The sequence below is a fragment of the Ceratotherium simum genome, chromosome X (assembly GCF_057802395.1).
Source record: "Ceratotherium simum simum isolate JZ-2026a chromosome X, ASM5780239v1, whole genome shotgun sequence".
In the NCBI taxonomy this organism is placed as follows: Eukaryota; Metazoa; Chordata; class Mammalia; order Perissodactyla; family Rhinocerotidae; genus Ceratotherium; species Ceratotherium simum.
In genome coordinates, this window is record NC_141940.1 from 100,419,445 (window position 1) to 100,491,533 (window position 72,089).

Sequence of the window (72,089 nt, forward strand, 5' to 3'; positions counted from 1 at the left end):
AAATCATTTCTTCTTAAAAGGAACCAGGGATCCATGGAGATATGGCTGATTATAGAAAAGGTCAGAGAAAGTACAAGTTGAACCAGAAAGCAAGGAAGTGCTCAAACACAAATGAGACTGTATCAGGATTAAGGAGCTAGCTTGAAGGTGGGTCCAATGGATAAATTCGGTACAATGTGAGTTTAAATATTTCATCTCTTTTCCATTAATAATCATATACTAAAGATTCATGAAACATCAATTTGAAGGAAACACTGTCTGCATGAATACCACTAATGTTGTGTGTGCAGTGATCATCAGCTCATGGTTTTTTGTTATGTATATAGACTATTCTCAACCAGTCTCTCTTTGGACTCAAAGGATGTTCTGATATCAGCACTCAGTTCTCTTGTGTCCACAAAATAAGTGTGTGGAAATTGTAAGGGGGGGAAAACTATTCCTCTACTCTCTAGGTACTTCCAGATAGTCTAAGAATTAAATTGACATGAGATAGAATAACAGGAGAAAATCAAAGTTTCATAACATATATACCTGGGAGAAACCCAGGAAAACTGAGGAACTCACCAAAATGGCTGAAGCCACCACCTTAAATATCGTCTTCAGCTAAAGACAAAGGAGGATGTTAGGGGTAGTGGTTTGGGACTTCAAAGGGGAGGAAGGCAATTCACATGGAGATGGAGAAGCAAATGCTTGGTAAACAAATGTTTGCTGGGCCATCTATAGACAATGCCACCTGAGGGAGAGAGAGCTTTGATAAAATGGGCTTAGCAAGGAACCTCCCAGTCTTCCATACCCAGAGTTATCTATGGTGATGGCCTGTCTTGGGACAGGCCTTCTATCTTAAATTCTTTTAAGCAGTTAGGGGAAAGGTCAAAGTTTCTTTCTGAGTCTTTTATTCTTAAAAATAATCAAGTCAAAGAGATACATTTTGGGGTGGTAAATTCTGATCCCCTACGAAATCATAGTTGACTATCAGAGTTTGACTTAGAATAGACTTTCAAGAAAGGTTCACAGTCTTTTTAAAGGATGATAGTAAAATTAATGCTAGAGTAGATTAATGTCTGTTAATTTGGATTTTTTTAAGTCTTGAGACCATCTGTCTCTAATGAATGTCAAGGAATTATTGTATAATGTGTCACCCAAGTTGAACTAACTATAACATATGGATGTTCATACATTATTTCAATTCTGTTTTGTTCTCTATGTACTATGAAATCTCATTATAAGGACATTGGATAATGATAGATTTTACTCAATCTCACAATAACATTAGGCTTAATATTCTAATTTTATGTTCTGTGAAATATTGCAGTTTTTGAAACAAATGACATATTACTTTCAGAAATCATAATCAAATCAGATATGTAGAATGGATTGAAATGGGAATTAAATGATCTGTTTAGAAGTACTCTAGCAAGACCTATAACCAGAAAGAAAATATTTTCAATGAAAACTATTATTTTGTAACTTTATTTTCATTGCTAAAGCAAGTATTTCCCACTTTTTTGTGAAAAAAAAGCTAAGATGTCCATTATTCTTTCTTTTACCTCCTACACTTAAGAAATCTATCCCAGCAAGTGGCCTGCTTTATAATAGGGTCTCAAGTGCAATTCTGATAGCATTTATGCTGTCATAACTATTGTCATCTGCTCTCACCATTTTTATAAATTATTCTCTTAGATTAATAGTGTTTGCATGCCAGATACTTAATAGTCTCCCATATAAGTTATATATAATTGTGTACCAATAACTAGTTAATTTATTCATAAATACTTTCATTCCATCGGTGTTATATGATGGTAATTTCACTACAGAAATGTTTAGCTTACAAACATAGGTCTACGAGATTCATGTCAGAATCATATTTAAGAAAATATACCCCAATCTGCAATTTTCTTGAGTCTAGCAATTTGCTGGAAGGACATCTAACAAAACAAGTTTTGCTCAATATAGTGATGCTAGTCAATTATTTCTTTTGTTTTTAACATTCTTTATGATAGCTTTTTTTTTCTGTTTGTTGTGCTCTTTTTTTTTTAATTTTTGTTTATTGCAGTAACATTGGTTTATGACATTGTAAAAATTTCAGGTGTACATCATTCTACTTCTACTTCTGCATAGATTACATCACGTTCTTTTTAAATACGGTACAGATCATTTTCATATCTTTCAATTTCGAGGTATTCTGTAGAATAATACACAGTTTATAGTGGTTCACTTCTTGGAAGGAAAATATGCTATTGTTGTGAGGAGTTTATGATAATAGCTTTAGTATGCAAAGCACATTCATGTGAATTATTCCTGTCAACAAATGTTTAATGTGTACTTACTATGTTCCATATACAAGATTATATACTAGAGATAAATAAGGAGAAGGAGGGGAAGAGGAGAAAGCATGATACAAGACTCAAGGAGTTAATAAAGGACATAGATCCAGTGCAATGTTTTTAACTTTTACTAATTAGAAACTATTTCAAACTTACAAAAAAACAACAAAGAATCAGTAGTCTATCTTAAACCCAGATTCAAGATATGATTTTTCCATATTTGATTGGTATCTTTTTGTTGTAGAAATGAAATATTAGTCACACACTGGAGAGTCCTCAAATTCCATGGAATTTTCCTTACTGCTCAGAGTTACACACTGCCTAGAGTTTGACTGTACTCTAGCACCCATACTTTTATAAATCTAGACATTTGTTTGCAGTTAGAAACAATGTTCTAGTTTTGTGTATTTTGACTTTGCATAAATAGTATATTTCCTTTTGTAACTTGCATTTTTCATTCAATGTTATATTTTGCCCTTTGACAGATTTGGAGGTTATCTATTCTAATTCTAGATTTTTAGTAGTTCAAATGCTAACATTCCTAGTTGCAAGATCATAGTCTTACATTTAATATCTACCCCTTCCAGAAAAAAAATCGAGAAATTTCAAAGCTTTTGTTCTGATTATGTTTTATATCATCTTCCATGTAATTATTGTCTAGATTTTAATTGCACTTTATTTTTGACTCAGCCCCCAAATTAGTCACACAATTACATGATGTTTAACAGTTAATCCTTCTTGGGTTTAACTACACATATATCAATTTCTTTGGCCAATATTGTTCTTTAATTCTATTCCTTCACTGTGCATTTAATTCCCTTCAGTAAGAAACCTATTCCTTAGAAGTTCTACTAGTGAGGGTCTGTAGGCAGAAATCTCTATCTTTGTCTTAAAATGTCATTTCTTTCATTTGTTAATATGGCTGGTTGAGTATTGTATTCTAGGTTAAAAGAGATTTCCTATTAGCACTTTAAGGATAGTATTTTTCAGTTATCTTCTGGTATCTATTGTTACTGATGAGAAGATTGCTACCAGTCTAATTGCTTTTCTTATTTGATATTCTATCTTTCTTCCAGATCGCTTTTTAGATTTTCCTCTTTGTCATTAACAAGCTATGGTTCACCAGCTGTTTTTAGCCTTGGTTCCCCAGAAAGCAGAGCCTCCGGGTTTATATTCTATTATTTAATTAGAGCGTACAATCCAAGTGAACAGGATTGCAGGGCAAAAGAGGTGAAGCAGGGAAGGAGGGTGAACCAACATGAGAATGTATGATCATGCTGGGACTTGACCCCTAGAAGTCCTATAAACTGGATCTCAAAATCACGGAGAGGGAGTGTAAAGAATGGAGAAAGAATTCACATATGGGTTCAACATGTGGGGCCACTGAGAAGTTTGCTTTGGCAGTATTCTCACCTGCTGGAGTAATAGGAGGGGTTGGGGTAGATTTGGCAGAATCATGAATAGTGAGACACTGTCAAGTTGTGTATAGAAGTAATCTGCCAGAGTTGCACCTTTTTTTTTTTTTTTTTTTGGTGAGGAAGATTAGCTCTGAGCTAATATCTGTTGCCAATCCTCCTCTTTTTGCTGAGGAAGACTGGCCCTGGGCTAACATCCATGCCCATATTCCTCTACTTTATATGTGGGATGCCTGCCACAGCATGGCTTGATAAGTGGTGCATGGGTCTGCTCCCGGGATCTGAACCTGTGAACCCTGGGCCGCCGAAACGGAGTATGCGGACTTAACCACTACGCCACTGGGCCAGCCCCAGGTACATTCTTTTAATATGGAACAAGGGAAGGGTAAGGCTGATAGAGGTGTATAGTCATATATTTGTTTCATTTATTATGCTGGTGATTCCACGTATTTCTTCAATCTGAGGATTTATTTCTAACTTCATCTCTGAAAATTACTCAAAGTATTTCTTCACATAATTGTTACATTCACTCTAGTCTCACCTTCTAAAAATGTTATTAGATGAATGTGAGTCTTCCGTTTTATCCTTCATTCCTTTATCAGTTACATTTTCATTCAATCTCATTATAGTTTTCTCCAATTTTCAGTTTATGAAATTCAACTTCAGTTTTATCTAATATGTTATTTAAGCTTTCTGTGGAGTTTTGAGCTCCAATGAGCACATTTTTTATGCTTTTTTTCTGCATCAATTGGAATGATCATGTTGTTTTTGTCCTTTCTTCTGTCAATGTGGTGTATTACATTGATTGATTTTAATGTGTTGAACCATCCTTGCATTTTGGGAATAAATTCCACTTGGTCATGGTGTATAATCCTTTCAATGTGGTGTTAAATTTATTTTTCTAGATGGATTATAGCTCATCTTTGCAGGTTCCGGCTTGTCCTTGATCTTCCCACTTCAAATCATCTCCCATTCCTGACTGCCAGCCCTGCTGACTTCAAGACCAGCACCAGAGGCAGATTCAGGGGATGTATATAGACTACTTAACCAATTCCCACTATCACATAAAGTTTAATCCCTATAATAAAGTCCTTTATACCACTATAGTGGTTCTACTTCTCTGATCAAATCATAATATAGAGTTTATCTAATATCATTAGATATTCCAATGAAAGGAAAAGGGAGAAAGCCAAAGTGTAAAATATAGGAACAAAAAGAACACAAAGGAAAATATATTAATTTTAGGATGATGTGTTTAACATAAATATGCCATAAAAATCTAAAACCCTTGATGAAATGGATCACTTTATAGTAAAATACGTATTACTAGAATTTATTCAAGAAGAGTGTGAAAAATAAAAACAATATATTTGTTATGGGACTTCCATTGCTACTTCTGGTGAATTGCCCACATTTCCATCTGTTTTGGCTTGGAGATCCCACCTCCATATTCTAATGTTGGGCATGTTACCAAGACATGGCCGGTTAGGATCTCCTGGACCTGAGGTTTGAACAGAAATCCTAAGCTGAGTCAATCTTTTGTATAAAGGCTCTCTCTTTGCCTGAGTTCAGTAAATTGGTAATTTATAAAAACAGAGTTACTATTGGTCATCCATCCTTGCCACCCCTTGGAGAAAGCTTTCCCAAAAACCAAAACAAAACAAAAACTGCAGAGAGAAAAACATCCAAGACAGGGAAAACATTTTCTATTCACATCATTTGGGCCCCCACGCCTACTTGTGTCTGAAGCTATCAGCACTCCCAAACTTTGGAGTATTGTGGGTAAATAAATTCCTTTTTACCTTTAAACTAATTTGTAAGGGGTTCTCTAAAATTAAAATTTCTGATCAATACAATAACCTTGGCAGAAATTGTGTAAGATTACAAGAAGCTAATTTTCTTGCAAAAGTGAAATGATGAGTATATACTCTCAAGTTCAAATACTCTGAAACTCTTTTCCTACTGCTGAATTTTTAAATTCATCTAGATTGGATTTAAAAATACAAAACAAAATAGGCTCTGGTTCAAGATGTCTGTGGGCTTAAGCATATACAGCCATTACCTTTGACTCTCAAGAAGCTATCATAATGATGGTGAAATGCGAAAGAAAGGAAGCCACCTACTAAAATATGCAAGGAGGGGGCTTCAGCTTGGGGGGTGTGTATGTGCCCAACAGAACTCCTGAGTAACTCAGGATGGCAAGAGGGAGAAGTGGACTGAAAGTTGATGTGGAGCACGGTCACTCCACCTACAACTTTTTGCTCCAAAGCAAAAGGCCTGGCAGAAAGGCATTTAGCCACCCATTCACCAATTCTTTCTTTTCAAAAGGAGCATTTTCTTTAAAGAAATGAAAAGACTGTCTCCAGGGCAAACTACAGTGGCTGGTATGATTGTTATTGTCCCAGATCAAAGCCTCATTCTTTTCAACATTTATAAGTCTTCAGAATAGTGGCAGGTCTCCATATGTTCATGGGGAAATTAAGCCTTTCAGGAGCCAAACCATAACCACACACACAGAGCTCATCATCCTCATTTTTGAATGTGAATAGAAAACTAAGTATCACTAGATGTTAACAAGAATGTAAACTCCTAGAAAGCAAGGGTTTTGTAATTTTCACTAAAATATTCATAGCACCCAGATTAGGTACTCTGTAAATGTTTGATGAGATATTTGAGAATGGTGTGACATAAGAGAGAATAAGATAAATATTAAAAATAGAAAAATAAATGCTGAGAGATATACGAATAATTCACGGAATAGGAAAGAACCTGAAAAATGTACGTTAGAGAAATATGAGTAAATATTACATCCATGACAAGTGGAAATGATGCTATAAAAATAATATAATTCAAAAAAGAGATAGTGGAAATTATGTATATGATTTCAGGTTTTAAAAGCAACATAAATATCCATTAAAATATCCATTAATAGTGGAATAAATAGTATATGTCATACCTATAATATAGAATTCTATGTCACAGTTAAAAAAGATATATATATCTTATATATGTATATGTAAGTATGTGTGTATATATGTATATATATATATATATACTGAGAAAGAGCTATCTTCATTTTGATCTTGTTATTTGAAAACAAGTTGCAGAAGCACTAAAAAAAATTCCCACACATGGAAAACTTTTAGATGGCTATATGCCAAAGTGGTAACAGTGATGAACTTTGCCAACGCAGGGAAAAAGTAGGAGAAACGGAACTGGCATTGGAAATGAAAGTAATCTTAGGAAAGACTAATTTATTTGTGTTTGATTTTTAATGACTAGAATGTACTTGTAGGGGGGCAGAATTTGCTACCCCAAAATGTGTCACTTTGTTTTGATGATTTTTAAGAACAAAAGACTCAGAAAGAAACTTTGACCTTCTCCCTAACTGCCTAAAAGAATTTAAGATAGAAGGCCTGTTCCAGGAAGGAGCTATCACCATAGAGAACTATAGTATAATATGAACTAGGTGTGGTAGACAGGGAGGAATCTAGCAAGGCCCATTTAATCAGAGTCCTCCCCATGTCCCATTGTTTTTGCAAGGCATGGCAAACATTTGTTTACCAAACATTTGCTTTTCCATCTCCATGTGAATTGCCTTCCTCCCCTTTGAAGTCCCAAACCACTACCCCCAACATCCTCCTTTGTCTTTAGCTGAAGACCGTATTTAGGGTGGTGGCTTTGGCCATTTTGGAGAGTTACTCAGTTTTCCTGGGTTTTTCCTATGTATATATCTTTTGTTTTTTCCCATAAAGATTTCTTATTTATTTTTTTATTGGTTTATAACATTGTCGAAATTTCAGGTGTACATCATTGTACTTCTATTTCTGCACGGATTACATCATGTTCTCATGTTCACCATCCAAATACTAATTACAACCCATCACCACACACATATGCTGAATTATCCCTTTTGCCCTCCTCCCCCCACCCTTCTCCTCTGGTAACCACCAATCCAATCTCTGTCTCTATGTGTTTGTTTGTTGTTGTTATTATCTACTACTTAATGAGTGAGATCATATGGTATTTGACCTTCTCCCTCTGACTTATTTCACTTTGCATAATACCCTCAATGTCCATCCATGTTGTCACAAATGGCTGGATTTCATTGTTTCTTATGGCTGAGTAGTATTCCATCGTGTATAGATACCACATCTTCTTTATCCATTCATCCCTTGATGGGCACTTAGGTAGCTTCCAAGTCTTGGCTATTGTGAATAACACTGCAATGAACACAGGGGTGTATGAACCTTTATGCATTGGTGTTTTCATGTTCTTTGGGTAAATATCCAGTAGTGGAATAGCTGGATCGTATGGTAGTTCTATCCTTAATTTTTTGAGGAATCTCCATACTGTTTTCCATAGTGGCTGCACCAGTTTGCACTCCCACCACAGTGTATGAGACTTCTCTTCTCTCCACATCCTCTCCACTGGTTTCATGTCTTGTTAATTATACCCATTCTGACGGGCATGAGGTGATGTCTCATTGTAGTTTTGATTTGCATTTCCCTGATAGTTAATGATGTTGAACATCTTTTCATGTGCCTGTTGGCCACCTGTATACCTTCTTTGGAGAAATGTCTGCTCAGGTCTTTTGCCCATTTTTTGATTGGGTTTTTAGTTTTTTTGTTGTTGAGATGCATGAGTTCTTTATATATTTTTGAGATTAACCCCTTATCAGATTTATGGTTTGCGAGTATCTTCTCCCAATTGTTAGGTTGTCTTTTCATTTTGTTAATGGATTCCTTTGCTGTGCGGAAGCTTTTTACTTTGACATAGTCTCATTTGTTTATTTTTTCTACTGTTTCTCTTGCCCGATCAGAGATGGTGCTTAAAAGTTTGTTGCTAAGACCGATGTCGAAGAGCATACTGCCAATGTTTTCTTCTAGAAGTTTCATAGTTTCAGGTCTTACATTCAAGTCTTTAATCCACTTTGAGTTAATTTTTGTGTATGGTGTAAGGCGATGGTCTACTTTCATTCTTTTGCATGTGGCTGTCCAGTTTTCCCAACACCATTTGTTGAAGAGACTTTCCTTTCTCTATTGTATGCTCTTGGCTCCTCTGTCGAAGATTGGCTATCCATAGATGTGTGGGTTGATTTCTGGGCTTTTGATTCTCTCCCATTGATCTGTGTGTCTGTTTTTGTGCCAATACCAAGCTCTTTTGGTTACTATAGCTTGGTAGTATATTTTGAAACCAGGGAGTGTGATACCTCTAGCTTTGAACTTTTCTCTCAGGATTCCTTTAGCTATTTGGGGTCTTTTGTTGTTCCCTATAAATTTTAGGATTCTTTGTTCTATTTCTGTGAAAAATGTTGTTGGAACTTTGATAGGGATTGCATTGAATCTATAGATTGCTTTAGGAAGTATGGACATCTTAACTATGTTAATACTTCTAATCCAAGAGCACAGAATATCTTTCCATTTCTTTGGGTCCTCTTCAATTTCTTTCAGCAATGTTTGATAGTTTTCAGTGTACAGATGTTTCACTTCTTTGGTTAAGTTTATTCCTAGGTATTTTATTCTTTTTGTTGCAATTGTAAATGGGATTCTAATCTTAATTTCTCTTTCTGCTACTTCATTGTTAGTGTATAGAAATGCAACTGATTTTTGTATGTTGATTTTGTATCCTGCAACTTTACCGTATTCGTTTATTACTTCTGAAAGCTTTTTGGGGGATTCTTTAGGGTTTTCTATATATAAAATCATGTCATCTGCAAATAGTGAGAGTTTCACTTCTTCCTTTCCAATTTGGATCCCTTTATTTCTTTTTTTTTGCCTGACTGCTCTGGCTAGGACTTCCAATACTATGTTAAATAGGAGTGGTGAGAGTGGACATTCTTGTCTGCTTCCTGTTCTTAGAGGGATAGCTTTCAGTTTTTCACCATTGAGGATGATATTAGCTGTGGGTTTCTCATATATGGCCTTTATTATGTTGAGCTACTTTCCTCTATACCCATTTTATTCAGAGTTTTTATCACAAATGGATGCTGTATCTTGTGAAATTCTTTCTCTGCATCTATTGAGATGATCATGTGACTTTTATTCTTCATTTTATTAATGTGTTGTAACGCATTGATTGATTTGCGAATGTTGAACCCTCCCTGCATCCCTGGAATAAATCCCGCCTGATAATGGTGTATAATCTTTTTAATATATTGTTGTATGCGATTTGCTAGTATTTTGTTGAGGCTTTTGCATCGATGTTCATCAGTGATATTGGCCTGTAATTTTCTTTTTTTGTGTTGTCCTTGTCTGGTTTTGGTATCAGGGTAATGTTGGCTTCTTAGAATGAGTTAGGGAGCTTCCCCCCCTCCTCAATTTTTTGGACGAGTTTGACAAGGATAGGCATTAAGTCTTCTTTGAATGTTTGGTAGAATTCACCAGAGAAGCCATCTGGTCCTGGACTTTTATTTTTGGGGAGGTTTTTGATTACTATTTCGATCTCCTTACTGGTGATTGGTCTATTCAAATTCTCTATTTCTTCTTGATCCAGTTTTGGAAGGTTGTATGAGTCTAAGAATTTGTCTATTTCATCCAGATTCTCAAATTTGTTGGCATATAGCTTTTCATAGTATTCTCCTATAATCTTTTGTATTTCTGAGGTGTCCGTTGTAATTTCTCATCTTTTCTTTCTGATTTTACTTATTGGAGCCTTCTCTCTTTTTTTCTTAGTGAGTCTAGCTAAAGGTTTGTCAATTTTGTTTATCTTTTCAAAGAACCAGCTCTTGGTTTTATTAATTTTTTCTGTTGTTTTTTTATCTCTATTTCATTTATTTCTGCTCTGATTTTTATTATTTCCCTTCTTCTACTGATTTTGGGTTTTTTTGTTCTTCATTGCCAGTTCCTTCAGGTGCATTGTTAGATTGTTTGATATTTTTCTTGTTTGTTGATATAGGCCTGTATTGCTATAAACTTCCCTCTTAGAACCGCTTTTGCTGTATCCCATAAATTCTGGCATGTCGTATTTTCATTTTCATTTGTCTCCAGGTCTTTTTTGATTTCTCTTTTGATTTCTTCATTGACCCAATCGTTGTTCAGTAGCATTTTGTTTAATCTCCACGTATTTTTGGCTTTTCTGATTTTCTTCCTATAGTTGATTTCAGCTTCACACTGTTGTGGTCAGAAAAGATGCTTGGTATTATTTCAATCAGCTTAAATTTATGGAGACTTGTTTTGTGGCCTAATATGCGATCAATCCTGGAGAATGTTCCAAGTGCATTTGAAAATAATGTTTATTCTTCCGTTTTTGGATGGAATGTTCTGTATATATCTACTAGGTCCATCTGTTCTAGTGTGTCATTTAAGGCCAATGTTTCCTTATTGATCTTCTGTTTGGATGATCTATCCGTTGGTGTAAGTGGAGTGTTATAGTCCCCTACTATTATTGTGTTACTGTCTATTTCTCTTTTTATGTCTGTTAATAATTGCTTTATATATTTAGGTGCACCTACATTGGGTGCATAGATATTTACAAGTGTTATATCCTCTTGTTGGATTGTTCCCTTGATCATTATATAGTGCCCTTCTTTGTCTCTTTTTACAGTTTTTGTTTTAAAGTCTATTTTGTCTGATATGAGTATTGCTACCCCAGCTTTCTTTTCATTGCCATTTGCATGGAGTATCTTTTTCCATCCCTTCACTTTCAGTTTGTGAGTGTCTTTAGGTCTGAAGTGTGTCTCTTGTATGCAGCATATATATGGGTCTTGTTTTTTATCCAATCAGCCACCCTATGCCTTTTAATTGGAGCATTTAGTCCATTGATGTTTAAAGTAGCTATTGATAAGTATGTACTTACTGCCATTTTTTAACTTTTTTTCCTCAGTGTTTTAGTAGTCCTTCTCTGATCCTTTCTTCTTCTCTTGCTCTCTTCTCTTGTGGTTTGATAGCTTTCTTTAGTATTATGTTTGGGTTCCTTTCTCTTAGTTTTTTTGTATATTTATTATAGGTTTCTGGTTGGTGATTACCATGGAGGCAATATACAGTAACCTACATATACAGGAATCTATATTAAGTTGATGGTCTCTTTAGTTTGACCTCTCTGTGAAAGCTCTACTCTTTAACTCCCCTCCTCCCACATTTTATGTTTTTGATATCGTATCTAACCTCTTTTTTTGTGCATTTGTATCCATTACCCTCTTATCATGGAAATAGATAATTTTTCCTATTCGTGGTCTTCTCTTTTCCCCTTAAATAAGTCCCTTTAGCATTTCTTGTAGGACTGGTTTCTTGGTGACAATCTCCTTTAATTTTTGCTTGTCTGGGAAACTTTTTATCTCTCCTTCCATTTTGAATGATAACCTTGCTGGGTAGAGTATTCTTGGCTGTAGGTTTTTTCCTTTTAGCACTTTAAATATATTGTGCCAGTCTCTTCTAGCATGTAAGATTTCTGCCGAGAAGTCAGCTGATAGCCTTATGGGGTTTCCTTTGTGTGTTACTTGTCTTTCTCTTGCAGCTTTTACAATTCTCTCTTTATCTTTAATTCTGGACATTTTGATTATGATGTGTCTTGGTGTGGGCCTCTTTGGGTTTATCTTGTTTGGTGCTCTCTTTGCTTCCTGTACCTGGATGTCTGTTTCCTTCCTTAGGTTAGGGAAGTTTTCATCTATTATTTCTTCAAATAGAATCTCTGCCCCTTTGTCTTGCTCTTCTCCTTCTGGGACACGTATAACATGGACGTTAGTGTGTTTGATCTTGTCCAAGACATCCCTTACACTGTCCTCACTCTTTTTAATTCTTTTTTCTTTCACCTGTTCAGCTTGGGTGATTTCTTCTAGTCTTTCATCCAGCCCCCAGATCCGTTCTTCTGTATCCTCTACTCTGCTTTTGGGTCCTTCTAGTGAATTTTTCATTTTCAATATTGTGTTCTTCATTTCTGATTGGTTCTTTTTTATTTCTTCCATTTCTTTGTTGACATTCTCACTGAGTTCATCCATTCTTCTTCCCAGATCAGTGAGCATCCTTACCACTCTTTCTTTGAACTCTCTGTCGGGTAGGTTGCTCATTTCTGTTTCACTTAGTTCCCTTTCTGGGGTTTTGTCCTGTTCCCTTACTTGGAATGTATTCCTTTGCCTCCTCATTTTGCCTCTTTCCCTGTGCTTATGTCTATGTATTAGGTATGTCAGCTACATCTCCTGCTCTTGGAGAGTTGACCTTCCATAGGTGATACCTTATGAAACCTTCCAGTGTGCTTCCCTCAGTTCCGAATGTTCTAGGAGTGACCCCTATGTGGGTTAGGTGTGTCCTTCTGTTGTGGCGTGGTTGCTCTTCCCATTGGTGCTAAGGGAGGCTGAGCTATGCCCCTGGACAGCTGTTGTAATGCTCAGCTGCTTGTAGTTGTTGTGGGCCCTTCAGTCTCTTTATCAGGTGTGGGGAGCCCCAGCACAGTTGGCTACAAGTTCTAACAGCACATTCCTATTGCAGTATTTCTGTTAAGTGAGTAGGCCCCCAGCACGGAAGGTTGTTAGTCTCAGGGGCTTAGAATTGCTATAAGCCTGCCACCTTTAGATCTCTTGTCAGCATTCTGAGGATTACAGCTGGGTGGAGCTGGCCTCAGGCATGGGAGCACCCAATTGTTTCAGGCTTTGCAAGGTAGTGCTGATCCCCTATGTGGCTGTTTGAGAAGCACAAGTCTTCTGCAGCTGGCAAGCCCCCCGCACACAGGTCCACACACACAGTCAACAGAGACCTGCCCCGTGTGCACACCCCAACCTCCTGAAGTGGACCCTGTCTCTCCAAGGCGGGAGTCCCATACACTTCACCACCGCCCCACATTCTCCATCCACTCCTTGGACCCACTTGCCAGTCTGCGGAGAATCCAGGCAGCTCACTTAGCACGCCCACAGGTTGCCCCAGGGTTTGTTGTTGGGTGGGGCCAGTCCCTAGGGTGGACTGCCAGTCCTGGGTGAGCTGGATTCAATCCGTGCTCTAGTGGGTGGGGCAGACCCTGGGCTAGCAGGCCCCAGGGAGAACTCCAATGGCATCTGCCAGCGTCTGTGTCAGCACGCCCACACCAGGCCACTACAATGGCTGCCGACAATGTCCCAGTCCCTGGAGAGGTCTCACCCCTCACCGAGATGCACTCAGAGCCTATCAGGTGAGTCTCTTTTCACCAAAGGACTGTGCACGTTTCTTTCTGGTGATTTTCGGTTGCTTTCTGAAACTCGTGAGTTTCTGTGTGGGCCCTTTAAGAGCCAGTTTTAGTTTCTTTGTGAACCAGCTTTTCTGGGGGTACTCCCCAATGTTTTAGTAGCAGGCAAAGTCAGATATTATGCCACTCATCTCGATTGTGCTGGGTCCTAAAAATGCCTATAGCAGGAGTGCTCCCCAGCTCAGGGCCCTGCTCCTCAGGGAGGGCTGTGGACCTTTGGGCTGTTCCCGGGTCTCTGTCAAGCACTGTGGCTTGTGCAGGTGGTGTTTTTTCTCTCCAGAAGGGAATTTCTGTCCCTTCCACCTCAATTAGGATTGTCGTTTGTTGCAGGAGTTCCTCTCATCCAGTTGTCAGTTCTGTCTCAGGGGTAATTTTTCCAAGAGTAGTTGTAAATTGGCTGTGTCCGCAGGAGGAGGTGAGTTCAGAGTCCGCCTATGCCACCATCTTGACTTCTCCCCCCTTCCCATGTATATATGTTATTAAAATTTTTTTCCTGTTATTGTGTCTCATGTCAACTTAATTCTTAGACCAGCCAGAAGAACCGAGAACGGTAGAGGAATATTTCTTCCTCCCTTACATACTCATTCATAAGTACTTGTTTAAACAAAAAAATGTTAACACAGACTTGTTTAAACACATAGTTTTAAAATTCCCTGTGTGAATTGATGATTATTAATTTGAAAACATTTCACAGTGTTTCTTTTTCTGGGAAAAATATGGAATTCATTTATAGCTCCTAAAGTAATAATATTAATAGTTAATCACCATGAAAGAAATTGAAAAAGGATTCAGTAAATAAATCCATAAAAAACACTGAATATGGTATTTTATTTAATGAGCAAGAAATTCATAATGTTCAAACAACAGAGCACTCTCAGGTAATATAAATTATTCCCGGGATTTTTGGAAAAGCTTCAAATTCATTTTATAGAAGGAACATAATTTGCTCATTAGTATCTAACATTGTTAATACAGGAATTAAAATCAGAGGCCAATCCCAAAGTCTAGAAAAATAAGAACAAACAGGCTTTATTCTGTTCAGTCAGGGGTGGTAAAAATAATACTAAGAGTAATTTAATCAGCCTCATTTCATTCTCAAAAGTCATTTTGCAAAATTCAACATCAATTCCAAGTTTTAAGTTGAAACGATTAACTTTTTTTTTTTTAACATGGTGGAGAGTATCTTCTTTAAACAAACAAGCAATTTCACATTTAATTTTATAACATTGATGTAATTCCTATTTAATTAGAAGCATTAAGAGGATGCTAGATATGAGTCTCAATACTATACAATGTAAACTAGGGATGTTTTATATGAAAATCAATATATATTTCAGAAGGATTAAAGAGTTAAATGAATACATATTAAAAAGAAGCAAACATGAATATTTATCTGATTTCTAAATGAGGAATTACCTTTTATGTATATAAGAAACAGAAGAAATGATGAAAAAAAGTCAGAGTTAACATTCTGCTGTGTTACTCATAACCATTAACAAAATCGTAAACTTAGAAAGGCAGGTGACAAACTGTTCAACATGTGAGCATGCTCTATAACATGGTAGTAACAATACAGATATATCGTATTTTGAGTGCATATATATTATATAAAATATATGTTTAAAATTGATATGATCTCATACACAATAAGAAGAAAATCTATTACACCATTTAAAAAGATGGCAAGTATAACCAGAGAATTCACCAATTCCAATGGTGATATGACAAATTAATTTAGCCTCACTAGTAAATAAATTAAAATTAAAGTGATGAACATTTTTACCTATCATTTGACAAAGGACTCTTTCTTTTTTTTTTTTTTTTTGGCAAAGAATTGTTTTCCCATTTGTTGTTTTTTTGTAATGAGAAAAGACACTGTTGTTAACAATGTATGTGTCGGGAGAGAGGGAGAATCTCCCTCTGCCCTTTTCCTTAAGGTTCTTATGGCTGGCCAAATAATTAACAAGACAGGTTAGCAGGAGAAAATAGTACCAAGTTTAATAACATGTATACATGGGAGAAATCAAGGACACTGCATTTCTCAACACAATAGCAGAGATTCTCGTCTTAAATACCATCTTCAGCCAATGACAAAGGAGGATGTTGGGGGGGGGGAGTCAGTTACAGGAGATTACCACTAAAGCATAGTAAACAAGAGTAAGGTTATTATGCAGATTTAAGGCCTCACCTTCCACATTGATAAGTCTCTAGAAATGAGGCCATCCCCCCTCTTCCCAAAACAGAGAGGGAGATACCTTTACAAATGGAGATTTCCCTTATAAATGTAAATGTTTGGGGCCGGCCCGTGGCTTAGCGGTTAAGTGCACGCGCTCTGCTGCTGGTGGCCCGGGTTTGGATCCCGGGCGTGCACCGACGCACCGCTTCTCCGGCCACGCTGAGGCCATGTCCCACATACAGCAACTAGAAGGATGTGCAGCTATGACATGCAACTATCTACTGGGGCTTTGGGGGAAAAATAAATAAATAAAAATTATAAAAAAAAATGTAAATGTTTGTCTGGCAACTCCTTGCAGGGCCATCCAGAGAATGTGGCCAGAGAGACAGAACTTCTGATAAGATGGGCTTGTTGGTGCCTTTCCTATTATAACATCTATTTTACATTATATTACAGCCATCACATAGAAGATCTGTTCCAGGAAGGAGTTACTATGTCAAATTCTTTAGGCAGGTAGTGGGGGAGGTCAAATGTCCCTCAGAGAAAAGAATCAAGGTAAAGAGATATATTTCAGGGTGGCCAAATCTTGATCTCCCACATATGCTTGGTAACTCTGGCCAATTGTTGGAGAGAATGTAAATTGCTATAACTTTTTGATGTTTTGGCATTATATATCAATGACTTTAAAATGGTTTATCGCCTTTGAGCTGGTAATTTACCAGCTTTCTTTTAAGTAAACTTTATTACTTTTAAGTAAATATATATATATATCCACAAAGATTTTTTTTAATGTTACTTAAGTTTACAAAGATATGTAAACATTTTGAATGTTAAACAATATTCTAATTTCTAATAAGTTGTATTCATTAGCCATATGCTGGAATACTAGGCTTTTATTTAAAATCATGCTTTTAAATAGGATATTTTAATTTAATTTTTAAAAATGTAATAATTTTTGAACTGGAGAAACTTCTTCAAGTGGACTCTTGGTATTTTCTTCTTCTGGAAATGTTCTATTTTCTTGACTTGTGTCACATGATACTTTTGTGATTATCTTCTTACGTCTCTTTTTGATGTCTCGATTATCTTTGCTATCTCCTTTATGTCTGTCTACTTTATAATTGCTCCTGTTTCAAGGGATTCCATCCATCTCCCTCCTCGATTACCACCAAACGTACTTTTACAGGCAATATCTTGTACTTTTTTGACTTCAGTTAGCATCTTTGTTCTAATTTTAGAAGCTTGCTTGATATTCCATGATAGCTAGATAAGCAATGCCACTAAAATATGACTCTGACATCTCAAATCTCAGAATCTCAGCTGAATTGTCATATATCTCTCTATCATGACAAACTAGCTATATTGCATTTCTTATATCAGTGAAGCCTCTCACCGTTCACTCAGCCACCTAAACCAGAAATTTGAAGTCATCTTTAAATTATCCAAGCACCCATTAAATTTGATTGTGCTTCTTGAATACTACCTGAATCTGTATATACCTACATCTTAACTGCCATACTATTATTTCAGGACTTTATTCTTTTTTAACCAAATTAATGCCGTAACTCAGTAAGTGGTACAATCTAATTTTTTTTCTACCATCTGTTCTGCACATCCCTGCTAGTATGACCTTTCTACAAATTGAATAATTTTATTCCTATTACTAAAATCATGTCGACTGTTTGCTTAGAAGATCAAGTTCAACTCTTCAGCATGTTACACAAGGCCACTTATGACCTCTTTGGCCTCATCATGTTTTACTAATGGACTCAGACCTCTTCTACTCCAGAGTATGATTCAGTCACAGTGTACTGCTTACTGATCTCTGAATTTTCAGTGCTCTGTTATGCATCTCCACTATTGTGTGTAGTGTTTATTTTGCTTAGAATAAAATTAATGACCTTATTTCATTGGCTAATTACTACTAGTTCTACAAATTACAGCTCAGATATTACCTAATTTCAGGGAGTTTTGACATTTTAGTGTAGATTTCTCCTCCTAGATCATTCCATTATACCCAATATCTGAATATCAGGGCGTACATCACATAGAGTATTCACCATATGTTTATTTATCTGCCTTATTCACAGTTCAATACATTTCTTAATGATAAACACTGCACTTCCTAACTATAACCCTAGCACCCAGCATGGGGCCTGGCACATTCTGGGTAATTATATATGTGTTGAATGCATGAAATAATGATTTGGAAAAGGTTTGGCAGATATTATAACTTAGGGAAGAAATACTATACAAATATGTTAAGTGAGAGAGGTCTAGGCTGAAACTGATCAAATCCAGGTGCTAGGTAACAATATAAAAATAAGTTTTCTTTGGCGAGTAAAGGGTGAAAAATAAGCCTGGGATGCTGACATCAGCCAAAAATTCTGAAACAGAACCTAGACTTTCTTTGGAAAACAAAATATATGCCAGTGACTGTTCTAGACTTTAGAAATGTAGCAGTAAAAAAAAAAAAAAATCTTTTGGAGCTTCCATTTTGGGTTGGTGGGGTAGGAGTGGGGAAGAAAACAAGCACAAGATAAATGAAAAAATATGTTTTAGATAGTCACAAGTGCTATTAAGGAAAAAAAATACAGTACCAGAATAGAAGATGACAAGGCCAGGAATAGTAGATAGCTGTGTCGTGACTAGTGAGGTCAGAATGGATAACCCAGAACCCAGAGTTGGCTGATAATTAGCGTCTGTCCTGTATAAATGGTAGATGAGAGAAGAAGGAATTTCCTTTTCCAGGCCCCCACATTTTTGCAGTGATGTTAAAGATGCTGGCTTAATGACTAAAAATGGAGTTTCCAATGTCACTCAAAGGAGAGTCTCTTATTATTTCATAGTGAAAAAGCCTGAGTTAGGATGGGAGAGAATTTTCAGAACTTTAAATGAAGTTGCAGAAAAGAAATATAGTTCAGATTTCTATTCAAAATTCTCACACGGGGGGAGGAGTCAAGATGGTGGCATAGGCAGACTCTGAACTCAACTCCTCCCACAGACACAGCCAATCTACAACTACTCGTGGAAAAATTACCCTTGAGAGAGAACTGAAAACTAGATAAGAGGAACTCCTGCAACAAATGACAATCCTAATTGAGGTGGAAGATGCAGAAATTCCCTTCGGGAGAGGAAAAACGCCACCTGCACAAGCTGCAGTGCTTCACGGCGGCCCTGGAGCAGCCTAACGGTATGCAGCCCTCCCTGGAGGAGTGGGGCCCTGAGCCGGGGACAGTGCCCGCTGTGGCATTTTGTGGACCCAGCACAATTGAGACGAGTGGCATGATATCTGACTTTGCCTGCTACTAAAACATTGGGGAGTACCCCCAGAGAAGCTGGTTCACAAAGAAATTAAAACCAGCTCTTAAAGGGCCCATGCACAAATTCACCTGTATCAGAAAGCAACCTAAAATTGCCAGAAAGAAAAGTGCACAGCCCTTTGGTGGAAAGAGACTCACCTGATAGGCTCTGAGTCCATCTCACTGAGAGGTGAGACCTCACCAGGGACTGGGACATTGACAGCGGCCATAGTTGTGGCCTGGTGTGGGCGTGCTGACACAGACGCTGGCAGATGCCATTGGAGTTCTCCCTGGGGCCTGATAGCAAAGGGTCTGCCCCACACACTAGAGCATCGATTTAATCCAGGTCAGCTAGGGTGGGCAGCCCACCCTAGGGACTGGCCCCACCCAACAGCAAGCCCTCAGGCAACCTGTGGGCCTGCTAAGGGAGCTGCCTGGATTCACCACAGACTGGCAAGGGGTCCAAGGAGTGGGTGGAGAGTGTGGGGCGGTGGTGGAATGTGTGGGGCTCCAGCCTTGGAGAGACTGTGTCCACTTCAGGAGGTTGGGGTGTGCACATGGAGCAAGACTGAGTTGACTGTGTGTGTGGACCTGTGGGGGGGGGGCTAGCCAGCTGCAGAAGACTTGTGCTTCTCAAAGACCCACATAGGGGGTTTACCCCACCTTCCAAAGCCTGAAACAATTAGCTGCTCCCATACCTGAGGCCAACCCCACCCAGCTGCAATTCTCAGAGAGCTGAGAAGAGACTTAAAGGCTGGAGCCTTATAGCAGGAATACATTCCAAGTAAGGGAATAAGACAAAACCCCAGAAAAGGAACTAAGTGAAAGAGAAATGAGCAACCTACCCAACAGAGAGTTCAAACAAAGAGTGGTAAGGATGCTCACTGATCTGGGGAGAAGAATGGATGAACTCAGTGAGAATGTCAACAAAGAAATGGAAGTTATAAAAAAGAACCAATCAGAAATGAAGAACACAATATTGACAATGAAAAATTCACTAGAGGGACTCAAAAGCAGAGTAGAGGTTACAGAAGAACAGATCTGGGAGCTGGATGAAAGACTAGAAGAAATCACTCAAGCAGAACAGGTGAAAGAAAAAAGAATTAAAAAGAGTGAGGACAGTATAAGGGACGTCTTGGACAAGATCAAACAGAAGGAGAAGAGCAAGACAAAGGGGCAGAGATTCTATTTGAAGAAATAATAGATGAAAACTTCCCTAACCTAAGGAAGGAAATAGACATCCAGGTACAGGAATCACAGAGAGCACCAAACAAGATAAACCCAAAGAGGCCCACACCAAGACATATCATAATTAAAATGTCCAGAATTAAAGATAAAGAGAGAATCCTAAAAGCTGCAAGAGAAAGAAAAGTTACACACAAAGGAAACCCCATAAGGTTATCAGCTGACTTCTCAGCAGAAACCTTACAGGCTAGAAGGGAGTGGCACTATATGCTTAAAGTGCTGAAAGGAAAACACCTACAGCTAAGAATACTCTACCCGGCAAGGTTATCATTCAAAATGGAAGGAGAGATTAAAAGTTTCCTAGACAAGCAAACATTAAAGGAGTTTGTCACCAAGAAACCAGTCCTACAAGAAATGCTAAAGGGACTTATTTAAGGGGAAAAGAGAAGACCACGAATAGGGAAAAGTATCTATTTCCATGATAAGAGGGTAATGGATACAAATGCACAAAAAAGAGTTTAGATACAATATCAAAAACATAAAATGTGGGAGGAGGGGAGTTAAAGAGTAGAGCTTTCACAGAGAGGTCAAACTAAAGAGACATCAATTTAATACTGGTTCCTATATACATAGGTTACTGTATATGGACCCCATGGTAATCACAAACCAGAAACCTATAATAAATACACAAAAAACTAAGAGAAAGGAACCCAAACATAATACTAAAGAAAGCTATCAAACCACAAGGGAAAAGAGCAAGAGAAGAAGAAAGGATCAGAGAAAGACTACTAAAACACCGAGAAAAAAGTTAAAAAATGGCATTAAGTACATACTTATCAATAGCTACTTTAAACGTCAATGGACTAAATGCTCCAATTAAAAGGCATAGGGTGGCTGATTGTATAAAAAAAACAAGACCCATATATATGCTGCATACAAGAGACACACTTCAGACCTAAAGACACTCACAAACTGAAAGTGAAGGGATGGAAAAAGATACTACATGAAAAGACAATGAAAAGAAAGCTGGGGTAGCAATAATCATATCAGACAAAATAGACTTTAAAACAAAAACTGTAAAAAGAGACAAAGAAGGGCACTACATAATGATCAAGGGAACAATCCAACAAGAGGATATAACACTTGTAAATATCTATGCACCCAATGTAGAAGCACCTAAATACATAAAGCAGTTATTAACAGACATGAAAAGAGAAATAGACAGTAACACAATAATAGTAGGGGACTTTGACACTTCACTTACACCAATGGATAGATCATCCAAACAGAAGATCAATAAGGAAACATTGGCCTTAAATGACACACTAGAACAGATGGACCTAGTAGATATATACAGAACATTCCATCCAAAAACCAAAGAATACACATTCTTTGCAAATGCATATGGAACATTCTCCATGATTGACCACATATTAGGCCACAAAACAAGTCTCCATAAATTTAAGCTGATTGAAATAATACCAAGCATCTTTTCTGACCACTACAGTGTGAAGCTAGAAATCAACTATAGGAAGAAAATCAGAAAAGCCACAAATATGTGGAGATTAAACAAAATGCTACTGAACAACGATTGCGTCAATGAAGAAATCAAAAGAGAAATCAAAAAAGACCTGGAGACAAATGAAAATGAAAATACGACATGCCAAAATTTATGGGATACAGCAAAAGCGGTTCTAAGAGGGAAGTTTATAGCAATACAGGCCTATCTCAACAAACGAGAAAAATCTCAAATAAACAATCTAACAATGCACCTGAAGGAACTGGCAAAAGAAGAACAAACAAAACCCCAAATCAGTAGAAGAAGGGAAATAATAAAAATCAGAGCAGAAATAAATGAAATAGAGATTAAAAAAACCAGAAAAAATTAATAAAACCAAGAGCTGGTTCTTTGAAAAGATAAACAAAATTGACAAACCTTTAGCTAGACTCACCAAGAAAAAAAGAGAGAAGGCTCCAATAAGTAAAATCCGAAATGAAAGAGGAGAAATTACAACGGATACCTCAGTAATACAAAAGATTATAGGAGAATACTATGAAAAGCTATATGCCAACAAATTTGAGAATCTGGATGAAATAGACAAATTCTTAGACTCATACAACCTTCCAAAACTGGATCAAGAAGAAATAGAGAATTTGAATAGACCAATCACCAGTAAGGAGATCGAAACAGTAATCAAAAACCTTCCCAAAAATAAAAGTCCAATACCAGACGGCTTCTCTGGTGAATTCTACCAAACATTCAAAGAAGAATTAGTACCTGTCCTTCTCAAAATCTTCCAAAAAATTGAGGAGGGCGGGAAGCTCCCTAACTCATTCTACGAAGCCGACATTACACTGACATCAAAACCAGACAAGGACAACACAAAAAAGAAAATTACAGGCCAATGTCACTGATGACCATCAATGCAAAAATCCTCAACAAAATACTAGCAAATCGTGTACAACAATACATCAAAAAGATTTTACAGCATGAGGGCCGGCCCCGTGGCTTAGCGGTTGGGTGCGCGCGCTCTGCTGCTGGCGGCCCGGGTTCGGATCCCGGGCGCGCACCGATACACTGCTTCTCCGGCCATGCTGGGGCTGCGTCCCACATGCGGCGGCTTGGGGGATGTGCAGCTATGACGTACAACTACCTACTAGGGCTTTGGGGGGAAAATAAATAAATAAACAAAATCTTTAAAAGAAAAAAAAGATTTTACACCATGATCAGGTGGGATTTATTCCAGGGAAGCAAGGATGGTTCAACATTCACAAATCAATCAACGTGATACACCACATTAATAAAATGAAGAGTAAAAATCACATGATCATCTCAATAGATGCAGTGAAAGCATTTAAGATACAGCATCCATTTATGATAAAAACTCTGAATAAAATGTGTATAGAAGGAAAGTAGCTCAACATAATAAAGGCCATATATGTCAAACCCACAGCTAATATCATCCTCAATGGTGAAAAACTGAAAGCTATCCCTCTAAGAACAGGAACCAGACAAGGATGCCCACTCTCACCACTGCTATTTAACATAGTACTGGAAGTCCTAGCCAGAGCAATCAGGCAAGACAAAGAAATAAAAGGGATCCAAATTGGAAAGGAAGAAGTGAAACTGTCACTATTTGCAGATGACATGATTTTATATATAGAAACCCCTAAAGAATCCCCCAAAAAGCTTTTAGAAGTAATAAACGAATACGGTAAAGTTGCAGGATACAAAATCAGCATACAAAAGTCAGTTGCATTTCTATACACTAACAATGAAGTAGCAGAAAAAGAAGTTAAGAATACAATCCCATTTACAATTGCAACAAAAAGAATAAAATACCTAGGAATAAACTTAACCAAAGAGGTGAAACATCTGTACACTGAAAACTATAAAACATTGCTGAAACAAATTGAAGAGGACACAAAGAAATGGAAAGATAGTCTGTGCTCTTGGATTAGAAGAATTAACATAGTTAAGATGTCCATACTTCCTAAAGCAGTCTATAGATTCATTGCAATCCCTATCAAAGTTCCAACAACATTTTTCACAGAAATAGAACAAGGAACCCTAAAATTTATGGAGAACAACAAAAGACCCCAAATAGCTAAAGGAATCCTGAGAGAAAAGTACAAAGCTGGAGGTATCACGCTCCCTGATTTCCATATATATACATGCTATAGTAACCAAAACAGCATGGTACTGGCACAAAAACAGACACACAGATCAATGGAGTAGAATCGAAAGCCCAGAAATAAACCCACACATCTATGGACAGCTAATTTTCAACAAAGGAGCCAAGAGCATCCAATGGAGAAATGAAAGTCTCTTCAACAAATTGTGTTGGGGAAACTGGATAGACACATGCAAAATTGACAGCACAACTTATATTTATGGTTAGCCAAAAAAGATACATTTTATTTTGCTATCAAAGACCTATCAATTGGTTATAACTGCTTTCAAAAAGAATTTATTATTCATATAAGGTTTATTTTTTTGGAATTAGGCCAGAATAAGTAAATTAAAAAAATAAAGGAAAGAAAATATGGAGAAAATTGTTAAAATGGAAATATTTATGCTCACAATCACAAGTATGATTGATGCTATGGATTTAAATTGTTTACATTGTAATGTAAACAACAGATATCAGGTGGAGTTTGGAAGATTAAGGTACAAATCTTCCCAACTTCTGATATTTGGCAGAGCAGATATAGAGGAATGTGATTTGGGAGATTAATATAATACTTAGAAATTTGAGACAAAAATAAGTGGCTACATAGTTTTAGAGTCAGAGTATTTTATTGGGGTTATGATTTAAGCAGCATACACTGGTAGAATGCTATAGGTTGATGTCAAGTAAAGTTATAGTAATAAGATGTTAGTGGTTGTTCAAACTGGAAGGTTATTCTCGTCTTGGAGTTTCAATAGCAGGAATTAGAGATTCCATTCTAGGGGCAAATGGTGCTTAAAGGTCAAGAATTACATTTTCTGCAGGACTAAAAATACAATAAGGTCATAGTAGGCCTAGAACCAAGACATTGAGCCATTTACTTGGCTAAGAGTTATAATATTTTTCTGGGCACAGGATGGATCCTAGATGAGAAGTTGTATTAGTTTTCTGTTGCTGCATAAGAAATTAGCACAAATGTAATGGCTTAAAGCTACATCCATTTATTAGCTCACAGTTCTGTAGGTCAGAATACTGGCATGCAATGACTGGGTTCTCTGTTCAAGGTCTTAAAGGCCTGAAATCAGCATTAAAACCCTTGTCAGATAATTTAATGTCTACTTCATCTTGGGGCTGGCATCATTTGTCCTTTTTCATTCAAGGTATCTGGTTCTTGGCATGATGGGTGATATTTTATTGCCTATGGGACATTTTGACTATTATGTTAGGATACTTTTAAAGGTTTTTTTTTTTTTTTTTTTTTTAATTTTAGTGGGCATTCACTCTGTTTAGGTTTGGCATATGGTTCCTCCTCTACTTTTGTGGACCGTGGTTCCATGACAATGTAATTTTCAGAACCTTTGTGGCACTATTTTGGTTTGTTTTATTTATCCTGTGCAGGTGGGGTTACCATTGGCTCTGCTCATGCTGCTTAAGGGGGCAGAAGAAGGTTTCCCAGGCTAGGGCACCTGGTGCTTCTGGGTGGGGGAAGGGAATCTCTCGTCCACTTGGATGAAGACACTTCCTGGGCCAGGCACTTGTGGCAGGATCTTCCCTGACTGTAATAGATGGAAGGTGCTTACCAGGTTGAGAGCTTTTTGTGGTGGGATCTTTGTTGCTGGTACCAGCAAGTTGCCTGGTTTTTCTGGGTAGGGGAGAGGAGCTTCAGGCCCAGCTGAGGAGGAGAGCATTTTCCAGGTGGGACTACTTTTGCTGGTATCCTTGGCCACCAGTATGTCTGGGTGGGGAATGGGAGGGGGTCTCAGGCCCAATGGGGAAGGAGAGCACTTTCCTGGGTCACTTATTATCAGCAGGGCTTCCAATTATTCCTCCCTGCAGCTTCTGCAGGCTCAGCTGGTGTTTTCAGTGGGACTCTCATTTGATCTAGTGGAGAAAGAGCCTATTTGAGCCACTTCCTGTTACTAAGTTGGGACTTAGGAAATGCTAGGCCTGGGTCACCTTTCTCTGTTGGGAGGTGGTCATAAGATGCCCTACTACAAAGTCGTTCATCCATTCCAAGGGCCCCTAGCCAATTCACCTTCTTCTTTAGACCTTTCAGAGTTCTCCTTTGATTGTCTCATATTATTTCCAGGATATATAGTTGTGCTTATAGATGGGTAGCAGGGAGATAGGAGTATAAACAATCTTATCTGGACTGGAAGTGCTCTCTGTGCCTTGTAAGGGCTCACTTGATTAGGTCAGGCCCACTCTGAATAATCTCCCAATCAACTGTGGCATATATCGTAACCTAATAATGGGAATGATATTCCATCACATTCACAGGTCACGTACTCAAGGGGAGGGGCTCCTACAAGAGTCATTGGGGGTCATCTTAGAATTCTGTCTCCCACAGAAGGCCTGTGTGAATATACTGAAGCATTAATTAGGCCATTATCATCCTTTGGAAGGTCAGAACCTGTTAAGATAGCAAGAAACCCAAGTACTGTTAAAATTATTCTACTTACTTTAAATGAAGTAGATCTGGTATCAGAAATAATAAAAATCAGAACATTCAATCAACTTTCAGAATTTAATGTGAATTTCAGAGGTTTCATCTAAGTCTTCATTTCTGGCCATGCAAGTATCTTCTGTGTGAAAAATATGCTAGCTCAAAGATGTATTAAAAGACTTCACCACCACTCCCCATTTATATTTTATAGTTCAGTGCAATTACTGTGGCTGCCAGCAATTCACATAGAAAATAAAGGTCAGTGATGATTCCGACTTTAAATCTTTAGAGCAGATTAATACTTAACACTGTATATAGGTGTATATGTATATATAACACACTAATATAGGTTGCACGTTGCACAACATTTATGACTATTGTTTTCGGTTATAATACAACATACTCTCACCTAAACCAGGAATGAAAACTTTAAGCAAAATTTACTGGACTGGCCAATGTTACCAAAAAAAAACAAAAAAAGGGTTTTCAGGCTAAATTAGGGGAAAAAGCCTTCACTATGTTTGGATCGGAAAGGAAGAATAACGTAAAATTTGATTTTAAATAGTCATAGTTTTGGGTGATACTTTTACTGGGGACAATTAGAATTGAATTAGATAGGCATGTTTTTGAACTCAGGTTTTACCTTTAATGCTTTCAGATTGGGACTGGGGAGGCTCCAAGCAGCAGTTGTGTGCTTTGGATCATTCACACAAAGATGAAGAGCCATATATAAACCATAAAACCATTCATAAGAAATAAGGATCTGTTTTAAAAAATAATTATATGAACTAAAATTATATATAAAAGGAAATTAAGACTTGAATATACTTATGAACCAAAAATTAAAGAAATACCTATACCGCCCTTTTTCCTTAGTTGTTTACATTACAGCAAACCAAAATGTGACGTGTTTTAAGAGAAAGTTAAGTTCTAAGAGTTTGTCATCTCATCACTTCTAAAGATGAAATCTACTTGTTCTCTCCTTTATCATATAAGATCTGAGTAGAAGAAAAGAAAATTAAGAGTGTTGTTAAAGAGCCAAGTCAAATAGCGGAATGGAGGGCAAGAGGAAGAGGCAAGAAACCACACACAGACTGGGTTTGAAGAGAGTTGGGAATGTTGGTTGTGGTAGATGGTCTCTGATCCACTCGCCATCCTTCTCTACCCTGCTCTGTGATTCCAGGAAGCTGACCTTTGTCAGCTTCATCAACCAGTCTCTCTTGCACTGTGTCTTCAGGTTGGGTTTGGCTAATGTGAACTACCAACAGGAGATTAGAAGTCAGGAGGAAAGAAAGATAAGAGTAATTATTTCCATGATCCTCTCCAAGCTTTAGGTTGCCAGTGTCTACCATTTGTCTATCTAAGGTCACAGCTCTTATTAGGTGGCCTTCTACTACAACTGTAGGATATTCTGAGTTGCAGGAACTACTTCTTCTCTATGCTCCTTCAAGCCTAATGGTGATAATACTGGTTTATCATAATTGCTAGCTTCAGGGTACTTCATCATCTCTTGGTTTCCCTTCATTCTTCTTTTTTTTTTTTTGTGAGGAAGATCAGCCCTGAGCTAACATCCATGCTCATCCTCCTCTTTTTGCTGAGGAAGACCGGCTCTGAGCTAACATCTATTGCCAATCCTCCTCCTTTTTTCCCCAAAGCCCCAGTATATAGTTGTATGTCATAGTTGCACATCCTTCTAGTTGCTGTATGTGGGAAGCGGCCTCAGCATGGCCAGAGAAGCGGTGCGTCGGTGCACGCCTGGGCTCCAAACCCGGGCCGCCAGTAGTGGAGCGCGCACACTTAACTGCTAAGCCACGGGGCTGGCCCTCCCTTCATTCTTTACACACTTTAGTAAGTAGTTTCTTCATTAAATGCTATTCCATCACCCTTTTCAAGTGTGCCATCAATTTTTGGCCAGAACCCTGACTGATACATTGCTAGTGGGAATGGGAGAAACTTTAAGGTAGTGTTAGGGGATAGAGTAAACTGCTGGGGAGGTAGATAGGAAGAGAAGGTTTTCAAAGCATTTTACACAGAGCATTCTATGAATGTAACATGACTTCTTTATTTGAGTGACTCTAATAAATTCTTAAATCGCTTCTTTATTGTTTTAGTTGGGTTCCTGTTTCTTTGCATGCACATCCAAGATAAGACAGGGTTATGAGATGTCTGGGATTTACCCGACTAAATAAGACTCTTAGAATCTATCTGGATTGATTATATCATATTAAGACATTTCTCTCATGGAATCAGGAACGTCCAATAATTCCTTCAGGAACCAATGATTCAGTTCAGATTGTTACATTTAGATTCAGATTTAGTGAGATTCAAGTTGTTATATTTAAACATCCCTCCAAAAGTGGACATGAGGCAGGTGGCAGACAACAGTTTGTCCATCACTACAACAGTTCATATAGCCGAGAATTCAGATCTTAAGTAGAATTTTCTCTCTCACCAGAATCTACTACTTCCCTGCGACAAATAGGACAGGTAGAGTTCTCAAACAGCCAGCGACTGATGCAGTGGACATGATAGTCATGGGAGCAAGGTAGGATGCATAGCTTGTTGCCTTCTGTGTACTCTGTAATGCAAATGCTACAGGATCTTAATGCATCATTTTCACAAAAAGATCTTAAAGCCAAGTTGTCAATCTGTGCTTTGGTGAGTGCTTTAGGTTGGTACTCATCTTGACTTAAGCGAAAAAACCAGTCCAGACTAAGGGAGGACCAAGAGTCACTTTCATTAAATATTGTTGGAGTCATACGTGTACTCTCTTGCCTGGTCTCTGATGGTGAGCCTGATGATGTGCTTCTTGTATCACTGCCTTCAAACATCAATGAGCTAATTTCTGAATTTTCGTCACTGGAACTGGAACTGGAAATGGGACTAGAATTTGAACTAGACATGTAACTGGAGCTTGGACTAAAAATCAGTGTGGAACTTGAATGGGAGTCACAGCTAGGATATGAATTAGAATCAGAACTACTACCACCATCAGAACCATCTCCTCCATTTGGTGACTCTGCCCTTTCCATGTTTTGACTTGAGGGTGAGACACTAGGCTCTAAATCACTGTCACTGTCCATAAGGTTACTTGAGTGACTAAATCCTGTCATCGTCTGACTTAATGTGCTCTGAATTGCAACAGATGTTGTATCATTAAAACCAGTGTTTGGAATTCTACGAACGGGAATCCTGATGGTATTGACATAAGCTCTCACATCTGCCTGCTCAGAATGTGCAAACATATGCCTAAGTCCTCCTTGTTCACTTTCTAAAGTGACAGTATTGTTTGATGTCTCAGATGTTAATTGAATTCTACTGGCTGTACTGTTTCTCTGAGAATATGCTCCTGCATGAACTTGTCCTACTTCAAGATCGAAGAGTATGGTTGAATTTATCTGTCTCAATCCCCAGGATTCACCATTCATGCTGGCTGTGTCTGGAGAACATTCTCCTTGAATGGCATTCCTTGTTCCAGAAGTTGCAAAAAGACTCCTATTTTGCAATTCAAGTCCAGTTATTTTCTGTCTCAGTGTTTCTTGGTGCTGAGTTCTAGAAAATCTCTCAGTCTCATTTACCAGAGGCTGCTCAAAAGTCTGAGATGATATACTATGATGACATCTTTGTAAAATTTCAGCCAGTGATTTTGGAGGGGACCAATGTTCAGTTCTTGCTCTGGGTCTCCAATGGTCTGGGCTCCTGCTTCTTGCTCTTCGCTGACCTCTGGTAGGTGGGACTTCCATTAATGCTTCAGTTGTACTTCTTTCTGATCTAGATGGTCTTGTAAATGTTGATTCAGATTGTGGATTTTCCACTTGCCTTTGGCTGTCTTCCATGTTTTTTCGTCTGGCAGGTCTTGTATATGGTACATATTCATTCTCTGGATTTGGGATCCCATTATTAAGGTTAAAATTTATTTCTGAACTGAATCTGAAATTGTCACTGTTTGGATTAATCTGGCTTACTTCTCTCCAAGACTGGCTTTCTCTTTGTCCACTTGTCACATTTTCAGTTGGTCTGAAAGACTTGAGCCAGTCTTTTATACAGTCACCACTAGACACATTATCCAAAGAGTTTCCTCCACCTGTTAACAAAAAGGTGGCGAGGGGGGGTGCAGAAAGAACTACTATAAAATAGCACTCAAAACTTTGTTTCAAAAACAAACAATATGAACTTAAATAGTCAGATGTTTTAAACAGATTTCACATTAATAGAGTTAATATTTTATAAACTACATGTCTAGATTTACCAGTAAAGGCAGGAAAGTTTCCATTCCATCTGAAAAAAGTGAGCTAATCCTAGGTAAATTTAGAGAAATGTTTTTTTTAAAAGAGAGAAAGTCTATTTTCTATATTTCAGCATATACACAGTCTTGTATACCACTGTGGGAGGGATGTTAAGAGACAACATTTTTTTTCAGTCAACAACAGTTTTCCAGACAACATTTTCCACTGTCAAAACACTAATGCAATTAAATAATTAAGGTACAGTGCTAGTATTTTAGTTCAATTTACATTATTGTCTAATTCTCATTAGTCTACAACATTACTTCTTCTAGGCTCTTAAGTGCTTTTGATAATACATAAAGTTGTTTTGAAATACAAGACTATTGTAGACATTGTCCAAATATAAACAAGGTTTATAGGTTTAAAAGTATTTGAATACTTCTTGATGTCACCAAGATTTTGAATTGACATGAAATTGAAGGTCAGATCAAATGAATAAACTGAACCTAGCACAGAACATATAAGGCCATATTCAAGAACCAAACTATTATAGTTTTTACTATATATTACATAAATTTACTATAATACATATTTATATATATAAATATGTGTATATAAATATATATATATATACACACACACACACACACACTATGTTTACTATTATCTTCATTAGATAGTAAAATTCTCTACTTCACACTGGGAGAGAATCACCAGACCTGAAGTTAGAGCAGAGTGTCTCAATCTTAGCACTATTGACATTTTGGCACTGGACAATTCTTTGTTTTGGGGAGTTATCCTGTGCATTGTGGGATGTTTGGCAGCATCCCTGGCCTCTGCCTACCAGATGCCAGTAACACCTACCCCCTACCTGTAACAGCCAAAAAATATCTCCAGACATTGTCAAATGTCCCTTGGAGGTGGAGAGGAGAGCAAAATTGCCCCCAATTGAGAACCACTTGATTAGAGCATGAAATATTTCTTATTGCTGGTGAGGAAGTCACATGTCTATATAGAAGAAATAATTCAAGAAGTAGGAGGAACTTTCAACTGACGTGGAAAACCAAGAAAAATATCAATAGGCTATTTCACACTGTTTCCCAATTCAAACAACCCAAATGTGAAAAAAACATAACTTGACATTCTCACCAAAAATCAAGTAAATGCCAGTTCGTTTTTATGAGAAGTTACTTAGCACCAAATTAATTTGTGCTGCTTCTGTATAATCTTTGGCTGACATTTACTATTATGAAGTTCCTTACTCATCCCATTCTATTTCCCCCAAAAGTAAAATGTACCTGTATTTTCATCTGAGTTTTGTGGTGGGTTTTCTTTAATTAGCTGAAGTCTTCTCAGCAACTCTTCTTCTGTATTTTCACCTGGAGTGCCTAGCAAATTGTTATGCCTCATAAGTTTGTAACCGTCTTCACTCAGGTTATTTACAAATCGATAGAAATCTTCTTCCGGAACCAACCGGTCCATCTGACTTCTGCGCTGGGCGGCAGATCCATCTCCTTTATCGTCGGACTCTGAGTTTTCCATCTTGATGAACAAGTGGAAAATTATGTGACTTTTACGATATGGTATTGAAATACAGTAACTGGATTTTAGTTTTCTTCACTTTCTGCTGCAGTCAGAATGTCAGGATCTGACTGGTTCAGACTCGCCTCCACCTAGCTTCCTCTCGCCTCCCCTTCCGCGGTTCTGCAGCTTCTGGTGAGTCGGGTCTCTGTTCTATTAATAGAGATTCTCTGTTCTAGCGCTTGGCAGGCACGGTTTCCTAGGCATCCATTATCTTCCCCGTGGTTACCAAGTAGCGACTGGATTTGAGTTAGGTTCCATTTCATACAAAATCAGCAAATACTGAGGGATCGTTGTGTACCAAGCACTGGCCTTCACCTCCTTCCACCCGCATGAGCCTATTCTCTGGCTTTCAGGAGGCTTTTCAGGCTCTGATATGCTCTAGTTGTTTCTATGTTAAATTACAGAACCCATATGCAGCTAGTTACATTACATAACTAATCTTCAAAATGCCATGCCAAAGTCATCCTAGTTAAATGCATTGATTCTCATTTTCAGGTGCCCAGGGACTTCTGTATTTTTTCCTCAGGAATTCCTTAAATCATAGACACTAAGAAAGCCCACAATTTTTGGTAGTTCACCAGGGTGGTAGCTGAATCTCTTTAGTTGGGTCCTCTCCCTTTTAACTCTTTTTTTTTTCCTCACTGTCTCTTTGATCAGGTCTTGATTCAAAATGAGCTGTCCAATGTTCTTAATGGCTTCATCTTGCATTATGCAATCCCTCAAGCTTCTGTTAAAATAAACAAACAAACAAAAAACAAACTTTGGCAGGTTTTCTGCTCACCCAAAGACTTGCTTAAGGAATTCTCACAAATGCATCTAGCTTCATTTTCGTCTTCCTTTCTCATGAATATTATAAATATTACTTAAAACTTGCCAGAGGGGCCAGCCCAGTGGCGTAGTGGTTAATTTCCGGTGCTCCGCTTTGGTGGCCCAGGGTTCGTAGGTTTGAATCCCAGGCCAGGACAGACGCACTGCTCATCAAGCCATGCTTTGGCGGCATCCCACATACAAAATAGAGGAAGATGGGCACAGATATTAGCTCAGGGCCAATCTTCCTCAGCAAAAAGAGGAAGATTGGCCACAGATGTTAGCTCAGGGCCGGTCTTCCTCACCAAAAAAAAAAAAAAAAACTAGCCAAAACATCACAGCACTTTTTAAACAGATCCGTAATAGTTATTTTGCCTACTGTAATGAGTGCTGACTGCTGATTTTGTTCCATGTGTGTTAGTGCAGCCAAGATGGTTTGGTGAAAATAATGTTAATTTGCAATGCTATCTAAAGGAGACCTCTAAGAGTTTCTGGATTCATTAATATTACCAGCCCCACTTAACACTTGTTTTGGAATTCAAGTTGTTCATGTAAAGACAAAATTTGGCTACTGAATATGAGACATTATTCAATTTGACTTATTTGGTAATTAATCTATCCAATGTAAACTGAGTCAGTTACTGTCCTAGCCACTAGAGATACATCAAATGTTGCAGCAGTCTGTACTCACAAATAATTCACACTCCACATGAGGGAAATATCACATAGAAACTATCAAAATACAATATATTATATGCTATAATAGATTTATATATGTAATATTGTGTAAGTACAGAGAACTGTGTGAAAGTTATTTAATGGGAGTTGGGAAATGTTTCATATAGCTATTACATTACAATTCAGATATGACATCTGAGTCTTTAAACATAATTACGAATGGATAAAGAAGATGTGGTATATATACACAATGGAATACTACTCAGCCATAAGAAACAATGAAATCCAGCCATTTGTGACAACATGGATGGACATTGAGGGTATTATGCAAAGTGAAACAAGTCAGAGGGAGAAGGTCACATACTGTATGATTTCCTTCATTAAGTAGTAGATAATAACAACAATAAACAAACACATAGAGACAGAGATTGGATTGGTGGTTACCAGAGGGGAAGGGGGGAGGGAGGAGGGCGAAAGGGATAATTCGGCACATGTGTGTGGTGATGGGTTGTAATTAGTATTTGGGTGGTGAACATGATGTAATCTATGCAGAAATAGAAGTATAATGATGTACACCTGAAATTTATACAATGTTATAAACCAATGTTACTGCAATAAACAAAAAATTTTAAAAAATAAATATAATTATGAGTTTCTACAGATGGAAAGTGACAGTTGAGTACATGTTAGTGAAGAGAGACTATGTCAGACAGAAGGAATAGACTTGAAAGACCTTGGCTTGTTTGGGCAACTGTGACTACAATTTTGGGATTGGGGTGAAAATGTTGTGAAATTAATCCCAGAAAGAATAATTGACGCAGACTATAAATTGAGTTTTGATTTTTTTTTCTGTAACAAATAGGACACTGATTAAGATGATTTGTTATCTTTTGAGAACAAGCAGTGGATTTTGTTTTTGCCTGCTTTGTGTCCTCTTAACGTTCTTATGATAACAGCACCCTGATTTTCCTGGGGGGGGAACTCGTTTTCCGGTCTTAGTCCAGTTGGTTTAGGTGTGGCTGAATTCACTGCCATGGCTAAAGGAAAGGACACATGATGTAGCCATGTCCAATCAGCATATCTCAAATCGCCGGTTATGGTAATTGGTTTAATAATGGGCATGTGACCAAAAGTGCAATTAAGGTTTAAATCTGAGAAGTTAGCCTGAACTACTGAAAATGAGCAATTATTTTCCACTGTGGTTGCTAAGCTGGTAAGATGTGAACCTAAAGATGCTTGTGGCTATTTTGTATATCTGAGAATGAGGAAAATCACCATAAAGAGACAGAGGAAGACAAAGAAGGAGAAAGAGCAGATCTCTGAGAAAAAAATTGAGAAATACCTAAAGCTAGATGTACCTTAGGATTTTTAGATCTGTAAACCAATGTGTTTCATTTTTTTAATGTAAGCTTGTGAAGGATTTTGTCACTTACAATTGAAAGAATCCTAATAGTTGCAACAGGAGAATGATATGATGGGTGATCTAATCAGATGTCAAAAAGTAATTTTTAATAAATTTTGCATGTACAACTTATTTTCTATTGTCCATTCCATAAAGTTAACATGTTTATATAATTTTAGTTTAATTGAGTTTAGTCTTTTATGAAAAAAAACAGATTTTTCTGTCAATCATTTATTTGTTTAAGAAGTATTTATTAGGTACTGAAATGGTGTATAATTAAGTTGAAAAGAAATGAACAATCATTTTCATTTGATTATGAATTAAATGTGGTTATGGCATATAATGTTAATTCTGTTAGTTAAATTTCCTACTTCCTTGTACCATGATATCTTTTCAATATGTCCCTATTTCTGTGTTTCATATATTATACAATGTATTCTGATACCTTGGCCCAATAATACTCATTTAATTCTCAAACGAAGAGAAAATATCCTGAAGTAAGGTAGCACTGAACATTTGGTTTATATTAAAAAACAAAATGGTCCTGGTGGGAACTAAAATGTCTTTCACTGATACCTTAATAAATAGTGAGACAATGTTATGTGACCAATTAGCTCCCTGGTGGGATTTTTAGGATGCCTAAGTTTAGCAAAATCTTAATTAGTGTGAGTAGGTGTGTGCTTGTGTGTGCGCATGCATGTTTATGTGTGGTGTGTTTAAAAAGTTTAAACAGATGTTTGGTTAGGTTAATAATAACCATTGGCTTAAGTGTAGATTCTGAATACTAGTAATACATTTATTTCACTTAAGGTTTGAAATTTCCTCTGCAATGTGAATATACTTCATCTCAAACATTGAGTTCCTACAACATTTCAGTTATTGTCTACTTTAAAGTCTTGTTTTTAAAATTTGTTCCCAAACATCATAATTGATGTTCCCAAACATCATTTCAATTCAGTATTTAAAGGCAATGTCCTGAGGTAATTCAATATACAGGAAAGAGAATTGGGTGGATAATTTAGAGACCCAGGTTGAAGTCCAATCATTAATCCATTATTTGCCCAATCATTTAGTCTCTCTAGACTCCAGTTTCTTAAACTCTAATATGAAAAAGTTGAACCTATTTTTCAAAGTTTGATTTAGTCAGTTGCTCAACAAAGAGATTTGGGCAGTGGGATTTGAATATAATGCCTGACTCAGAGTGTTGGATTGGCAACCATGAAGTAACCAGGAAAAGTTTAGTGGGGTTAGAGTTAGTGCCAGCAATGCTGAACTAAAAGAGAAGCAAGGGAATCAGGGCAGGTCCAAATTCCAAAGTCAAGCTAGTAATAACTGTCTCCCAGAACACTAATTCAAAGCCAGTAAGTTGAAGTGGAGACTTGAGGCGTAGAAGATAGTTCAAGAAGATTCAGAGCAGAGACAGGGTAAGGTCATGATAAGCTTGGAGATCAAAGCCTTGAGGTAGTAGCAGATGTATAGCACTTCAATTTTAGCTTGCTGAATTAAAATATTTACACCTTGGATCTCTGAATGTTGGTACTCAGTTGTCTTGATTTTTTGGGTTTTTCTTTGTGAGGAAGATCAGCCCTGAGCTAACATCCATGCCAATCCTCCTCTTTTTGCTGAGGAAGACTGGCCCTGGGCTAACATCTGTGCCTATCATCCTGCACTTTATGTGGGACGCCGCCACAGCATGGCCTGACAAGCGGTGCATCCGTGCGCGCCCAGGATCCAAACCCCCGCCGCCAGCAGCGGAGTACTCGCACTTAACTGCTACACCACGGGCTGGGCGGGCCCCTTGATATTTTTGTTTATAAGACATTTGAGATGGATGACCTCAATATCTTTTTGTTTTGCAATTTGATGATTGAGAATATAATCACATTTTAATTTTGAATTTTTAAAACACCAGAACATTGTTTTAATTAAATTTCAGAAAGTGGCTATGGTACAATATATGCATAAGCAAAAAGATACAACGTGTTATTAGTACTTAAAAAGTTACCAATCATTTGCTTCTTAACATTTTTCATATTTAAGTTTATAAATGGAGATGATCAGATTTACCACTTTGGGGATGAGAGGAAAAAATAAAAGTGTATGTATCATCTGCTAGATGTACTCACTTTATGCTCTGTTATGTATATGCAAGCCCTGGGTCACTGGAAGTACAACTGTCAGACTTTTTAATAAACTAGATAGCCATTTGTTTCTGCACAGCACATCATCCTTACATAGCAGCAATCAGGAGAAAACATGAAATAGTGAAGCATTCTGCACTGCAAAACATCACCTTAACAGCTAACCAACATTACTCAATTGCTATACAACTGGGGTCTAATGCACAAAAGTACATACGAGATTAGAACTGTGTTTGATAAATAATTCTTTAAAAAATAAATTTGTTTCACCTGAAATGTCTTTATACAAATGCAGGTCCAGATTACCACTTAGATCCGAATGTAATGGCACTTGTAAATAAATTTACAACAACCTTAACAGGTCTTTATTTTTAAAAGAATGATGGCACTGATGAGTCAGTCACTAGACAGTTTTTGACTACTCAAAAAGAAAAGGCTGCCCACATTTTCTTAAGTCAGGAGGCCACAAATTAGATTAACAATGTGTTTACTTTCAGACAAGAAGTCAGCAGTATATAAAGAAAAATGAAATTTTACCTCAAATATCCAAACCGATAATAATTGGAAGTTGTTCACCTCACTAACTTACAAGATATTTGACTAACAGTAACAAAATGCCGTATAAAATGAAGATTACTACTTGAGGAAAAACTTAAAACAAAAGTAAAAAGTTAGACAACATGTTAAAGAATAACCTTTTTAATAGTTAGTGTCCTGTTCCAAGGACTCTTTGATCAACTCAGTATTTTGCTCTCCAGCCCTCCCCGCAGTCCTCGGTTAGGTTGGTTGCTAATGATTCATTATCCTCATAGGGCACCACTCCTTCCTCTTCAGAACACTTGGAGGAATTATTGGATTGCGATGTGGACTTGGACGTCCTTTCTGGTGGAAGGCTTCTGGAGGTAGACCCGGACGTGGTTGGTGAAAAAGATCTGGACATGGAGGAGGACTTGGATCTTGGAGTAGATCTGGATCCAAAGGTTGATGGAGATGTACCGTAAGAGCGAGATGGAGACTTCTCGTGGCTAAAGCGAGATCTGCCCTGAGATGGGGATCGGCTCTTATTATTGGAACGGCATTGACGCCTTAGGCGGCGGTTATGGCGTTTATACCTGCAAGGAGTTCCCCAGTAGCGGCCACGGTGGGGGCGACCATAGCGTGCCATCTGCACCCGCACTTCACGGCCATGCAGCCTGATCCCGTCTAGGGCATTCATGGCATCCTCGGCGTGGTGCTTGTTGAAGAAGCGGACAAAGGCAAAGCCACGGGACTCTTTAGTGAAGTGGTCCCGCGGGATGTACACGTCGCCGATGCGCCCATACTTCTCAAAGATACGCCACAGGGTTTTGGGTGAGGTGCGGTAGTTTATGTTGTCCACCTTAAGGGAGGTCATGAACTCCACACTGGGAGGAGGGCGACCGTAACTCATTACCTTGGAGAGCTCAGCCTGGGCGGCGGGAACTGAGTGCTGAGAAACAGGCAGACTGGGAAGGCTTCGAGTATGGCCCGGGCGACTGCAGCGGTTTCCTCGGTTTGTTCTGCTCAAGGCTCCTTCTCATTGTGTCGGTTGCCTTACACGTGTGGGTGCTTAGAGACAACAGAATGTTCAGCACAATCCCGCCTGTCTCCAGAGCTGAGACCAGCTTGGAAAAAACTCCATACCAATCTCTTTTTTTTAAAATAAATGTTCATGACCATAACATATCATTTTGTGACTTTTCTAGCATATATCTGGACACTCAGTTGTAATTACGGATATAAGTATATACATACGTATAGATATAATTATGTGACTTGAAATACATTGCAATGCTGATTCATATAGGCTAGAAACATTTGTCTGCTTAGAGACAAAAACAAAAAAAATATCAAAACAAATGATGGATAGGGTGATTCAATAATACTAACAGGCAAAGAAAGATTGAGAGCCACCTGCCGGGTGTGAAATATAATCAGAAACTCAATATGGGTCCCCTTTTCTCCTTGAAAAATAATAATTAAATGAGTCAAATGTATCATGATCTGTGATTCCAAATTATATAATTGAATATAACCCAGATTATCACAATTTACTGCTTCCTGGGCCGGCCTGATGGCACAAGTGGTTAAGTGCGCGTGCTGGGATTTGGCAGCCTGGGGTTCACAGATTCAGATCCCAGGCGCGCACTGAAGCACTGCTTGTCAAGCCATGCTGTGGCAGTGTCCCATATAAAGTGGAGGAAGATGGGCATGGATGTTAGCTCAGGGCTGATCTTCCTCAGCAAAAAAAAAGAGAGGAGGATTGGCATTGGATGTTAGCTCAGGGCTGATCGTCCTCACAAAAAAAAAAAAAAAAGAATTTACTGCTTCCTCATTAATTGACCCAATATACTATCTGATGGTGTAAGTTCATTTGACGTGGCTTTCATTTTAAAAATTCTTTTTAAAATTAATAATTATATTTCATCAAATTGTTGACAAGACATCTTTTCTCATGAATCATGTCCATTGCACTCCAATAAATGAGCTTGACAATGATAGGAAGTAGAAAATAATATTTTATGAAGTATTTCTCACCTTCAATGAACATTGTGTGTTCTTTGCAGGCCACGTCTTCTGCACATTATTAATTCATATATGTGTGCTCTGGTTATCCATTGTTGCATAACAACCTACATCAAACCTTAGTTGCTGAAACTAACGATTTATCATTATTTTGTTTTACAATTCTAAGGCACTGGAATCCAGACAAGGGACAGCAAGGCTTCTTTCTTCTCCATTATATTAGCTGAATTAGCTAGAGTGACTGGGATGGGTCATTTGGAGCTACTGGATGTGGGCTGGTTCTCATCCTTCTCTCCCCCCTTTTCCAGAGCCACTCCATATAGCTAGCCTGGCAGATTTCTAGTCTAGTTAGATTTCTTACATAGCAACTCAAGTTTATAAGAGACCATAGTAAAAGCATCAGTCCTCTTAAAGTCTAGGCCAAGGCCATTATATAGTATCGGTTCTGCATCACTTCTATGATATTTCATTGGTCAAAGCCAGACCAAGTTCAAAGGGATAGAAAAAGGAATCTCTCAGTGAAAGAAGTGTGAAGGATTTGCAGCCATCCCTGATCTGCCATGGTCAGTCCTCTGGACAGATAATATTTACATTCTTCTCACATGAAAAAATATAATTCATCCCCTTCCAAGGCCACCAAAGTCTTATCCCTTTATGGCAATGTATGAACATCTGGGACCTTGTCATCTTCATTATGTCTAGGCACAGAAGAGACTCTTCAGGTACAGTTCCTCGAATTTTATCCCTCTGAATCAGAAGACCTGTGAAATAAAGAGATGGGTTATCTGCCCTCCTCCTACCTAACTTACAATATTGAGATAGGCATGCAATAGCCTTAATTGACAGTTCTATTCAAGAATAGGAATAATTCACAGTAATTCTAAAATTCAACTGGGCACATGCTTCCAGGTCCTTGGTTAGGGCCCAGTCCCATTCCTTGGGTCATCAGTTGGTCCTCTGGTATCTTAGTTCAGCCTTCTGAGTCATCCTATCTTCCTTAAAATAAATAGTCCACTTTTGTAGCTAAGTAGCTTTCTTAGTGTGCTTCCTGTGTGCACAAGGTTGAGGATACCAAGAATTCTTATTCTGAACTGTTTCTGTCCCTTTTAGTCTAAGTTCAAGGTGCTTCTAATAGCACAAATTCTCTCTCTCTCTTTTTCTGTCAGGTTGCTTGTGATTCTTATTGGGCGTTCACTCTATTAAAAGCCACACCCACATTTCTTTCCAAGACAAGTCCTTATCTGCCTTGGGCCACCTGTGAGGCTGATGTGGGTTGCCTAGCAAAGAAAGTTAGGAATGCTCTGAAATCTGTCTGAGATCTAAAAAAAGGATCATATGGCTACATTCATCACTTCTTTACCCTGATACTGCATTTTACTGGCCTGTTTTTCTTCTTTGCTCTGAAACATTGTTTACTTTTGAATCTTTTCTTGGCTGGAAAGGCTGTCCTGGGCACTCTGTATTATGTCTACATTCTGTTCTAAAACTGAGCAATTCCTTCTTTAGTTCATCTTTATCTTGTTGTATATTATCAGAGGCATTTAAAAAAGTCACTTGAATTTTTTTTTACTCTTTCTAGACATCTCTTTAGCCAGTTTTATGAGTTTATTAGGTATACTTGCTATTTTCCACAACACTCCGGTTGATAGTTTTGCTAATTGTTTTGTGGTAGATAACTTAGGTGTCTAGTTCTCCGTGTACTCCTTTACTTTCTTTCAATTCTTTGAAATTTTAACAGAATTATGTCACGACCTACTAAGAGACACATAACATGCATTTTTTTTAGTTGTTCAAACTCCTTTATCACTTTCTCAATAGAAAGGATTTTAACTCTTAATTGCCTGAGTTCCCTTAAGAGAAACCATTCCAAGGTAAAGGGGAATTGATAGACATTTTATCCCAATGAGCAAATAATAGTATACATGTCAGAAGTGTTAAAAATTGCATGGGCTTTTATCCACTTAAAGGACTCTGTGCCTTTGTATAAATTAGTTTTATGAGAACAAGTCATATATTCTTCATGAAAATTGGGTTTGATTTATATCAGAGAGAAGAGAGCACTGAGCTAGCTTTAGGGGACTTAGATTCCTGTCCTGGTTCCACTACAAACAAATGTAAGCTACAATACTTGAGACAGTCAACTCCTGGGCTCAGGTTTTAATCTCTCTTAAATAAGAGAGTTAGACCAGTTAATCTTTGTGTTCTATCCCAACTGTAAAACATCACTTACCTAAAATTGTTGAAGTCTTCATTTTTAAAACTTTGACAAAAATTCAAACAAATTTATTGAAACTAATATTACAATTAAAATACCAAAAGTGCTTTTCAAAATGATAGTTTGCAGGCTGTGTTGTATTCAATTCTCTGGCAACAATTTACTCATTGAAAATGATCATCACTATATGATTTGTATCAAGTAAAGAATAACTTCAGAAACCTTGGAGGTTTGTTATCTAAGGGATGTATCCCTGATTTGAAAGTCAGGAAATATGTGTTCTGTTTTACTCTCTCCTTTCACTGTCTATCATTTGAGGCAATAATTCTTAACAAGTTTTAACATACGTTGTAATAAACAGGGTCATGCTTTTTGTGAGGTGATTTGAGAATTTCTAAGTTTAGCATCACCTCTGTCCTTGTCCTCACAACTCAAATAATTTGAAGTCTAATGGAAACTTCTTCCCATAGAGTTTATCCTCCTTGCTCAATATTCCCATTTCTATATCGTCCACAAATATTCGTAGACTTACTACTATGTGTACAGACCTGTTCTAGATGCCATATGTTTCTCACTTTATTTATCTACTACATGAAAGGATTAAAATGAATTGGTTAAATATACTCTGTGGATGCTCTAAACCTCCTTACTTGATATAAAAGATTGGAAACCTCAGCCACCAGAAGAATGCTGTACCATACATTGTAGGTAGCTTCCCAAATAGATATGTCTCCTGGGAGAAAAATGTGTTGATCAATATGTATAAGTAACTGAAATCAATTTTAAAGCAATATTTACAAATGTAACTCAATAAATTCATTTTTTGTGTTTCATTCCCAAATTTCTTATGATTTTAGAGTTGTGAGCCAGAATCCTAAAACCAATAACCTCTGAGTTTAGTAACTAATAAGTACTACAGCCTAAAAGCCCAGTATATAATCCTGGAACATGGTGATCCTGTCAAGGTCTTTTCACTTCCCAGTCCTGTGTGAGAGGCTGGTCAGCCTTCCCCAGACAAAGCTCGCTTATTGCCTTGTTGCCATCCTCAAACTGCAACACTTGGCACAAACTGGGTAGAAGATAGTGGTTATCTTAGGGCAGGGCTGTGATTTGCTTGAGTCCAGGCCCTTCAGGCCTGAAAAACTATATGTCTCACAATGGAATATTATTCTGCTTAAAAAAGAAGGAAATCTTGCCATTTGGGACAACATAGATGGACCTGGAGGATATTATGTTAAGTGAAATAAGCCAGTCACCAAGGGACAAATACTGCATTCCACTTATATGGGCTATCTAAAGTAGTGAAACTCATAGAAGCAGAGAATAGAATGATGGTTGCTAAGGACTGGGGGAAGAGGGAAAAGAGAAGTTCAACAGGTGTAAATTTTCAGTTATGCAAGATGAATAAGTTCTAGAGATCTGCTGTACAAAATAGTGCCTGTAGTTAACTGTATGGTATTGTGCACTTATAAATATGTTAAGAGGTTAGATCTCATGTTAAGTTTTCTTATCACAAAATAAAATGAAACAAAACAAAAAAACCCAAAGAGATGCAAGGAAACTTTTAGACATGACAGGTATGTCTATTACCTTGATTGTGGTGATGGTTCCATGGCTATATGCGTATGTACAAACTCATCGGATTGTATACATTAAATATATACCATTATACTTTAATAAAGCTGTTTAAAAAAACAACAAAGGATGGTTGGTATTCATGGAGGAGCAACAGCGTGAAGCTTTTATCACCTCTAGAGCTGAAGGGCAAGAGTTGGAAAAAGTGTTACCAAAATTGGTGATAACTAGCACCTTGGAAGTGGGCCTGCCCAGTGGGAGAGCTGGGATTCAGAAATTGTCCAATATGTGGCTCCGAAGCATGGAAGGAATGGAGGAGATATCCCCCAACCTTTCTTCTCTTCACTTATATCCAATTAATGTTCCTCTTTGAACTCAAAATGAAGCCAAGAGAGCCTGGGAGATGCAGTTTGAATGGGGCAGCCTTCCAAGGCACAGAACAATTAGAGAAGAGCAGAAAATGAAGCAGAATGTGTGAAAAAACAATGACTAGCATATCCTGTATGTTAGTCCTGCCTTCCTAGGATCGTGAATACTTTGAGTGAGGCACATATCTGTTTTACACTAAAATATCCACAATAAGAGGCCATAAGTAAACCCCTGTGTTTCCCTGCTTGATAAATTAAGTGTTTCATTTTGCAGGAGAGATCTTTCAGAATATTTTTGTTCTTGCTTTTTGCTTTATTTGTTTTTTTTTCCTCCTTGAAGTGCTATGTTATTATTGAATTAACTGTCTACTCTCTAAGTCAATTGTGTTTGTGGTTTTATTTTATAGAGTTATTGAATGAAGAACATTTTTAGATCAAATCTGGTGAGTGGCATTATAGTAATGTAAACTTGAGGGTCCTTCTCAGTCCTTTCTGAATCCTTCTGATTCTGTTCAGGTTTATGCTTTCTAAGTTAATCCTCATGTTGAAATGAAGACTTAGGCCTTGCCTTACTGACCCCTATTGATCAATAAGATGAATTTGCTCATTTATCAGGGTCAGCTTCATGGCCAGAGTTGATTTTGGTCTTGTGTACCTTAATTTTGAACTGCAATTTATGACTTATTCTGTTTGTCATCATTCCCCAAGAGATTTACTAAAAAGAAATATAAATCTCATCCACTAAGGCAGAAAAATGGGTTGGATTTGATCTTCCTTGTGTTGTCCCAATTCTCTTTTTACAAGAAACTAGACATAAAGCAAAAACTTAAGTCATAATTTAGTTCCTAGTGTGATCAAAATAGTATGGAGCTGACATTTGCATTCTTAGGCCTGATTCAACAATCAGTGGTGTGATTATGGGAGAGGAACTTTACTCCTCTATATCTCAGATGCTACATCAATAAAACATGAGAATTGAACTGCTTTTTATTTAATATTACATTCAGCTTCTAATATTCTTAATCAGGAAGTGAATTGAGGTTACAGAAGGCTTTTTCTTGCAGTCAATACCCTCTAATATGAACAGTGAAAAAGAAAGAAGGTGACATTGCATCATAAAATGATTTTTATTTCCAGATAAAAAGTTGTTGACTCATGCTGTTCAAATGCTTTTCTCTTACCTGAACTAAAAAAATAAATAAATAAAATATGCAGAGCAATAGAAGTCATTAAACTTGTGATTTTTCTTTTTCCTAAACTGAAAAGTAGTTTCTTAAAATTTGTTCATGCTCCCAGGTCAGTTGAACCAAATTAATTTATTACCTCTTTCGACCAAGCACCAACACTTTATTGCAGTGGCTGTGATGATCACAGCGTCTCAAGTTTGACTGATGTCACATTGCAAATGACGGTGTAAATATCCACTAAGAGTTCAGGAATAATGAAAAGAAACTCTGTACCACTTGGCATCAAAAGATCTTGAAAGCAGATAAAGTAGTGCAGTCAGGAAAAATGACAACAAGAAAGGGAAGAGAATGGAGAGTAATGAGAGATGAGAGACCCTAGACAAAGCAATTGGATTCTTGCTTTTTAAAGCCACTTAATATGAAAGAGAAAAAATTCCTAGCCCATTATACTTAACTGTTTTTTTTCATTTTCCTGATTTCTTAGAACTATTAAGGTTGTATTAAGAAAATTTAAAATATATACAATATTCTTTTCAGTAAACATCTCTCATTGAGAAGATCTTATATTGTCATTAAGTATTTTATGCATTTCAAAAACATAAATTACAGCCAGACATGGCCATTTGAAACCGACTCTAATAAACTGTCAGAGAATTCAGTCTGGAAGGTAATTTTAAACTTACTTTTGCTTTCTTCAGCTCCTGATTTCCCTTAAGAAACTTCCTAAGTGCTATGGGACATGTCTCCCTAGACTCTATTCATTCTTTCCAAAATTTCAATTTATTTCTTTATATTCTTGAAGTAGTTATTATTAGAACCAAGCTCTCCCATGGGGATGGAGACTAGCACATTAGTTATAATGAAAGGGCTAAGACCGGTAGCCCTTTATTATATGAGGTTGGTAATTCGCAAACTCCATGGGCTTTCCTTTTCTCAATCACTCCCCAGAGGGATGAATGAGAGATTAAGCAATGTTGAAGGATCTTGAAGTCCACTTTCCTAAGAAAGCAGTAGAACAATTTCAGTATTTAAGGGAAGTAAGACATAGGAGGTAGAGAGAGGGGTGAGGAATGGGAAAGGGGAGAAAAGAAGAATGAGGCAATGTTAATTAACCCATTATTATTATTTTTAATTGAAGAGTTTATTTTGTGTTCTAAGACAGATAGTCAACTGCAACTCTAAGTCCCTGGAAGGCAAGGGGTCCTGTTTATCACAGTTTCTATAGATAATAACTCAGAGTGTTAAGTAAATAAGAACTTGCTGAATATTTTATTATGATGAATAATGGAGGCATGCTAGGCACAAGTTCCCAGAAGTTTCATATTCTAACTGAATTTTAAAACAAATATGAGTCATATAAAAGTATTGCTCTGATTTTAAAAATCATATTTTGAGCCTAATACGATGTTTGATCTACCAGTCAGTTTATATCTTTTGGATTACTACATTTCATAACATATATGTCATTGAGCTCTACGAGAGGACAGGCAGCCTAGACCTTTATAGCAGTGTTTCTCAAACTTTAATGTGCTTAAAAATCACCCAGGGGACTTGTTTTGTTTTTTCTATTAAAAAGTGTTTTTTTTGTGATAAGAACTTTCAAGATTTACTCTTAGCAACTATCAAATATGCAATACAGTATTGTTAACTATCGTCACCATGCTGTATATTACATCCCCATGACTTATTTATTTTATAACTGGAAGTTTGTACATTTTGACCACCTTCATCCATCTTGCCCACCCCCACCCCCTACCTCTTAAAACCACCAATCTGTTCTCTGTATTTATGAGCTTGGGTTTTTGTTTTGTTTTTTAGATTTCACATATAAGAGATCTATACAGTATTTGTCTTACTCTGTTCTGCTTATTTCACTTAGCCTAATGCCCTCAAGGTCCATCCGTGTTGTTGCAAATGTCAAGATTTCATTCTTTTTTGTGCGTGAATAATATTCTATTGTGTGTATATATATACACCACATTTTCTTTATCCATTCATCTATTGATGGACACTTAGGTTGTTTCCATGTCTTGGCTATTGTACATAATGCTGCAATGAACATGGGGGTGCATATATATTTTCCAATTAATGTTTTCATTTTCTTCAGATAAATACCCAAAAGTGGGATTGCTGGATCATATTGTAGTTCTATTTTTAATTTTTTGAGGCACCTGCATACTGTTTTCCATAGTGGCCGTACCAATTTACATTTTCATCAACAGTGCACATCTTCTCCACATCGTCACTTGTTATTTTTTGTCTTTTTGATAATAGTCATTCTAACGGGTACGAGATGATATCTCATTGTGGTTTTGATTAGCATTTTCCTGATGATTAATGATGTTGAGCACCTTTTCACGTACCTGTTGGCCATTTGTATGTCTTCTTTGGAAAAATGTCTGTTCAGTTCCTCTGCCCATTTTTTAATTGGATTGCTTGTTTTTTTGCTATTGAGTTGTGCCAGGGGACTTGTTAAAATGCAGATTCTGATTCAGTAAGTTTTGAGTGGGGCCAGATACCCTGTGTTTCTAACATGCTCCCAGGTGAGATTGATAAGGCTGCACCTACCAAGATACTTTGAGTAATAAAAGGTTATTGCTTAGGGTTTGGAGTCAGGCACATCAGAATTTGAATCAAGGCTTATCTATTTATTGACATTTCATTTTGACAAATTTAATTTACGATTCTAAGGTTCAGTTTTCTAATCTGTAACACAAATAAAACTACCTCTCTGATGGCAATTTTGTGGCTATTAAATGAAATGTTATTAAATATTGTGAGCACTAAATGAAATAATTAGAACATATATGTATGTTGTTATTGTGCTAGTACATGGTAAGTTCTTTTTAAATGGTAGCTACTTTTATTTTTAGGTAAAAGGTCTTCTTACATTTGACACAGCTTTCTGTCTACATCTTAGGATGCTAGATAGTATGAAGAGTTAAATTTTTTTTTCTTCTGACAGGATGTCAGACCTTGTAATGTATTCATTTTTATTCTGTTATCTAAAGCAAAGAAGATATAAGTACTAGAAAGGGATAGAAATTCCTCACAATATGGATGAGTGCCCTTGAAGCACTCAGCTCTCAGAAAATGGTCTGCTTTCAGCCTATCAAATGACATTAAGCTTGTCAGATCAAAACAAGTGCAGGGACATAGCAAAGACAGCAAAAAATGCTGATGCCAAGAAGGTACAATTGGGCTTTTTTTTTTTTTTCAAAGAACATCACTACAAAAACTTAGAGGCTTAATTATGAATGAAATAATCCTATGTCACAGGATGGAAAATTAGAAGGGTGCTCATTATTTCCTAAAACAATGTTCCCTGACAGCCAAATTTTTTTTCCCTCTGTTTGCTTTATCTTTTCAAATCTCATAGCTCCCTCCTGTGTTTAGAGTGGGACTAGACTTTTCTCATCTGCCTGTACTGTATCTCCCCATCAGGTCCACAGACTGCACCTGAGGGAACTTCATTATATGCATTTCTCAGTAGTCAAGTAGAAGTCAAAATATATTATAGTTCCTGACAAGTGTCAGGAGACCACTGGGAAGGAATTTTCAGGAGTCAAGTGCCTGTATTTATTCAAAATAAAGTGTGTATTCATTCATTTTTCTCTGTCTGTTTTTAAATCTGGTGTTTCAGTTATAAAACTACTTGTTTCAAATAATATGATTTTTATTAACAGGTGGTTGTTTTTAAGCATGAAAAGGAAGATGATGCAATTTCTACCACAGTGCTTCAAGGCTCTACAAACAATTTGATGGATGATATAGAAAGGGCGGTAGATGATGGTGTTAATATTTTTAAGGTTCTCACAAGGGATAAACGTCTTGTACTCAGAGGTGGAGCAACAGAAATTGAGCTAGCCAAACAGACCACATCATATGGAGAGACATGTCCTGGACTGGAACAGTATGCCATTAAGAAGTTTGCTGAGGCCTTTGAAACTATTCCCTGGGCACTGGCGGAAAATTCTGGAGTTAAGGCCAACGAAATAATGTCTTGACTTTACACAGTACATCAAGAAGGAAATAAAAATGTTGGATTAGATATTGAGGCAGAAATTCCTGCTGTAAAGGACATGTTGGAAGCTGGTATTCTAGACACATACCTGTGAAAATATTGGGCTATCAAACTGGCTACTAGTGCTGCCATCATTGTACTTAGAGTGGATTAGATTATCACAGCAAAACCAGTCAGTGGGCCCAAGGCTCCAAGTGGAAAGAAAGACTGGTTTGATGACCAAAATGATTGAATGGCTTAATTTTTACTATAAGTGAAGGCTATAGTTGTAGTAGTACTCTAGGAATTTCCTGATGTTTTCATATTCTCCTTAAATTAAGAAATGTTTTGTGTTTGTTTCCTCAACTGGATGATACAATAAACATGTTGTTACTATCAAAAAAAAAAAAAAGGAAGCTATTGACATAGAGTCTGCAGTATACATCCCTAAAATTAGTTCACCACACATTTCTCAAGTGGTTATGTGCAATTTATTATGCAAAATACCATGGGCGGTGGGGGTTGGGGGGTGGGGAATCCAGTTCCTCTCTCTTAAGGCTTATAATTCTAGATGGGATAGGTATGCCGTGGAGAGAGCACATTACTTCAGCTGTGGTTTTGACTCTGCCTCTAACTACCCATATGATCTCTGGGCACGGTGCTTATCTTCAGGCAGGGGATTACAGTTACTTCATCTATTTAATGAGAGGAATAGACTGAACCAATGTTTTCCAAATTTGAGTGGTTATAAACTCATCTGGGACATGGTTAAAACTAAAGATGCCCCAGGCTCTGAAGATTCTGATTAAGTAGATTTGGGGTAGCATCCAGGAATCTATATTTTCAATAAGCACCCTCCCTGGTGATTTTTTGCATCAAGCAATCTATGGATATATAGGGACTTACATTTCTTAAGTTCTATGTAGAATACTGTATGATTTTATGATTTCAAAAAGAACTACAATTCAATGAGATATATAGTATTAAATGAATTATAAACAAATGCTACCAAAATTTTTTAAAGAAGGGACTAATTCTATCTTGAATGATCAGAGAACGGTGTTGTTGGGAGGGGGAAAATCCTCTTTCTACCTTTCTTGTGTTGTTATGGCTAGACTAATAATAAAATTGACACAAGACAAGATTAACAGGAGAAAAACCCATTTTAATACATATGTGTTGGAGATTGTGAGGAATTGACAGGAAAAAGAAACTTAGGTTTGGGGTACATAAATAGTGAGGAATTTAAACAGAGTTTAGGTTTGAGGTAGTAAATTAACAAGGTTTGTTTATGCAGGCTTCTCTGCCCAGAATTCCCTCACTCTGATGATAAGGATGCAGGTAGGGCGCCTTTCACATGGGAGATTTACTTCCTGCTTTCAGGGGGAACAGAGACAGGAGGCTCAGAATGCCCTTTTTGCTTCTCAAGTAACTTTAATTCAAAATAATCAATATGCCATTGTGGAATATATTGGGGTGGCCTGCCCGGGGCCCCAACAAGTGTAAACTTTATAACATAGATATGACTTGAATACATAGAAAAGGAAGAGAGTATAGCAGGTAGGGGTACAGAATGAGGAAGATATAGAGTAATAATAGGAAATGCAAAATAATTTTGGCAATACATCCTCTATTTCCTTAGAGCATATGGATTATTTAATGGACTAGTGCAAAGTAAAGCTGAAAAGGTAGATTCATTTATACCAAGAAGAAGCTTGAATTGTGGCTAAGAAGTTTGGGAGAAATATATATATGCAATCCATTAAAAGTTTTTTACTATCAGATATTTAAGATTAAGCTTTATGTTGGATCAGGAATATAGTGGAAATAGGAGAAATGAAGATAGAACAGGGATACCACAAATAAGATTTTTAAGGGGTAAGGTGAAAAATGAATCACTAACATGTACATTGAAACTAGAGAACATGATTGTGGTCAAGGGAGAGGAGACAGGGTTGGGGGTGGGGAAGAGTTGCCTGAGTAGAGAAAACTGTGACCTAGGTAGAATCTATCCTTTCCCTCTTAAAATTCTAGGAGCTGGCAGATTCTATTTTATACATTTTTAAATTATATATCCCTTTCAAATATTAACATATATTTGTAGGAACAATGCCATCATATTTCTAACACTCTCTTACATTTCTTTCTTGCAATATCACAATGTTGATGATATTGTACAGTCCTGTCAGCCTCCTTTTATCTAGTTTTACATCGACAGAGATTGTTTAGGAGAAGGCTTGCTTTCAAAAGACTGCCTAATAAACCCGAGATGTACCATTTTCTCCTTCCTGACTTAGTCAATAATATCTATGGCTTAAGAGTAGTAAAAGTCTTTCACAGATAGTTTTTATCCCTTCCCTCCAAACTTGCTTCGACTAGCAATTCTCCCTCTTGTGCCTGCCTCTTCCCACATATCTTGGCCTATGACATCTTTTAGGAAGTGCTTGGATGTAGAGACTAAAATCACTGCTAGCCCTTCCCATAACTCTTGGCCTCTTATTTTAGTCCTGAGAGGTCTCTGGTGGGCATGAATAGGAGCATTTATGAGCTGACATTAAGTAGCACCAGACGTGAGTCACCTTGAGCCTGGCAATCCCAAAGCATCAGCAATGGCAGAAGAGGAAATACTAGAAGGAAGGCCAAAGGAATCTGTGGTATAATCATTCTGGGATACTTTTTATTAAGGGTGATATTTATTTTCTCTGCCTGTTGCAGGTTTCAGGAGTTTGTAAAAATGTGTTGGATCCACTTACTACTTTTGCTACTGAGATTATGAGATGGATTTGAAGTAAAATTATTCTTGGTATCTGTGTTAATTTCCTAGGGCTGCCATAACACATTATCACAAACTTAGTGGTTTGAAAGAATAGCAATTTTAATCTCTCACAATTCAGAAGATCGAAAGTCCAAAATCAAGGTGTTGGCAGGGTTGGTTCCTTCTGGAAGCTCTGAGAAACCATCCCATGACCCTCTCTTAGCTTCTAATGGTTGTCTGAAATCTTTGGTGGCCCTTGATTTGTGACAGCAAAGGTTTGTGAGTGTCACCTTTTATCTTCACATGGCCTTCTTCTCTGTGTCTCTGTCTCCTCTGTGTCTGTGTCTAAATCTACCTCTCTTTTATCTTATGTCGAAGGAAATAACCAATAACTATTTTATAGATAAGAGAGATAAGGTGACTTTTACTTGAGCCAAGTTGAGGATTATAATCTGGGAGAGCAGCCTTCACAAAGGAAGAAAGTGTTCTGGAGAAGCATGGTTTTCAGTACAGTTTTATACTTTTTAGAACAAAGAACGTACATCAAACACACCCAGGATACATATCCTTCAGTTTCAAAGAGATATTCAGTTGCAGGTTTGCAGGTCAATGTGACCCTGATGTCCAGGAAAGGAAACTTATCCTCCGGAGTACCGATACCGGCATTACCAATACTGGCATCTTATCTTCAAAGAGTGCATTCTTTTACTTTGAGATAATGTTTAATGTCTTCTTTACTTTAATGGTTAAAGCAGATGTACAAGGTATGTTTGATTGGCCATAATTCAAGCTTATTTAGTTCAAGCTGAATCAGGTTCAAACCAGAATAGCTATCCTATATACCTCAATATGTGAAAATCTCTTATCCGTTATAATGACATCAGTCATTGGATTTAGTACCCACCCTAAATCCAGGATGATTTCATCTCAAGATCTTTAACTAACTACATCTACAAAAACCCTATTTCCAAATAAAGTCACATTCTGAGGTGCTGGGTGGAAATGAATTTTGGAGGAACACTATTCAACACACTACAGTATCTATCTATAACTGTTGTTTTCAAAACGTTTTTTTCCTTGATGAAAACTTATATACAATCCCACTATATAAAACTTGCAAATACAGAGTTGAAGTTAATCCTGGAAACCCCAAAAATGCTTCGCCTTATCTTCACTTCCCATAGTTGTTTCTGAGCTACCAATATGAAACTTAAGGACAACATGGAAATACAACGAATCAATGAATTGTAACAATGTCTAGAAGGATTATTTTTCTCAAAAATGAGAAAACCTACTTTTTCTTTTTTTTTTGCTGAGGAAGTTTCACCCTGAGATAACATCTATGCCAATCTTCCTCTATTTTATATGTGGGTTGCCGCCACAGCATGGCTGACAAGTGGTGTAAGTCCGTGCCTGGGATCCAAACCTGTGAACCCTGGGCCTCTGAAGCAGAGCATACTAAGCTTAACCACTACACCATGGGGCTGGCCCCCAAGAGAACCTACATTTTGAGATGAAAATTGCAATAAAGAACTACAGTCATGCATCAATTAATGACAGAGATAATTCTGAGAAATGAATCATTAGGCAATTTCATCGTTGTGTGAACATCATAGAGTGTACTTACACAAACCTAGATGGTATAGCCTACTACACACCTAGGCTCTGTGGTACTAATCTTACGGGACCACTGTTGTTTATGCTGTCTGCCTTTGATTGAAATGTCATTGTGTGGCACATGACTCTATATAGAGGTCCAACATGAATTCAGAATAGAAGTTTCTACTACTAGGCATTTCCTAGTGGCACAGAGTAAGACTTCAGTACATTTGAAAATAATACATTTAGGATCCCCTTTGGTATTGTAGGGGATCAGAATTTGCCACCCCAAAATGTGTCTCTCTTGGAAGCAGCCCAAATGCCCATCAATTGATGATTGGATAAAGAAGATGTGGTATATATACACAATGGAATACTACTCAGCCATAAAAAAAGACAAAATTGTCCCATTTGCAACAACGTGGATGGATCTTGAGGGCATGATGTTAAGTAAAATAAACTAGGCAGAGAAAGACAAATACTGCGTGATTTCACTCATATGTGGAATATAACAAATACATCGATAAAAAGAACAGATTAGTGGTTACCAGAGGGGAAGGGGGTGGGGGGTTGGTAAAAGGGGTAAAGGGACATATATGTATGGTGATGGACAATAATTAGACAATAATGTACACCCCAAATTATACAATGTTATAAACCATTATGATCTCAGTAAAGTTACTGGAAAAAAAAAGACTCAGAAAGAAACTTTGACTTTCCCCCCTAACTATCTAAAAGAATTTAAGATAGAGGCCTGTCCCAGGAAGGAGCTATCACCATAAATAACTCTAAGTGTGGTAGACTGGGGGGAACTTTGCTAAGCCCATTTTTATCAAGGTTGTCTCCAGCGTCCCATTGTCTATAGATGGCCCAGCAAATATTTGCTTATCAAACATTTGCTTTTCCATCTCCATGTAAATTTCCTTCTTCCCCTTTGAAGTCTCAAACCAGTACCCCCAACATCCTCCTTTAGTCCTTAACTAAAGATAGTATTTGAGGTGGTGACTTCAGCCATATTGGCGATTTACTCAGATTTCCTGGGTTTCACCCATGTATACATGTTATTAAACTTTAATTTTCTCCTGTTATTCTGTCTCATGTCAATTTAATTCTTAGACCAGACAGAAGAACCTAGAAGGTAGAGGAGTAGTTATTTGTCCCCTACAATATAATTTATTAGGGTACCTTCACATCTATAGCTAGTGTAAGTGTATTGAGGGTAAGAAGGGTAACATTTGTGCGAGAGGAAAAATAATTTTCCTCTACCCTTCTATGTTCTTGGCTGAGACTCCCCTGTAATAAAAAAACAGATTTACAGGAGAAAAAGAAACAGAAGTTTAATAACATGTATACCTCTTGTATACATGGGAGAGACCCAGGAAAACTGAGTAACTCCCCCAAAATGGCCCAAGCCATCACCTTAAATACCATCTTCAGCTAAAGACAAAAGAAGATGTGGGGGGTGGGGAGTCAGTTATGGGAAGTTATCAAGAAAAACACAGTAAACAAGGCTCAGGTTGTTATGCAGATTTAAGTCCCTGCCTTCTCCATTGATAAGAGCTTCCAGAGATTTAGAACCATCATTCTCTTCCTGGTATAGAGAGGGAGACAACTTTACAAATGGAGATTTCCCACATAAATATAAATGCCTCTTACAAAATGGTTAACTTCTACTAGGTTTTCAGAGCTTTTCCTGTGTCTACTGTGTCTTAAAAAACAGCCAACTCATGACAATCCTTATGCCACAGAGGTATATTTTGTGGTGGCAAGTTCTGTTCTTCCTTCACATTCATGTAACTGTCTTATTTATGGCTGTATGTCCAATGTCGAATTTAGTGCTTAATTTATTTTAAGGTATCAGTAAATATAAATGAATTAAGGAAAGGAGGAATTTTATACAGTGAATTAAAATATTAAATTCCATTTCCTCACACTAGAAATTAGTTAGATACCTTAGCCAAGTCTTAGCCCGGTATAGTTATGATATTATTTCTTCTATAATCCAGCATATGTCCTACTACTTTTGATTTTCTTTCTTTTATTATGCAGTGATCTTGCTCCCACATTGTCTGTGCTGAGACTGCAGCTTCCTTAAGAAAGTTAATAGCAGAAAATCTTTTTTATTGCTTAAAATTCAGACATTAAACATAGAAATATTGCCAAGGTTGTATTCCCCCAGAGACTTCTCCAGTTCACTTTAGCTTTCTAGGCCTGCTCTTTTGCTATCACCCTGTTCTGTCCTCCTTTCAAGCATCAATTTTTCATTCCTGAAATTGTGGAAAGGGTCTTATAAACCTACTCTTTTGACCACACAAATTCCATTTCTGAATCTGAACTGAAAATGCATCCCACTCCTGTTTGAGTTGAAATATGGATTCTATGTAGCCTTAGGGAAGGAAGAACTATTCCTCTACCCTCTAGGTTCTTCTGGCTGGTATAAGAATTAAACTGACATGAGACAGAATAACAGGAGAAAATCAAAGTTTAATAACATGTATACATGGGAGAAACCCAGGAAAACTGAGTAACTCGCCAAAATGGCCAAAGCCACCACCTTCAGTACCATCATCAACTAAAGACAAAGGAGGATGTTGGGGGTAGTGGTTTGGGACTACGGAGGGGAAGAAGGCAATTCACATGATGAAGAAGCAAATGTTTAGTAAACACATGTTTGCCATGCCTTGCAGAGACAATGGGACATGGAGAGGACTTTGATCAAATGGGTCTTGCTAGATTCTTCCCTGTCTACCACAGCTAGTTCATATTATACTGTAGATCTCTATGGTGATAGCTCCTTTCTGGAACAGGCCTTCTATCTTGAATTCTTTTATGCAGTTAGTGGGGGAGGACAAAATTTCTTTCTGAGTTTTTTGTTCTTAAAAATATCATGCCAAAGAGACACATTTTTGGGTGGCAAATTCAGATCCCCCACACTCCCAAATCCATGTGGGCTATCCCAGTAAAACTAACATCCCAAAGACACAGCCCTTAGTTATATTTCTATTACCACCAACTCATTTTTTTTATATATGTGGGATGTGAAACCTTTACCTCTCCAACATGAGTGGTACTGAACCTCAAACATCATAGCTAATATCACACTCAGCTATCATTTTTCTCATATTAATAGCACCCCACCCCACCCCACCAGCCCCTTCTGTAAAGTTGTTAAATGTTCTGTGGTTTCTAGATAAATTTTGGTCTTTAGTAGGATGAAAACCCTTAAACATGAAATATGTAATGTGTAGTCTGAGCACCACCTAGTGACAAAAACATATATTGGAAATAATGTTTGTGTTCTTTTGGGATTGGCTGTCTTGAAGGCTGGAGGAAGAAAAACGTGAGCTGCTGAAATCCAACTGGTATTAATTTGGGGCTAAAATTTTCACCGAGTACCTGAAAACAAGCTCTCAGAGTCTACATTCTTAAGTTCCATCAGTGAGGCAGAACTTTAGCAAAGAGAGATGGGCAAAAAAAAAGGTAAAATGAGGAAGAAGGTAAAAAAAAGTAAAATGTATGTGGGCGGCCTTAAGTGGGGTAAAGACAGAACAAGAGAAAAAGAAGAGAAAAGAAAAATTAGGTACAAATTTAATGGATCTAGTGTCCTGAGTGGCAGTAAAAATGTATGGAGAGGAGAAAAACAACTACATGTAACTTTTCTGTTTCAAATACCTTACGTTTAATTAAGCCTCAGAGATACCTAATGGAGCATGTATCATTATTCTTACTTGAAAGACAAAGAAAGAAACATGTAGGCATAGGGAAAATGCTTAAGATACTGTGGGGGATCAGAATTTGCCACCCCAAAATGTGTCTCTTTGCCTTGATTAAGAACAAAAGACTCAGAAAGAAACTTTGACCTTCCCCCTAATGGCCTAAAAGAATTTAAGATAGAAGGCCTGTCCCAGCAAGGAGCTATCACCATAGATAACTCTATGTATGGTAAACTGGGAGGAACTTTGCTAGGCCCGTTTTTATCAAAGTTCTTTCTCGGGTTACATTGTCTATAGATGGCCTAGCAAACATTTGTTTACCAAATATGTGCCTTTCCATCTCCATGTAAATTGCCCTTCTTCCCTTTTTAGTCCCAAACTACTACCCCCAACGTCCTCCTTTGTCTTTAACTGAAGATGGTATTTAAGGTGGTGGCTTCAGCCATTTTGGTGAGTTATCAGTTTTCCTGGGTTTCTCCCATGTATGCAAGTTAGTAAACGTTGTTTGGTTTTCTCCTGTTGTTCTGTCTCATGTCAATTTAATTCTTAGACCAGCCAGAAGAACCTAGAGGGTAGAGGAATAATTCCTCCTCCCCTACAATATCTAACTCAGTTTCATCTGTTTCTAAAACTCAATCTTGTTCTTTAACTTGTACCAGAAAACCACTAAAAGAAACCCTATTTACTGTACTAAAATGCTGGTTCTCAAACTCTGCTCCACTTTGGAATCACCTGGGAAGTTCTAAAACATACTAATGCCTGAGTTTCACTGTAAGAGATTTCGATTTAATTGATCTGGGGAATATAGCCTGTTAATCTGGACTTCAAAGCTCCCTGGGTAATGCTAATGTGTACTGAAGTTTGAGGATGAGTCTACTCAAGTCTTTGACTTTCTTGCCAGTTATATAGTTCAGTAGGGTTCCTAAGAACTTTTCATAATTTTATCAACATTATATCTTTTAATATTTCAAATGCAAGTTATTTAATAACTTTATGAAGGAAGAGGTTCTGTTTCAGATTATTTATGTCAGAAAGTTTTTACTTTTGAGAATTAACAAGTTTGTCAGTTCTCTCTCTTTTCTCATACCTGGAAGCCACTCCTCTTCTCAATTTTCTCTGGTAAAGTGACCTGTATCTCTACCATCACAAGAGGCAGAAGATACCACCTATGCTTCTCTTAGGACTGTTTTCTATCCAGTGACATGACATATAGCCACAGCTGCCACCCTGATAGCAGTTTCCTCTTCTTCAAGTGTCCAGGCCTTTTGCACACCCTTGGCAGTCTCTCTATCAGAGAGTGCAATCACCCTCTTCTGTTGAAATGTAATGTAAAAAAAAGATTCTTCAACCATTCCCCATACACAGCTATTTTGTATCAAATTGATTTTTTCCTCAGAAGACTTATTAATTGAGATAAAAAATAGAGTGGGATTATTTAGAAATTGTGGCCTACTTCCAGAGTGTCATCCTCTGATGAGCTATTTAATGTCAAACACGTGTGCTTTTTGAGGCAAGAATTTGGGCAAGCTATTTGTTGAGCACACATCTGTATGTACTTATATTTGGCGTTTTGGTCTCTTAAGTAAGCTGAGTCATGTCCTAGGCCTCGGCAGTTTGTTTTACACACATGTGAGACTTCAAGTGCTGTGCTTTCCGTTAGGATTGCCACTTATGGTCTGCTATACTCTGCTAAATCCTACAGAGAGTACTGCATACAACAAAATGATTGCATAGAAAAAGAAAAATCAACTGCAGAATTTCAAGATCAGGAATCAAAGAGTTTCTGTACAACTGTAAAATATTATATGAACATATATATTCCTACATATTATCTTTTCAAAGCAACAATGAAGAGGTTAGAAAGTTATATTTAGACTATATTACACTTTTAGTAGTATCTTCTAAAGAGTTTCAGTAATGCTATCACCAAGCAATAAGTAAAAATGAATCCTTTCATAAAATCAACACTAAATCCTCCCAAATCCCATTTTCTAATAACCACTATTTCAAAAACAAAAAATGTTTATGTTTTTATTTCAAGTATGTAATCAAACATTCAAGATATATGTATTACATATCTTTGTATTTATTTTACTTCTATTAGATACAAATTTACTCCTATACAGAGTAGTATGTGTGTGTCTTGGTACCATCATAACTATTGTGGGAAAACATACACACACATAGGAAAGCCAGCAAAAGAGCTATTAATGACTATAAGTGCACAGGGAGGGGCCGTACTATCATGATATTGTCTTTAAAGTGTCTAATAACTAACATTTATGAGTGCACTCTAGGTACCAAAATATTTTTCATTTTTCCCTAAGCGGAAGAGTAGCTTTTATCCTAGAGTTGGAATCATTTTCTGGCACGTAACCAATGACGTTATATTGAGAAGTTACTTCGTTCCTTCATTCGTTACATATTTATTGTTAATTTTCAACACTACTCTTTGATTTATTTATGCCCTTCCTCCTTCAATAAAGAATTTGACATAAACGTACATTATTAGATAGATTGAGATGCATACATATTTTTAAAGGGTAATTCGGAAAGCAATATTGATTTGGAAGGGTAAATGGAAGGATGGGGAAGTAACTCAAAGCACTTAAAAGAAATGAGTTGAAGATGAGAAAACAAATGCCTTTCATTTAATAAAATAAGAAATAACAACACTAAAGAAAGTAAAAACTGCCATTGCATGCATTTCAATTGCATGGTGGTTCATATGATTCAATATTGTACTATGAATTTCCAAATTGGGTTTTAGGTCTAATTCTTCTACCATATTGCACTATGACTTTGTGAAAGTCACTAAACTTCTCTTGTCCTTGTTTTCCCCTTCGATATAATGTGTTTACATTAGATAAGTGACTTTAAAACTGAAGAAGTGGCATCTTCTAAATGAGCAAGAACACAGACCCTGGAGTCAGAGGGCCTAGGTTTGAATCTCATCCTTGACATTTGCTAGTTGTGTGACCTTGTCCTTCTGTTTTCTCTTTTATAAAATGGAGATAGTAATACTACTTTCCTCATGCAGTTTTTGAAGAGGTTAAATATGTTAAGATATGTTATGTGCTTAGGGTAGTGTCCAGTACCTAATAATGACTGCATTAGCTACTATCATTGTTATCATTTCAAACTGTACTCAGCTGAGCCAAATGGCTCCTTAGAGCTCCCTCAAGGGCTCCATTGGGTGAGAAGGGGAGGAAAAAAGGTGCTGTTAAGAATATGACTACAAAATTAAAGTTTTAATATAAAATTATTTGATTATATTAGCATAAAGTATATTCTAAAAATCTATGGGTTTCAGTGATTCTCACATTTTGAGTACAAGGACCATTTTTCAATGCCTTAAATTTTAAAATGGCATCCTTTACATGAGAGTAGTGAAAATTTTAGCATGCATTCATTGAAACAATACAATGATTTCAGTAAAAACTTTTGATAAATTTGCATGTATTAGAGTAACTGGTATGAATTTATTTTTTTCCCCAAGAGAAACTATTGATGGGAAGAACTTGAAGAATTCTGGAGAGGGTATGACAAATTCTCTTAAGATGATTAGTAGACTTCTTGGAGAGAAAGATCTGAGATCCTAAACCCTTCTTTTCCACAAGATTCAAAGTTAAGAAAACTTGTTTTAGTGAGCATGGCTATCCCTACCCAAGATCCTTAAAGTAAAATCTCCACAGGTTTGTATATTAAAATATGTTAAAATAGCACAAATGTGTAATAGATAACTACTAAAATCTCAGCAGTTTGAAACAGTAAAATTTATTCTTCATTCACGTACTAAGGGATATGGGCATTTCTGATCAGATAGTCTCCTATAACTGGTGATTCAGAATCCAGCCTCCTTCAATCATATGGCTTCCTTATCTTTAACATGTGATTTCCAAGCTCACCTTGGGTATCAATATCCAGACAGCAGAAAGGGAAAGACAGGAGGTGTACGACCACATAGAAAAAGTGGCATATGTCACATCTTCTGATAATCCATTGGCCAAAAACCAGGTACATAGCCAAACCTATATTAATGGAAAAGGGAAAAAGGGAAATGTCATCTCTCTGTGCACTCAGGAAGAAAGGAATTGGGCTTGGCAAACAGCCAGCTAGTGTCTACCAGAGGATAGAAGTTTTATTTGGTATGATTTTTGGTGGTAATGCAGGAAGAATGGGAATTATGATTTAGTGAAGTGGTAGAAAGTATCCCATCCTAGATGTCCTAGGAAAAGATGGCACTCTAGTGAAAGGGTTGTGTGAGTTCATTTAAAGAGCTGAAACTTTGGGTCCCTAGGTCAATTTTGGTGTAGAATACCCCATCGCTGAGCACACACTCAGTGAAGCTGGTCTTAAAGAAATTTGGAAGGCCCAGTCGGGGATGATAGGGAACAGCCTTAAGGCAAAAGACCTCTTCAGATCTCCCAGGTGTTCACCGGAAAATAAGCCCTCCCTCTGGGCAACCAGCTGTCAGCGGTTGTCACAGAGTGTTCTTGTAACATCTGAGTTTCTACTCCAGTAATGGGTGAGAGCCACCAATATTTACTATTTGATATGAATCAAAGATCTCTGGAAACTTTTTGACTTTACCATGATGTTTAGGGGGAAGAAAAAGACATCTTTCGATAATGAGATGGGGTGTTGGGTTATTTAGTTAGAATTTAAATGACTATGTGCTTTTATTTTTTCCCTGCTATGGGCAAAGTGGGACATATCAGATACAGTTATTTTATTAATCACAAAATCATCTGCAGATATTTGAACAATATTATATGTTTATTTGTGTAGACATAGAACTTATTATAATAACAAGAGCGGAAATGTACTAACATACTCATTACACTAATTCTAAAGCACTCGTGGATTTCTTGGGATCAGAATGGAGATTGCTGGGATGGTGAAATCATATTAAATTATGTCCTGGTTCCTATGTGTAAGAATGTTTCTCATAAGGCAGAAAAGCCTAAAGATGTGATGAAAACAGGTGAGAAAACAGGAATGGAATACTATGAAATACTGTGATTCAAATGGCTCTTTAATATTCACATATGAATGGCTAGCTCAGATCAAGTCAAATTCCAGGAATGTGGATAGATCCTAATGAGACTAATTTGAGCAATTGTAAATGGTTTACTGAGGTCTTTTTGGCACAATGGATTCCAAGGAGAAAGTGGCAATATTTTAGGTACTTCTAGAAGATTAGATACCTCTGAAACTGCATCAGGTTGTTTTAAGGCCATACCCTTCAAAGCCTCAACTGCTTCTCTGGTTCCTGAGCTGGCCTAAACTCTACAGAATTTTTAAAATTATGGATAACCTAAAGATGCCCTTGTGTCCTAAGACTAAGAGGACCATATAGTTTATCTCCAAGCCAGGAAACTTTTGAGAAAAAAAAAAGAAAGAAGTACTGTTATTAACTACACAGGACAATAAGAATAAAGCTGGTGTATTGTGTGCAAACCATGATCTCAAAGTCCCTACTTAAGGCAGAGTTTCTCAAAGTGTTGTGTGAAGAATTACTATATCAGAATCTCCAACAGAGTTCATAAAATGCAGATTCCTGGTTCCTAACCAATACCAATTAATTAAGAATCTCTGGAAACAGGGGCCAGGAATATGCACTTTAAGAAGCTTCCTAATTCTCAACTCATGTGTTTCTTATGCATGCTAAAATTTTTGCGGTCTTAGATAACAAAACAATGGGAACAATGTTGAAATGAGTCTATCTCATCCAGTTGAAATATACAGTAGTATTTGTAAGTGAATTTCAGCAAGAATAGTAGAAAGCTTGTCATATTAGTTAAAAAGTTTTGTCCTTTTATTGCTTTCTTTATTTCAATCTTATGTACAATAGACTGTTACCTTCACTGATATAGAGCTAGAATAAAGATTTCATAGAAGGACAAATACTGTATGATCTCACTTATATGAGGAATCTAAAGCAGTCAACCTCATAGAAGCAGAATAGAATGGTGGTTTCCAGAAGCTAGGGGGAGAGGGAAATGGGGAGGTGAGGGTCAAAGGGTATAAAGTTTTAGTTATGAAAGATAAATAAGTTCTGGAGTTCTTCTATACAGTATAGTGCCTATAGATAACAAAACTGTATTATATACTTAAAATTTGTGAAGAGGGTAGATTTTATGTTGTGTTCTCACCATACACACCAAAATCATAATGAAGGGGGTGGGAGGAAACTTTGGAAGGTGATGGATATGTTTATATTTATGGCCTTGATGCTGGTGATGGTTTTACGGATTTATACTTATCCCCAAACTCATCAAGTTGTATACATTAAAAATGTACATCTTTTTACATGTCAATTATACCTTAATAAAGTGATTTTTTTTTAAAAAAAGACTTGATATGTCTTTTGAATTTTGTGCCATATTTTGCACTTTTCCCTCTAAAGTCCTAGAAGTTTAATGTGGAGTGATATTAATGTATCCCTTTAACTTTGCAAAAAGGGTTACCTTAATACTATAATTTCAGGCTTCCCAATATATCAATCTTAGTAATGAAATGTTCATATTTAATCATCTTTCAGGTATAAGGCGTTATGTCTAAATTCTAGAGTGAAAAACAATGCTTCCCTTAAAAAATAAAACTATTAGTCGATGAAAAAAACTTCTGTTTAGGGCCCACCCGGTGGCACAAGCGGTTAGGTGCACGTGCTCTGCTGCGGCGGCCTGGAGTTCGCCGGTTCGGATCGCTGGTGCGCACCGACGCACCGCTTGTCAGGCCATGCTGTGGTGGTGTCCCATGTGGAGTAGAGGAAGATGGGCATGGATGTTAGCCCAGGACCAGTCTTCCTCAGCAAAAAGAGGAGGATTGGCAGATGTGAGCTCAGGGCCGATCTTCCTCACACACACACACATAAAACAAAACAACCTCTGTTCACATGTGTCTATTTAATCATGGGGCATAAATTCATTCCAAGTACACAGTTGGGAAGTTTAAGGAGCTGTGTAAATTCACAGCCGCTGTTTTGTTCAGGGCCCACAGCAGGCTTTCTTACATTTGTTCTAAAGGAGATGGAAAAATGGTAACTTTATTGGTGTGACAGTGAAGAATCTTAGTCTTTGTCATGTTTTTGACATTTGTTCGATGCCTAGTTTAACTTAAGCTAGAAAATCAATCTTTCCCCTCTGAATGGAATCTCAGCAAGTCTTTGGATGAGAACAGAATCACTAGACCACCCTGTCTCCCTTATAGACTTTTGAGTGTATTTGTTATCTTTTACTGCAGTTATTTTCTTCATGGGAGAAATCTGTCGTAAACTTGATAGTTATCATGCTTCAATCAAAATTAGCAGTATTATCAAAATTCAGCATGAATTTGTACTCTTGATCCAGGAAACTGTAACCGTCATTAGTGTTCTTGAGAGTAGTCAATTCAATTCAATCAATTCAATTCAAGTGTCAATTCAGATATTTAGTGTTTACTAAATGTCAGGCATATTATTAGATGTTGAAGATACAAAGATGACTGTATTTTAAAGAATCTGTCATTAGAGTATAACAAACAATTGACCTACACAGAAGTAATTTACATGTGTAGTTACAGTTTTGAGGAAAAAGTGATTTAATTTTAGTGGGAGAGAAAATAAGTTTCATTGATGAAGTCATTTATTCATTTGGGTTTTAACGGATGAATAGGAGTTTTCTAAATGAATGAAAGGGTAAAATATTTTCAGTGGTGAGAACAGCAACTGCTAATGGTCGTAAAACAAGGATAGTGGGTTTTAATTACTGGTGTATAGCGTAAAAAAGAGACTAGCTAAATTGGCAGACCAAGGCCAGAAAATGAAGACCTTTTATGACATGTTCAGAAGTTAGACTTTATCTTTGTTGCAATGGAAAGACATTGAAGTTTTTAGGGACTTAATTGATGATCACGCTTGCAATTTAGAAATAATAATATTGGTAATAGTGTTGAGGATGAATATGGGGGTAATAGTTGAGATGGGAGGGGTAGAAATGGATAGAGAGCAGCCTAGGTTAGTGATGACAAGGATCTGAATCAGGGCAATGGAATTTGATTAAAATGAAGGACTTTAAGAGATAGCTAGGAAGCAGAATTGACTAACGTTGGTGATATATTGGATAGAGAAAGAAGCGGGAAGGGGAGAGGTGTGAGGGAAAGTCAGGGGTCAGCATTACTCCCATATTTCTATTTTTGCTTACTGGACAGTGTACCAACAATAACTAATACTTGATTCTGAGGCCATATACTTTAGCCTAAGAAGGAGCATAATTGCTTATGATTAGAGTAGTAGGGGAGTTACCTGAAGATTCAGACAATCTTACAGTCTTTCTAAATTTACATACAGAAACACATGAACTAATAGCCCCAGAAGTTTGGTGTTCCATGATGTGGGCACAGAGTGTCAATGACTCTGGCTTCCTGGACTATTTTGGCCACAGTTATGTCCCAACTCTGGTGCAAGTAACATGGTATAGGGCTCGTCATCCCAGAAACCTATTTATTGACCTTAATTGTTCAAATAGGAGCTACCAACATAGCTGTGCTGTACACTTTGTCCTCTCACATCTTGGCTTTCCTTCTGAACGTTGTGGTGTAAGTCCAACAGTTTTCCTCTGGATCTTGCTGCTTTGGTCTTTGATCACTTGTCTGGTTGATATCTGAAGTCTTCTGAAGATGCCTCTTCTTTACTTCTTACTTCAGAGATGGGATGTACATCAGGAAGTCTGGAGGTTGGCTAGAGCATCGCTGTAAGTTGAGTTGAGGGGAAGAGGTTGAAGCTGAAAAGTTGCCTACTTTTAACAGTCGGATTCAAGAACTTAAAAATTTGGCCCATCCATTGTTTACGACTTTGTGAAACAATGGGGTGTGTCTGAGCAGAATTGGCTGCTCCATTGTAGCTGGTTGTAATGATGGAGTTTTGAAATCACAAGTTTCCTTTTACTGACTCAGACCACGGAAACTTCCAAACAGATTCTATGACTCAAAGGGAGAATGAAAATAAGCAAGAGATTGCATTCCTCCTGAATATGTGTAGGAGTTCTGTAGCATTAGAACTAAAAGAAATGGCCAAGGCATATGGTCCAGTTGTGTATTGCAGTGTAACAAACCAATGCAAAACTCAGTGGTAGATGTGACAAAAACCATGTTGTTATAGTCAGGACTTTGTGAGTTAAGAATAGTGATGAAGCATACTGGGGAAGGATCATTGCTGCTCCGTCATGACTGGGCCTCAGCTTTGGTGGCTTGAATGGCTGGAGATAGATTAGACGACTTGACTGGGGTCATATGTCTGGGGGCCTTGATTCTGGCTAAGTTTTTCTTTATGCCACATCTTTTGGGGCTGGAATGTCCAAGATGGCATCTTCACTCACATATCTGGTGCCTGGGCTGGGCAGCATTGGCTGGAAAAGTTGAGGTTGGTCCTCTCTCTCTCCATATGAAGCTCCTCTATGTAGCTTAGGATTCCTCGTAACCTGGAAATCTCAAACTAGTTGGAATTCTTATGTAGTGAGAACATGTAAGAATTCTTTCGCCCTGGCTATGTCCCAACTCTGGTGCAAATAACATGGTATAGGGCCCATCATCCCAGAAACCTATTTATTGACTTTAATTGTTCAAATAAGAGCCACCAATATAACTGGTGGCTTTGCCCAGCTATACTGGCTGGCTTTGCCCACAATGAATATTTTAAGAGGCTTGGATGGAACCTGTAAGGCTTCCTATTAGCTAGCCTCAGAAGCATAAGAACATCTTTTCTGTTGCATTCTGTTGATCAAATAAGTCACTAGGTCAGCCCAGATTCAAGAAGAGGGGCTTCAAACTCTCCCTTTCAATGGGAAGAATAGCAAAATTTTATGGTTATAGTTAAGGTACCATAGCACATGATGAAAATGTCTTATGATGTTGACTTTTCAATTGAAGTAGAAATTAATCTCTCCCTCTAATGTCTGAAGTGCAATGCTCTCCGGGTGAGAAGAAAAAAGGAAGGGCATAGAATTTGAAGTTCTTTGCGTTTAGCCTGATGTTCAAGATAATGAATTAAGATCTTTTTATTACATCATGGTTTTCCCGTACCAGAGACCAATGATAACATTAATAACTATTTACTGAGCAACTGTAATTGCTAGACGTATTTGATCTCAATTCCCACGCAAGATAGGTATTACCATTCTCATATTGCAGATGAAGACAATGAGGCCGAGGCAAATTAAGTCATTTTCTCAAAGTTATGGTAATAGAAAATACATTTAGATTCACACAAGGTCTGTAAGATAGCTCTTGCTGTTTCTGCTATACTCTGCTATGTCTAATGGAAATAGAGTTTCAGGCATCATTACACAGACATAGTAAAATCTCAGTTAACCGAGATGCTTGAATGATGTTTGATCATTTTTGTGTGAAATATTTTATTCTAAGTGCCATTTTGTGTGCTATTTTAATTCTGCTTTGGAGTTAGTCTAGAATATCTTTATTTTAACTTAATAAAAAAGAGTAATTTTAATCACAAAGTGAACATAATTAAAGCTTGATAAAATATTTCAGATTTTTATATTTTTTATCTTTCCCACCAGAAGGATGGGTTAAAAGGTTGAAAGCACTGTTGCAGAAAATGAAGATAAATATGCATGTCTCACGGAATCCACTGGAATTGGTTTGATACAATTACTTGTTTTGAATCTAAACGTGAAACTCTGACTAATTGAAATCATAGCCTTTCTACTTACATAGGCTTGACACTTGGGAATTATTTTTATCTCTCCCTTATGCTTACGTCTAATTATGGAAATAAGAATGTGTTTATTTAGCAAGGTCTCCTCTCTCTTCTGACTTCCTTTCTTCCTGGTTCTGCTCATATTTACACCTTTGATAACTTTTCTATTACTGCTGTGTCAGTGGATAATTTGCTTCTAGATTTTTTCCACTTTTGAGCCATCTTACACTGTTTTGGGAGCCATAGCCCAGCTGTTATTCACAAGCAAGTTACTTTATATCTCTGCAAATTAATCTCTTTATTTATATAATCTCACCTCCTAGTATTGTTGTAAGAAATAAATAAAATCACACATATTCTGTTCGTTGCCTATATAGATATAGTTAGAGGTAAATTTTGTGGCTCCAATGATAAAACTGATACCAGATTTATTTCTCAAAATGAATGAACACAGAGAACACAAAATGAATGAGCAACACAAAGGTTCACAATATATGAGCAAAACCAAATCAAGCAGGCCTGCCATATACAGATTCACAGGTTGTGCACTATAAAGCCCCAGGGGGCACCACTCATGTAAATAATAAATTGAATGACACTCCTAGAAATATGCAGTACACAGCTGTACAACTGAACATGCAAGCCCTGAAAGCAAGCTTTAATGCTATCTTCTGCCTTCCTTAGACCCAGTAGGGAGAAAAGAAGAGGATAATGAGCTCAGGGGAGAGTAAATTGTTACTTATTATTTGTTCTTCTCTAGGTCTAGCTCTTTACATGCTCATACTGAAGGGAGGTTGTTGATTTTGTTCAGCAGCCTGCAATCACAGGGAACTGGACTGCCTTTTTCACCAAGGGGATGAACAATATTTACACCAGTGGATGTAACAACAGTGACAGTGTCTGGAGTGGGTAATCGTTCACCTCACATCTCTCCCCTGTGGACTCTCTCTTTCATGGTGCTAATTGAGTGTTGTAATTGGTCTTATGGAGAGTCACTGAATGTTCAGAGTCTGGGTTGTCTATCCAAAGAAACTCACCAAATTTTCAAATTATATTACAAAAAAAGTCCCTACATTTCAAACATACAGTTTTGTTTAAATTCAAACTACTGTACTATAATCAAGTTGCATTTCCTGCTTCGGTCTTAATGTCCACAGTCCTCAACAAATTTAGTGGACAGCAGGTTGACCAAAGGGAGATTATTAAAATGTGGCCTTTGTATTTGGAGGAGAGGTTGGGCTTCATTATAGTGGGATATCCTGGGGCCTCTTTAATAGTCAGGCTAAACACAAGTTCCTACCCACTCTATTAAAATGTAACCTCTCTCTTCAAACACCTTTGAGAGCTTGTTGCATATAGAATAAAGTAAAATGTGTAAGTCCTTACCAAAATCACTCTACATTTCCCAACATTACTGCATTTTCATCTTTCATGCTTCGGTTTAAATGTCACTTCCATGGAAAGGCCTTCCTGAGCAACTTATCTAAAATAAAATTGTGTGAGTTATGCTCTATCACAGACTCTCGTATCCTCCTCCAATAAACTATACACTATAAGAATAGTGATCTTTATAGCTCAACCTCTGTTTTCTGTCTATACAGTTCCTGAACGTAGGTACTAAGTCAACCTGTGTTAGAGAAATAAATGACTGAAGAAAGAAAGGAAGGAAGGAACTTTGGCAAAGACTCTCTCTGTCTTAGTTCATTCTGGCTTCTATAACAAAACATCACAGACTGGGTAGCTTATAAACAACAGAATTTTATTTTGCAAAATTCTGGAGACTGGGAAGTCCAAGATCAGGACGCCAGCACGGTTGCACTCCTGTAAGGGCCCTTTTCCTCGTTCATAGCTGGGGCCTTCTCACTCTGTCCTCACATGGTGGAAGGGAGCTAGCAAACTCTCTGGGGTCTCTTTTAAAAAGCCCTACCTTCATGACCTAATCACCTCCCAAAGGCCCTGCCTCTAATACCGTCAACTTTGGGGGTTATGATTTCAGCATATGAATTTTGAGAGAACACTAACATTCAGACCATAGCACTCTTCTTTGACCAAACTTGAGTCAGGCTCTTCTGAGTCCTCTTTCTAACTAGTCCCTGACCTGGAGCTCTGCCCTTGGCCCACTTAGGGAAGTTTTAGCAAGAATCCTGCTGGGTCAGTTTAGGGAAAATCCCCCACTCTTGATATCTGATCAAATTCTTTATCCACATCCTATCACCCTGGCCTGCCTTCAGCAACAGTACTGTCAAGTTGGTTTAGCCAGAGTTTCCTTTACCTGTGGTGTTTCCTCTTAGTAATTTTCTATTCACTAACCCATACTCTGCTCCTTGGCTATAAATCTCCACTTGTTCTTATTGTGTTCTGAGTTGAGACCAACCTCTCTCTCCTGCTACAAAACCCCACTATAGTATCCCCCTGGATAAAGTCTTCCTTCCTACCTTTAACAAGTGTCATGCATACTTTTTTTTTAACACCTTTCAAGGCTTTCTCTATCTACATCTCCTTGAATTTTCCATCACTCCTTTCATGCCTTTGTTCACATTGCAGGCTGTACTTGCAATGCCCTATTTTTTATGCCCTAGGTCATATCAAATCCCTCTGCAAGACCTGCATCCTACAAGTTCTGTATTAAGTACAGTGACCTTCAAGATGGCCTGTAAAACTCCTGTTTGCATATATACTTGCCATTCTTCATCTTCCTAAGTTATCCTCTCTTAGACTCTTAAGTAGAGCAACATGTGCACTTGCCTTCTACTAGATTGTAAACTCTAGTAATGCAAGAACCAGGCATCATTATGTGCCTCCCATAATGCCTAACACCAAATGTTACATGTAGTAGAAACTCAATAAATACTTGCTTGGTTGAACTATGGTCCTACTATATAGCGAAAAATTCAAGAGTGATTGAATTGGATTCTGATCTCCCCCACTCATAAACTATGTGACCTTGGGCAAATTATTTAATCTCTCTTAGTTTCAATTTCATTATTTTTAAAATTCAATAATAACTAAAACAATGGGTTGTGATAAAGATTAGATGAGATTCTATGTAAAATAAAGTAAATGTGATACTATATGCAAAGGTTTCTCCTGCTTAAGGTCACGAATCCATTTGTGAAAATCAGGCAATTTGTGTTAAAATATTAACCAGGAAACAGTTTCCTACTATTTTAAATGGAAACAGTTAACACATTTTATATGTTAACTCAACAACCCCAACAGATTTACTGAAACGGAATAAAACGAACAAACAAAAAAACATGTATTATGTTGCAATTTAGATATGTTTTAAAACCTCATTTCCTAATCACCTAATAATAAATATGGTGTTAACAAGCATTACTTTGTTTGCAGTAACATGGCCTCTCTTAAGCCCAGTGACATCCAAGTTGCACATCCTCTTGTATGACACTTTGCAGCCTTTCAAAATGTCTACACATGATTTTGAAGTTTTACCTAATGTATTTAGAATGTAACTCAATATTTTCCTCAACCATTGTGTTATTATAAAAGTTATCTTGAGTTTGGAGATGTAAATATGTTTTGTTCTTGTATAATCATTGGCTGAAGAACATTTCATTGAGAAATAATTATATTCTTTGTAGTATAGATATTAAAAGAAAGAGCTCTTCTAACAAGAAAACAATAAACAGGAGATATTTTCTGGGGTGTATCTCATATAGGTATTGCTAAACACAATACCTTATTGTGGGTAGATCTTAATAAATGTAAGTCTTAATATTATTTTCTAACTTCTTTCCATTCTGAATCAAAGTAATTCTAAACCAAAGATTAAATTTAACTTAATCTTCACTTCTCAAATTCAGTTAAAACATTTATTTATTGTTATTTTTTAAGAATTTAATTCAAGTACGCAAAAATATATCTAGGGCTTATATGGATAATGACATCCATTCCAGCCCACCTA

General features: G+C 37.3%; 2 protein-coding genes and 1 pseudogene across 2 annotated transcripts; 1 reads left to right on the top strand and 2 right to left on the bottom strand.

Moving 5' to 3' along the window:
• Positions 1-29,097: 29,097 nt before the first annotated feature.
• On the bottom strand, positions 29,098-32,436 carry LOC101404478 (E3 ubiquitin-protein ligase RLIM-like). Its single transcript, XM_004435093.3, has 2 exons — positions 32,193-32,436; positions 29,098-30,752 (listed from the first exon to the last, which is right to left on the bottom strand). The coding sequence occupies exons 1-2, from the start codon at positions 32,434-32,436 to the stop codon at positions 29,098-29,100; spliced, it is 1,899 nt and encodes a 632-aa protein (XP_004435150.2).
• A 5,809-nt stretch (positions 32,437-38,245) lies between these two features.
• LOC101404736 (uncharacterized) lies at positions 38,246-38,935 on the bottom strand. Its single transcript, XM_087426446.1, has one exon. The coding sequence runs from the start codon at positions 38,933-38,935 to the stop codon at positions 38,246-38,248; it is 690 nt and encodes a 229-aa protein (XP_087282572.1).
• Positions 38,936-43,982: 5,047 nt separating this feature from the next.
• Positions 43,983-49,789, top strand: LOC101404992 (T-complex protein 1 subunit theta pseudogene; annotated as a pseudogene).
• Positions 49,790-72,089: the final 22,300 nt, after the last annotated feature.

Coding starts and splice junctions, on each gene's coding strand:
- LOC101404736 (XM_087426446.1), bottom strand. CDS start 38,935: ATGAGTTACGGTCGCCCTCCTCCCAGTGTGGAGTTCATGACCTCCCTT.
- LOC101404478 (XM_004435093.3), bottom strand. CDS start 32,436: ATGGAAAACTCAGAGTCCGACGATAAAGGAGATGGATCTGCCGCCCAG. Junction 30,753..32,192: donor AAACTCAGATGAAAATACAG/GTACATTTTACT, acceptor TTTTGTTAACAG/GTGGAGGAAACTCTTTGGAT.